Source organism: Parasteatoda tepidariorum, chromosome 12 (genome assembly GCF_982258835.1).
Source record: "Parasteatoda tepidariorum strain Cologne lab strain chromosome 12, Ptep-v5.0, whole genome shotgun sequence".
NCBI classification, from domain to species: Eukaryota; Metazoa; Arthropoda; class Arachnida; order Araneae; family Theridiidae; genus Parasteatoda; species Parasteatoda tepidariorum.
In genome coordinates this window covers 44,596,407-44,657,354 of record NC_141766.1, presented here as the reverse complement: position 1 = coordinate 44,657,354, position 60,948 = coordinate 44,596,407, and the positions used below count along the sequence as shown (strand labels likewise).

Here is a 60,948-nt window from a genome sequence, read left to right as displayed (position 1 = left end):
GTGAAATACATGTTACTGAAAATAGCAGAAATTTGTTTTTGATCTTACTTATTAGTAAAAATGCGTGATTTTTCATTTTTACAAATTATTTCAAGGCTTCCAAAAATCCTCTAAAATTTTTAATGTGGTGGTAAAATTTATATTAAAAAATTTATTTCTTGTTTTAAAAATTGATCATTAAATTTTCTTAATCACCACAAAGATTTTGAAACTTATTACGTAGATTAAAGTTTGATACATGCTCGATTTAAATTATGGGGTAGGGGCCGCTACGCGGCCTAGGCACCCAGTTTTGTTTAAAGAAAGAAAGAAAGAAGCTCGATTTAAATTGTGAATGCAAAATTAAGAATAAAGAATAAAGTTGACGCAAAATTAAGAAAACTTCAAATTGCTTGGCTGAGCGATTTGCTATCACTATCAATATTTTGGGGGGAACTTCGGATTTTTTCCCTGTAAATTCGAATTCTTAATTCAGAGTTTTGTGTAAGACACGAACTAAAATTTTGTTTTTGTTATTTTCTGTAACTTTCAATGAGAACGAGTTCATAATACTCGTATAGCAATAAGCTCCGAAAATCTCTCCTCTGACTTCTTATACTTCTCTCTACCAGGGTTCCCACGGTCCTTGAGAATTTTAAAAAGTGGTAATAAAAATAAAAGAAATTTTGACATTTTTATTTCTGTGTAGCCACCACTAAAAGATGTTTTCTAAAAAATATATATATTCACGAAAATTTCAGTATCTTACGATGAAAAAGCATATTAAAACAAAAAAATATATTGTAGCTCCACCCTAAATTTACTACCACTTTTTTAATTTTTCAAGGACCGCGGGAACCCTGTCTACGTTTATTGCTTACAAATCGAAATAAAATCACAGCTGTTCACATGTCCACTTTTTGAGAAACGTCTTTTAAGGAAATTGAAGAAAAATTTATTGCATTAATAATTGGGAGTAGAGAGTTTTTTTTAAAAAATTTAATCAGCAACAAAGAACTATAACAATTAAATACCAAGCCCTCAATATATATGTTTTTAATATTTATTTACAATCGGAATTAAAAATATTTTAAACGAGATGAAATCAAATCATGCAGTTAACCAGTTCAAACTGGAATGATTTCATGAGGTATTGAAGTGTGGTTTTTTCCTTACAAAATACAACAACAACACAATAAAAAGTGGAATATATTAAGTGTATTCATTTATTCATTTTTTTTTTACAAAATTTGATCAATTTAATTACATTAAAATGAATTTTTGGCAGCTTCAGAAATTTAACGCATCTTCTCATCGGTCCATTATATTATGACCTGAAATCAAAATCAGTATATATATATCAACCAAAATCTAATAATTATATAGAGTTATATATTTTGTGATATATATTTGTTCTGAAATCAAACAGTTGTTGTATATGTAAACAAAATTAGCAGCTAACTTAAAATTTCCATTTAATTCATGTGAAAAAATTGCTACCACGGTTTTCGTAAAGACACTTTTTCTATTATGGAAAAATAGGAGTCCGTCATGTAAATGGTTACAAATTACTGTTTGATTCATGCGACTGATACACAGCCAGAGATGCCAACTTGCTCCGGACATCAATTATATATTTCAAAGTGGTAGTTTATAAATTGTGATTCTTGGTCTAATAAATTCAATTTAGTAGATTTTTATCCACCACTATTTCTAAATAATTCGCAGGCTTATATAATTCACCACTTTATAGAATTTATGTCGAGTCGATCTCAATATCCAGGTCGGTTGATGTCGACTTTACAGCTTTGATAATGTAATCATGTCGAGAAAGGTGAGCGCGCTCCATTTAAGACGGTGATTGTTCGTGATTGTCAATTCTGAGGTATGTAAAGATGTCGATTGATGTTTAATCCTTTTGGTGAGTAGTTCTTAATAATTCTCTCGAAATTATGTCTGGACGTGGCAAAGTTCGAAGCTCGTAGTTTAAAGTAAAGTGCAAAAATTAAGTTTAAGTTTATTCAATTCAATTTTTAAAGTACTGCAAAATGAGTCTTCGACGTTGCGGACGTGGTGGAAAGACAAGCACGCCTACCGGGCGTCAAAATCTCAGTGACTCTACGACGGATGAGGAATCCACAGAATTCGACAACAAGATCAAATCACGCAATATGGCTACATATCAAAATCATCCACGTGGCGGAAAATGGCAAACCGAAAAGACTTCACGAGAACCAACGGTAAATGTGGAAAGCATGAGTCCAGGTGAACGAAAGTTATATGAAGAATGGATGGAAATGATAAGGATGACCAACGAAGAAATTGAAACAGCAGCGAAAGAGCTCCAGGATTGCTCGCAACTCAAAACTCAACTTATGGAAACTCAAGATGCAGGCCAAAATTTAGAACAGAAAAGCGAAATGACAACCGATACAGAAAATATAGCTAAAAATAATGCAGAACCTCCTACAAAAAAGCGAAAAAGGAAGAAGAAAAAGCTAAACAAAGCCAAAAATATTGAGGATACACAAATCATGATTACAGAAAGCACCTCTTCTTCATCAATAGATGCCGCCACCTCCTTGCTACTATCTGAAACAATAGTCAACTCCGACATAGCTCCACCCATGGAAGTTCCCAATGAAGAAACAGACACACCCATAACCTCTGCACAAGCACATCCAACCATACATATTAAAGTATTACTCCGTGGACTATCAACAGAATACAAAACAGATGAGATCTCCCATCAACTGGCAAAAACAGGCATTACAACTCATAAAGTCATACAGTTTAAGAGAAAAGTGGGCGAGGCCTATAGGCTCCTCCCACTTTTTCTCATAATTCTTAAAAATACAGTGCAAAATCATCAAATTAACTCCATCACCACTATTCAAAGTATTCCAGTCAGAATAGAGAGATTTAGGGGGGGTCGTGGACCAATTCAATGTTTTAATTGTCAAGCATTCCACCACACTCAAAGATCATGCAACGCTGCCTCAAGATGTGTGAAATGCGCTGGCAATCATCGCTCCCATGAATGCAGAAAGGACAGACACACTCCACCAAAATGTTGCAACTGTAGTGAATCCCACACCGCAAACTACACTGGGTGCATAGCCCGTCCCACTAGGAAGGGCTCTCGCCCGATTCCTACAACAACAGCCGGTATGGCTCGCAGACTTGTCATAATAATAAAAGAACTGCAAGAACTCATAAAGAATGAAGAGGTACTCCAATTACTGCAAAGAATCATTAGAGATAATGCTCCATAATGTCATAGTCATGCCCAATTCCGGACTATTCATTGTGAACTCTTGCATTAGTGTAATATATAGATTATCAAACTCTTCTTCAATGAAAAAAGTAAAACAGCTCAATTAAATAGCAAACTGTGTCCGATAGATGGCGACACCAATATTAAACAAAACTTCTGTAAATTTATCATATATCATGTTATATTTGTTTTACAACTTAAAATTACACAATTCTAACTTTATTCAATGCTAAATTGTCAATCGCATTTGCATATATTCTAATTTTACTCATAATTTATCATAACTTATGAATGCATCAAATTTAAATTCCATTCAATGCTAAAATATCAATTGTCATTGTTTATACATTAATTTAATTCATATTTTAATCACAACCTATGATTGCATCAAATTTAATACCAATCAATGCTTAAATATCAATTGTGCTTTTTATATTCACGAAAATTTTTGATTATTGCATAAATCATGACTTATATTAAATATCAAATCATGTTTAATTTATCAAGCAAATATGCTTGATCTTCTGTAATGCTACCTAAATGCTGCATAATTCAAAATGTTTTTTAATTCAACTTGTAAATACTTCATGATGAATGGGTTAGGGGCCGCTGCGCGGCCCAGGCACCCAGTTTTAGTTAAATAAAGAGAAGAGAAGAGAAGAAGAATTTATGTCATGCTATGTCTTTTAAAGAACAAACAAATATAGTCAGATATTTGCAGAATTTACTTTATAGTTATTTACCGTTATTTTAATTATTTTGGCGTGTCCGGAGCAGTTGGCATCTCTGCACAGCCTCCAATATTTGCGGTTGTTGCAAAATACCATCTCCAGCTCTCGGAATAAAAGCAGAGATTTTTAACCACTTCGGGTCGCGTGAGTCATGAATGCATTCGTACAGATAAAAATTCAGTGTTTATATGGCTACTTTGAAAGACTTCTTTAACGTTAATCATTGTCAGTCTATTTACAAAACTAGTCAACGTTACTTCGAAATGGGAATATATAATTTTTATTTAATTATAATTTTATTGGAATTAACACGTTCACGCCGGGAAAAGTGAAAGTACTGGTAGGAGAACAATTTCAATATTAGATAATATTCGGGAGGAGTTAATCTATTCTCAACTATAACAATTCATTGTAAGGAAATTTATCATGGCGAAGAAGCAATTCAATATAAAAGTTGCATCCGTTAAAAACAATTGGTAGTTACGGATTTCTATTATTCCCGAAAAAAAACTAAAAAAAGAAATTTATTGTTACCAGTTTTTACTCCGGTGCGCTGCCAAGATGAGACAAACCAGCGTGACCCACCGGTGGGTCACCCCGGCGTGAACGTGTTAAATAAAGCGAACTATTATTACCCCACCAAAAATCAGCTTAAGAATGAATTAGCTACCAGTTTTATGTTTTTAAACACATAAACTAATTTTAAAACTTTTATCGGATCTTAACACTTTACCGACCGGCCGTCGATTAATCGACGTTTTGTTCTCAGCGCATACCGACCGGCCGTAGATTATTCAGCGTTTGCTCCCCAGCGCTTACCGACCGGTCGTCGATTAATCGACTTTTGACCGATCTGTGGTGACTACGTTTTCCACCAATTCAGCATGCCCTGAAAAAAATTCAGCTGTCGTTTTCTCGAGTGCAGCTGGGTGCGACCAGATTTTCCTGCGAAAAGAGTCGGGATTTTTCATCGTGCAGCTGGGTGCGACTAGATTTTCCTGCGAGGAAAGTCGGGATTTTTTCATCGATATGAAGGCAGGGATGCCAACTGCTCCGCTTTCTGGAAAAGTTCTAATAAAGTGGTAGCAAAATATTTTGTAAGATTAGTTAAAGAAAGATAGTTACGCCTACTTTTTAATACAGTAACCAGTATATGGATGATTTAACGTTGCATTTTATATCATATTTGTAATTTTTGATATTTAGTGGTGAAGTCCGCGCGTCAGTCTAGGCCGAAACCGAGCCGGTGTCTCGGACGATCTGCAGCTGAACGGGCGGTGAAAGGGCATAGTATGTTCGAACCGCTACCGGTCGGTAAAGTGTTAAAAAGAGGGAAATTGAAATCTGGTGTCTAGACTAGAAGTTTAAATTTAACGGACAAAAATGGAAACTACTAATTGTCCAAAATTAAAGAAAAACGATCCTCCAAAAAATCACGTTGTTCTCTTTAACAAAACTATTCCAATTACCAAAGGCGTAAAATATCTTGGTCTGGTCTTAAACAGTAAGTTTAGTTGGAAAGATCATGTCAAATCAGTTATCCCAGAAATTAAAAATCCTTCTTCAGAACTCGAAAATGCAACACAGACTTCAACGCTTGCTCTACATCCATCAGCTCCTACATCAGAAAGCCTTCACACAGTTTTCTAGAAGTAGTCTGCGCAGACTACTTAAAAAGTGAACTATTTGTGCTCATGAACCCAATTTCCATTTTATAATAGTAATTAAGAGAAATTCATCTATATTTGAGAATTGAATCTGTACTGGTTGACAAGTAAATAAGACAAACCAGTTATCACCGAGCGGTATCGGTTACCGAACACTGTGCGATGCGTGGAGGTGGCCGGTTCGAATCCCACCGCAATTTTGGATGTATTCTCTACTTGATAAAGGTTTATAAACCTAAATTAAGTGAACAAGCCTGCAAATGTACATATTTTCAATAAAGCAATTATTAGGATGAAAGTAAATTGCTTTTTCTGGGATGCCACAGGCTACAAAAAAAATTTAAAATGTGGTAGAAACTCAATTCATTTTATTTATTTATTATCTCTTTTATTGGTCAATCGTAACTGCCGGTACGATTTACATTTTAAATTATTTGTATTAAAAGCAAAAACATTCTTTGCATCCACTTTCAATAGTAAACTGAAAAAAATATGCTTGAAAAAGCTATTAATTTTAATCTCTTTTTAATAAAATTTTGAATTTTATTAGTCACCACTTCTAACATTGTTGGTTGTCCGTGGCAACCCTGCTTTTGAATGGTTGCTAAACCAGCTAAATTTCCATAGCTTTGATGATGAGTTAATTACCACTATAACAATTTTGAGCGACCACTGAATGCACTGAACTTCTTTCTTGTTCAGATCAAAAAAGCAAAGTTTTGCAAGAAATTTTTTTTTATAGAACTAATTAGAAAATGATGATATCCCCTAAACATGTTACATAGGGTTGTTTATCACCATTATATCTACTAAAAAAAGAAACAGTTAAAAACAATTTTATGCATATTTTTAATAATAATTTCTCTATCCTTATTACCTTTTTCTATGCATCTAGTGGATCTTTATATTTTTCAGGATATGTGTCAGGGAACTTGTAGGCTTTACTAAATAAAAAAAAGGAACAGCAAATATTAAAATTTAAGATGGTGCTAGTTAATGAAAACAAATAGAAAAGCAGCAAGCAAACAGTTATTAAAAAGCTTATCTTTTTTAGCAAGGATCATAAGTTCCTGGCAAAAATTAAAACTTGTCATCAATTTTGTCGTAAAGAATTTGAAAATTTCTTTGTATTAACTTTTATTTTGAATCCTAGTAATTTCTAATCTCGATTTACTCACAAAGACTTGAATTATTTTCTCAATAGTAATGATTTAAAGCAAAATTTCTTGAAACAGATTTTCTGTTCTTAATATATATATATATATATATATATATATATATATATATATATATATATACATATATATCATACCTGCCATTTCTTCCGGATTTTCCGGAAGATTTTATTTTCACATTTAAAGTGGTAGTAAATATATACTATTTTTTCTTTTATAAATTTAATTTTTATATGATTTTGATCTCCACTATTCTTACAAAAATTAAGCACATATATTAATATGCGTTACTATCATAGTTGTCAATTTAAGTTTTCTCAAATACAACGTATTTGTTTGCTTAAAATTGAAGTTTTAATTCCATTTTAATACCACTGGGAAAAAATATAATGGCAAGGAATAAAAGTTGGCAGGTATTATTTATTTATATATATATATATATATATATATATATATATATATATATATATATATATATATATATATATATATATATATATATATATATATATATATATATATATATATATATATATATATATATATATATATATATATATATATATATATATATATATATATATATATATATATATATATATATATATATATATATATATATATATCTGCTTAAATTATTGGAGTTTAGTGGTAGACAAATTTCTTTTAACTCGGATTTATTAAAATATGAATACTCTTGCAACCACTATGAAGAACTTTTTCTGAAACTACGGAGAATTCGTAATAGCTGGAGTCACTGTACTTACTTAGAGTAATTAAAACATTACAATAATTACAAACTTAATAAAATGCAAATTTTTATATTACTACTTCAAGCACAGTTATGAACCAGAAAATAGTATTTTCCAACAATAAAGTGGTAGTATTATAATACCTAAGGTAGGTAAAACTTGTTCCATAGATATTTTTTCTGCCATTTAAATGGGAAAGTACTTCCCTAAAATTTAAAGCAGTCGTAAATTTTATTTTAAATATTATTTTTGATGTTAAAAACTTGATTTCCTTTAATTTTGTCCAATACTAAATGCAATCGGTATTAAAAAATCAAAAAAAAAATCTGCGGATTGAGCGGTAAAGTTCTTAACTGTTGGCAAAATTAAATAAAATAAGATTTTTTTAATAGCTATTTCGCAACCACTTATAAAATTGTAGAGCGTTAGGACATCTGGGTGTGTAATATGAAATCATCATACGCTCGGATCCCCTTGGCTATTCCTTGAAGATTTTCGATAAGGAACGCTTTACGCATGCGCTCTGTCGTTTTAAAGAAAAGATAGTGAAGACTCGGAAACATAGCGAGCATTTTTAGTTAAGCTAAATTTCATGTATACACATTAAGAAATATGAAGAACGATTCATATTACTGAAAAATAATTTTTCATTTCTTCAGCATAAACAATTTTTGCACAAGGTTACTGCTTTCGAAATATCGCAACAGGCTCAGTTTTTCATCTAAGTTCGTAATTGCGCCAAGTCGCCAAGGGAGTGCTTGATGATTTCACATCACACTTCCGGTTTAGTATCTTTGATCGCACTTAAAAATTACCAATGGATGTTAACTGCTAGACTTTCTGCAACAGATTTTATAAAGTGGTTGAGAATTAAAGTCTAAAACTTGCAGCATAATAAAGATAAAGTCTAAAACTTGCAGCATGTTATAATTAAAGTCTAAAACATGCCTCTCCACCGAAAACAGTAACCAAATTGGCATTTTATATAAACTTTTGAATTAATTGTATGTAAAGTTGGCAATAAAATTTTTTTTTCAGAAATCCGGGCACAAGAAATGAATATATTTAAACCTTTTTGATGAATTACTTTTGAACGTTCTATCCTGGAAATATCACGGGCACGAGAAATAGGAGACGAATGCTCACTTCGTGATTTTGACAGGAGCGAGAGGGTAGTGATTAAACAGTGAAACTAGCATGGCCTGGCATTTGAAAATTTGTTCTGCCGTTAATTGGGTTTGAGGGAAACAAATAAATGTAAACAAATTAAAAATATATTTACACTCCATCGGGATCAGTGCAGAGGAATGTGCAAAGTGTTTTGCAGTAATCTTTGGTGTCGCAGATCTTTCTGCAAACCCAGTTGCACAATCCTGCTTCAGACGTCGCCACAAACACGGTAAGCACCAATAAGAAAAATAGAGCTTTCTTCATCATATCTAAAATAAATATAAATACGTCATATTTAAAATAAAAAACAAGTTTAAAACAAAGAATACTTCGAATTAGAAAATAAAATATTTCAAAGAAATAGATTTATCGTTGGCCTTACATTTAAAACTTGTTATTTTTACTCATAACACTAAGGAACAATTTTTTTGCTCTATTTCTATAAATTCTTGATCTTGTTTAATTCGGATGTGGGGATTTCAAATCTTTAATTAGTTTAAATTTTTTGCTGCAATATACAAGACTAAAAATGTATATATAACAGGGAGTCACGTAATTTGAGAGGATATGGGGAGTTAGGACAAATCATCAGGATTAAAATTGCATAGGAACTAATGCCCGGAAATGTCATTGTACGCGGCTAGAGGAGCTTTTTTTATTATGTCTTGCTCGGAAGCCCACGAAGAAGCAATTCATGATAGAGAAGCGCTCCTAGTGGCGTGTGATGGCATTTCCGGCCATGGGTTCGTATGCAATTTTTTATCTAATAATGTGACCTAACTTCCTTAGAATTTTGTCGCAACATTTACTACTACATTACCGCAACATTAGACTTCCTGTTGTATATAAAATCATTAATCCTGTATATTTTGACAAATAAATAAATACATAAAAAATGGACTGAAAATGAAATATAAAAAACACTGTAATTTGGAGATAGAAACTGATTGCAGATTTGAAATCAGCACTGTGAGAATATCCTAGATTCGCTAAAAAATCTCATGCAGGAGAAAACACAAAAATATTGCACCCCAGATTAATGAGTTAAAAGCCAAATTACTTCTTGATGTTCCACATAATGATAATATAATCATTAATAATTGAAATTCGGCTTCGATTTAAATGACTTCATTAAAAAAAGAAAAAATTCTTTTTTTTTTTTAAAAAAAAGACAATAGTTCATCCAAAATAATAAACCATGAGGAATATTTTTTGTTTTTGTTTTCTGTTGTTGTCGTCGTATGCCATTAAGGCAAAGAGGTGCGCTTCTTTTCGTTTTCCAGCGGCGTAACCTATGGCCAAGAATTTTGAATTCAACTTCTGCCACATACATACGTCCCAGCCAGTTCATAGGCGGACCCATTCATACATTTATTCATTCATCCACTGATCGTAATTTTGACCTTAACCCGAGAACGATCAATTCAATACCAATTCAGTACCCCCAGAAGTATGATTTGTTATGGGAACATGGAGGAATTTGTGACTAGACAGATTTAACGTGCTCCAGTCACCATTTACTACTCGGGGAATCTTCGATGGGCGAGGATCGAACTCCCGACCCGTTGGATACTGGCCCAATGCCCTTCCAACCATGATATCTCGGCCTTGTTTTCTGTTGCATGAAATTTTTAAACGGATGTTAAATATTTTATTGTTGCTGATTTAAAATCTGCAGTCGGTTTCTTTCTGGAAGATACAGTCGTATTTTTTTCTAAAACTGACTTTTTCGCAACAAATTGTTCCTTAGTATCGTTATACCAAACCAGCATGATGAATAATAAACAGACCTGTTCAAATCTCTTAATCTAGTACAATAGCTCCACGACCTAATACTTCTCTATTTGTGCATACTTGTCAACTTTTAATTCTGATAGAAATTCGCTTTCGTGGAGAATTTCTCATGGGACTAACTCTCATTTGCGTTACATGGACAGGAAAGCCATGAAAAGTTCCTACTGTTAGCCTGATGGCAAAGAGACTTATTCATGATCCGTCTACCACTGGGGATATGTTACGTCAGCTCTGTGGTTGGTGCGAGACGGATGCGGATTCTACCAGTCATCGCTTGTATTCGAACCGTGGTCACTTAATTGGGAGGCGAGTGCTCTATCACCTGAGCCTCTATTGTTCTCTATATTGGTTGGAAAAAAGGTGTACAGTTGGTGAAGACAGGTAGTTTACAATTTTCTCGAATTTTCTCTGGATAACAACACTACTTACAGAAACCTCGTATTATTAACTGTGTAAGATATTATTGCCAAGGAAATGAAACAGAAAGAGAAACAACTGTAAAATTGCATTTTAATTGCTCAGCAATTTTTTAGCATTGTTAAGTCATGTCCTGTAATGTCCCGTTTTAGTGTTAAGAATTCACCGCTTAGCTCATGTAATTTAACGTCTTATTTGAATTGCTTAAGTCTTAAGCTTTAAGCCGACAATCTCATAACCATTTAGGCCTTGAAGGTGGAAATTCAGCTCTGTATTAACGAATTTCAAGCACATATCATTAAAAAAGTCTGTAAATTTTAAGAAAAGAGTGCGTATGAGCTGGATCGCTCATTTTCCATACTGCAAACTTAATAACCCAATGAAAAAAAATCAAAAAATTTAATTTTACCCCTTCCTTCTCGCTCCCGTGAAATTGACGGGCTGGAGTGCTCAAATTTCTGGAATAGTTTTAATGAAGCGGTAGCAAATTACATAGTAAAATTCGCTAAAGAAAGATAGTTACGCCTACTTTTTAATATAGTAACCAGTGGTTTGATGCTTTAACGTTGCATTTTATATCATACTTATTAATTTTTGATATTTAGTGGTGGAAAAATTACTTATAATGAAAAATACTAAACTAAAATTAACTTAAATTTCGCTACCACTGAAAAATACTATTTACAAAAGCCAAAACAATAGGCACTTTTGTGATCGTTTTCTTTATCAAATCATGTTTAATTTATCAAGCAAATATGCTTGATTTCCTGTTCTGCTACCTTAATGTTGCATAAATCAAAATGTTTTTAATTTAACTTGTAAATATTTCATGATGTATGGGTTAGGGGCCGCTGCGCGGCCTAAAAGGAGTTTAGTTGGCAATTTTAGTTAAATAAAGAGAAAGATCGTTTTCTTGAAAATTAACCGATCGTTAACAGTGATGCCAACAGCTCCGGACACACCAAAGTAATTTAAAAAACGGTAAATAACTACAAACAAAAATTTGCTAATTTTTCAAAAAATATTTCAAATTTACTGTAAAAAAAGTGGTGAATATACAAGCCTACGAATTATTTAGAAATAGTGGTGGATAAAAATCTAATAAATTGAATTTTTTAAACAAAGAATCACAATTAAAAAAGTATCACTCGAAAATATTTATTCGCTGTCAGGAGCAACTTGGCATCTCTGCGTTAAGGGGTTAAAATTTTTTTGGGGGGAACAAAGATACTTTTTGTGGGAATTTCAGAGCATCCTGTATATGACTTGGATAATAGTTATTAAAATTTCTTATACTTTTCTTACAAGTAAATGAGGATTTAAAAATATACATACCTTAGTTTAGTGGTAAAAGAGAAATAATTGAACGATATCAATCCTTTTGAGGCATTTTAATCTAATAATTTCGCTTATCTTTCAATTAAACAGATGGAATATATCCCACTGCAAAAATGCAAGATCAAATGTTTTTGAGTTATCATGTAGTCCCACCATTTGATACTTATCAATTATCTGGGGTTAAATTTCGTTTCGTTTTAGGATTAAAAATCATACTCCGAAATATCATTGAAGGATTTTGAAAGGACTCACACGGTTTACATAAAAGTATATTTTTGAAAATTTAAAAATGTATCAATAAAGTTTGGTGATCTTAAAAGCTTGATTAGTGTTACTACTTCATTCGTTACTATCCTAAATTTATAAATAGTTCGAAATATATGTATTTAGAGGCGCGGTGGTTCAGGGGTAGAGCGTTCGTCTCTCAATGAATTGAACCAGGTTGTTATCCCAGTGGTAGCTGGTTGATGCAAATTCTGCTCCCTGCTCGCACCGACCACAGTACTAAAGTAAAATATCCTTAGTATTAACAGATAATGGGTTAGAATCCCCTTGCAATCAAGCTAACCGCGGGAGTTTCGTGTGGTTTTCGTCTCCATGTAACGTTGCATGTTAGTTCAATTAAAAAAGTCCTATACGAAGGTCAGTTTCTCACAAGGGTTGTCTTCTGGGTTGGGTTCAAAATTACAAGAAAACGGAGTTAAAAATTTACAGTCGTAGACTCCGAATTGGATCGGCTGTTCAACGCTGGTTATAAATTAAAATATGAATTAAAATTACTCAGCTCAGAAAATTTTGGAATTCAAGATATAGCTATAGCTATATAGGCAGGTTTGCACCAACTCTAATAAACTTTGGACGCCGCTTAAAATTTTATTTATAGACGCAGGGGTTTTTACGTGTATGCAAGAGTTGTTTAAAGATATGGAAACACTTCTATAGTAATTCTATGTAAAAAATCTTCTTTTTAGCAGGAAAACGATTGGAAAATTTTACATGGCAAAACTGTTGGTACAATTTGAAAGATCATCAGGGCTGAAAGCCTGGGTACGAAATCTGGTACGAAAGGCATTTCATTCAAGCATTTTTTCGAGAAGCATTAAATTTCTTCAATTACTGAGATTTTTTTTTTTATAAATCATAGCATATATATAAAACTTCTTTCCTGAGACAAAGTTTATATTTTTGAATAGATTGAAGAAGTGAATAGATTTTCTCCTCCCGAAAACAAGTTAAAATTGAAATGGTTTTACTACCAGCTTTTCCTCTTTTCCGTCTCGCTTTCACCCATGAAGATCATAAGTTAAATCCCTGAATCTATACATATCTAGACATGCATATATATATGAGCTCTTCACACAAGTTCAAGATGCGTAGTAAAAAAATAAATAAAATTGAGTTCTTCATATTATTGTAACAAGATAAATACTACTTTTTAATTTGAAATTACATGATTACAAACATTTAAAAATTAAAGTGGTGACTAAAGCTACAAATTTTCCACTTATTTTAAGAACAAGTATTTTACCCCTTTTTTTATAAAGGTACATTTTAGATATAAAGACAATGAGGTACATTTTCGTCAATGAATTGGTTGAACCATTCAGTTTTGAATCCTTTTTTTGGAAAATAAACTAAAAGTGATGCTTATGTGCACCGGGTATTTCTTTTCAGGGATGCTTCTTTTTGTACTAAAGGTATTTGAACAACCAAAACACAAAAAATCAATTTTTTTTAAAAAAAATTTAGAAATGCCAAATTTTACGGAATTTTGGATGATTCTGAAGATAATTCAAAAGCCTCGCCACGCTATGAGTATAGCAAAGGGGAATTTTATATTTATGCTTGTATTCTTTGTACGTCTTAGAGTAGACAAAATTATTTTAAATCAAATTTCCATACCCAAAAATTAAATATTAAAACTTAAGATTTGCTACCTTTGGAAAAAGGTATCCTTGGAGCAAATTGTAGGACTGCAAACTACTATGCTTTTTACAGAGTGTCAGACTTTCAGAAACTAAAACTTGCAAAATTATCGTTAATTTTTTTAAAATCTTAAAATTACTAAAATTTATCTCTAGAAAACTGGATCAGCGTGAGACTTTTTATATAAACTTTTAAATCATTCGCATGTAGTGATGGGAAAAAGAATTTTAATAAAATTCCTAAAACAAAGAAACAAACATTAAAATATACACTTTGCTAACACTAGAAGAAATTTTAACACAAATCGTAGAATTCTCTTAGATAATGTTTTGGAAGAATCGACAAGGCCCTTAGAAATGTCTTTTTTTTATCCGTGCAGAATTTGCATCGACAAAAGTGAAGCGCAAAACGTTAAAGGCCGGCATCCCTTTTTAATACCACTAGAATAAAAAAAATCATTCTTATACAAATATTGCAATCCTATAGACTGGTTTCGGAAATGCTAGTATTAAAACTAGAACGAAGTTACTAAATTTTTCTCTCTATTTTGGTGGATTTTCGCTTTAATTTGACATTATTTCAAATGACATCATTTACATTATTACATGACATCATTTCAAATGACAGCATTTACATCACTACATGACATCATTTACTTCATTACATGACATCATTTACATCATTTACATCATTACATGACATCATTTACATCATTACATGACATCATTTACATCATTACATGACATCATTTCAAATGACATATTTAAAAATGACATCATTTCAAAAAGATTCAAACCTGATCTTCCAAAATGAGCCAATAGTTTTGCAATGTAAAATTTTCCAGAACATTAACTGCTAAAAAAAGTTGCTTACATAGAGTTGGTTTCGAAAAGTTTTCATTAATTTGATCAGTCCTGTATTAGAGCCGTGCTAGCTCAGGGGATAGAGTGCTGGCTTGCCAATAAGGTGACCCGGGTTTGAATCCCACCGATGTCTGGTCAATACGAATTCCACAACCGTCTCCCACCTACCACAGTGCTGACATAAAGTATCCTCAGTGGTAGCCGGATTATGAATTACAGTCCCCTTGTCATCTGATTTACTGTAGGAGGTTTTCGTGACTTTCCACTCCATGCAACGCAAATGCGGATTAGATCCATCGAAAGGTCGTCAACGAAGGCAAATTTTTTCCAATACTCGATCCAGGATTTCCCCTGTCACCTGAATTGGGTCCAACATTACAAGGCTACGGAGTTTAACATAGGTAGTCGTAAATTCAAAATTAGGTCGGCAGTTCACAGACGGTTATGTATTATGTTTTGTCTCAGTTCCTAATATTTAATTGTTGAAAAAGCAAGTTTTTTTTAGTTTTTTTTTTTTTACAGAAAATTGACAAGAGAAGTGGTTAAGCGAAACTTTTATCATCTTTTTAAATATTTCCGAAATATTTTTCGTGAATAGGGGAATAATTTAGCAACTTAATATAATAAGAACGCTATATAATAATAAAAAATGAAATGGTAGAATATTCTCAAAAAATAATGTGTACTGAACCAAAATAAGTTGCCTATAGGAAAAAAATGTTTGAAATTTATTTATGCTTGAATACAATGATTGTTGGTTCCAGTAAATTAGAATTAATTTGCTTCGCTGATGGAATGGAACGATAGAAAAAAATCAATACCGTCAATAGCTGAATAATTTAAAAACTGTATATAATAAGAAAGCTATATTATAATAAAAATTGAAATGGTAAAGCATTCTCAAAAAATATTGTGTACTGAAGCAATATAAATTGCTTATAGGAATTTTTTTTTAAAATTTTTTTATGCTTGATTATAATGATCGTTCGTTTCCGTAAATTACAATAATTTGTTTCTCCGAAAACGATAAAAAAGAGATCAAAATGTTGTTTACATTTATCTAGAAAGTCTTGAAGATAAAAGAAAAAATAACAAAGCAAGATTCAAGCCTTTTTCTATTGATATTTTCCTATTAAAGATTAACTCTTTGTTTAAAAAAATAATTTCTCAATAACACATGTTGTATTATACAGCTTATCTCAACTGAAGCTTATTTCTTATCGTATTGTGAGAAATTCAGGTGCAGGAGACTTACGAACGTAGTTTTTGAAATATTTAAATTCGTAACGATTTTTAGAAAAGTTCTCTAATTGTAAGGAAAGAAAAAAATTTTAAGGTAAGAAAAATCGCTTTCTTCTTGCTGAGTTTTGTCTTATTCAATTATGCGTGATATTTATTAAAAGAATGGTTTAATTTTTTAAATTTTTCAATTAAAATAAAATAAAAAAGTGGTATAGTACAAACGCTTTATTATTAGGATTTATTTTCTAAAAACAAGATACATACCTGCAACTTTTACGCGTTTGCCGTAAAATTTTATTTCTATATTTAAAGTGGTAGTAAAATGTATGCTTTCTATATATTCCTTCCATTTATAAACTTTATTTAAAAATCTTTTTGACCACCACTATTTTTAAAAAATTTAAGCATATATGTTGATACAAAATACAGTCGTGCTTGTCCAGATCAGATTTATCCAAAAACGCATATGTTACTTCCTAGAATTGTAATTTAAATTCGAAATGACAACCACTGGGGAAAACCATCCTCGAAAGGATTAAAAGTTGGCAGGTATGACGATACAGACCTACCAACTGGTAAGTTTTTTGCAGAATATTTTATAAAGTGCTAGACATTTAAAACCAAAGCTTTCAGAATTTTGGTAATTTTTCCAATATTTTAAAAGCCTTACCTACAAAAAGCTATAAATAAGTAGAGTTGCATATGAACTTTTAAATCATTTATATGTAGTGGTGTGGAAAATAAGTTTTAATTAATAAAAAATAATGCATTAAAGCATAAAATTAGCTGCCACTAGAATAATTTAAATTAAATCATTTATAGGTAGTGGTGTGGAAAATAAGTTTTAATTAATAAAAAATAATGCATTAAAACATAAAATTAGCTGCCACTAGAATAATTTAAATTAAATCATTTATAGGTAGTGGTGTGGAAATTAAGTTTAAATTAATAAAACAATAATGCATTAAAGCATAAAATTAGCTGCCACTAGAATAATTTTTTACAAAAAGCGTAGAAGGTTGGCAGCCTTGAAGATAGCAACTTTTACTGAAATTCCGGGGAACAAAATTTTTTTGCTTTTATACGGACATGCCAATTTCTCCTCTTTTTGCTAAAGTTTTAATAAATTCGAAGCGAATTAAATAGGAAAACTAGAAAAATAAAGATAATTACGCCTACTCTAAAAGAGTGTAACCACGAGATAACTTCGATAAAGATGCATTTTATATGATAATTTAAATTTTCGTTATGTAGTGGTTGAAAAATTACTTAAAATAGTTCGTTACCACCAGAATATATATTTTTACAAAGCGGAGCAAGTTTGCACTTCTGTTTATACAAGCACTTGACCTTACCCAATTCAGGTATGAGGATTTCAAATCCAAAATTAGTTTTGTTCCAAAAGCAAGTTTTTTTTTCAATGATAATTTAGCTTAGTTTATTTTTTGTCTGATTTTACAAGGAGCGCATAATTTTATATACATAGACAGGGCCCGTCCTAAGCATTCGCCACCTCGCCAAAAACAATAAAATCGCAAATTTTTGGCGTAAAAAACTGAGTTTAAGCGAAAGTATTGGCAAATGATTTTTTCCACTGGAGAGAAAAATATGTATTTAACTCGATCCTCAAAATTACTTCAAAATGAATTTTTCTAAACAAATCACTATTTTTTTATTCGATTGCAGTAATTTTCGGTAGATGCGCCGCATAACCAATATGAATTGGGTCTAAATAATATAAGCCTAAGACAAACTATAGTAAAATAGTTTTCTATGGGAGAAAATTTATCATAAAAATTGCTACGATTTGTATTTGGCGAAGATTTTTGATAATCTACTGGCTAATAATCTACTGGCTAATAGTCCTTAGCGCTCCACACTTGCCTGCTTCTTTAACCCTTTCGGGCCAACTGTCACAAATACGTGCCAGCATAAAACCGTATCAATCAGGTTAAAAAGATTGATCTGGTAACCGAAGTAGTTGCTTAGCAGTTTATTTGTGGGAGGGGTTAAAATTGTTTGATTTATTTAATTCACCATTGTTTTAACTCAAAATAAAATTATTGAGTTATACTTTGAACTAACATTGATTATATTCATGATTAAACTAACAATAATTAAAGTAAAAGCAAAGTAAGTCTTGTCAAATTAGCAACGCCTACATTTAAGCTACCGTTTTATATTTATTTACATCCTGATTCTGGTTTTGTACGAATGCTTTTATGAATCACCCGTCCCCAAGGGCAGAGATGCCAACTGCTCCGGACACGCCAAAATAATTAAAAAAACGGTAAATAACTACAAAGTAAATTTTGCAAATATTTGACTATTTTTGCTTGCTTTTTAACAAGTATAGCATGGCAGAAGTGTTAAAATTGGTGAATTATATAAGCCTACGTATTATTTAGAAATAGTGGTGAATAAAAATCTACTAAATTGAATTTGTTAAACCAAGAATCACAATTGATAAACTACCACTTTAAAATATGTATTTGCTGTCCGGAGTAAGTTGGCATCTATGCAAGGGGTTAAAAATTACGCTCAACAGAAAAAAAAAACCTATGGCGTTAGCTTATTGCATCATAAACTGAGACGTATTATCACCTTTCTACCACTCCCAACGTGTTAAAAATAAGTGTAAATGAATGAAAATAATAGCTTATAACATAAATATAGCTGCCACTAGAATAACTGTTTACAAAAAGAGTAAAAAGTTGGCAGCCCATATATATATATATATATATATATATAGAGAGAGAGAGAGAGAGAGTACCGAAAGAAATATCTCGAAAATACTTTTAATTTTCGAATATATTAAAAGTACTGATGATTTTGATTAATACCATATAATTGCTAGAGAAGATAACTATTTAAATTTTCGATAGATTAAAATAAAATATTTTTGGAAGAAGATTTATTTATAAGTTTTAATATACTAGAATAAAAGAAGAAGAAACTGATATAAAACGTTTACTTACAAATCGAATTTGATAATTCTTTTTCGCAAGAGCTTGAGTAAACTAGAACTTGTGTATTTTAGAAGGATAGGTTTTATAAACTTAAACAATAGCTACTAGCTTTTATATCAATACTATTATCGAATTTTATTTATCAAAATAAATTATCTATTTATTAGATATCACTTCGTATTGTTGTTTTACATATGTCATAGCTTTTAAGATTTTGATTGTTTTTACTCATCTCTAAAAAATGCTTCCGAAATTAGAGACGTTTAAAGTTTTTGTATGTTGTATGAAATATGTAAACATTGAAACACGCGTCTAATTCACTGTCACGCAGCGATCAATTTTTTTAAATCGAAAACAACAGTATTATCACTGATATTAATTTCTAGAATAAACAACACATCTGATTAAAAAAAATGAAAATTAATAAATAAAAACGATGTCTAGTAAAAATTTTTAACAAGTAAAACACCTTATCGAAATTCGAATATAGAACATAGCTCAAATCACAGTGCACTGCCATGAAGCAGCATTAACTGATTAGTCGTATTTTTGAGACATATGGGGGAATATGTGACTTGGGAGTAAAATTAAGGGGAGAGGTTGCCGAGCATCAAATAGTAAAGTCATGCGGGGGAAACCAATCGGTTGAACATACGATGAAATCGATAGGAAATTAAACATAATGTGATTAAATTAGATTAGAATATAATAATATTTACAGGAGTCGTAATAATATTAGCATGTTTGCAGGTGTATTGACACATTGCTGACCGGTCACGAGTTAATTCGTGTTTTCGTGTGGCCAAGCGTTGGTGACCGGTCACGAGTTAACTCGTGTTTTCGTTAGCAGTCATCTCGTGGTGACTATTTTAAAAAGCCGGCGTAATTTTCCTTATTTTCAAGTTTTACTATTTAATTCTCTACCAATTTATTATAACTTTACGAAACCCGATATATTTGCATAACTTATGGTGTACCATTACACGTAGGTGAATGTTCTACTTTTTATCATACGGCATTAGAAATTAAAAGTTTTTAAAGTTTATTTACATTGTTTTACTTCCGCATTCGCTTTCAAAACAATATCCGGGCACATGGGGTAATGTTCAGAAAAGTTGCCGGTCAGAAATGTGTTAAAATAGGAAAATAATAGAGAAAATAAATACAACTAATTACATATTTACATAAGAGTGACAAAAAAAGGTAATATGAGCAATAGATAGTCAGGCAACTACCTTGTCTCTGACTCTGTTATAGTGATGAACCAGGCGTCCTGGCAATACCACTCGTTTCTGGGTTCCTCATCACATTAAAGTTACCAATTTATCATCCCCACGGCTGCGACCCATTTGGGTTGCTCGCACACCGTGGTGTCGATGAATTTTCATGTTTTAGAATGTGAGTGTTTATTTGAGATTAAATTAATGGAGTGAGAGTTTAGGGAATGGGCTACGCCTGTAATACTTCAAGAATTAATAAATTTAAATCACTTGTAGTGCAATGCAATCGTAAGCGTTTTCATAAAATTTAGCGTTGAGTTTCTCCAAGAAGATATTTATATCCTCTATCTTTAAATCGGCTCTTATACTGTTGAAACTGATGCATCTAGGTGCACCCATCCCTTCCCTTACGTCCCTTCCTCTATCTTTAAATCGGCTCTTATACTGTTGAAACTGATGCATCTAGGTGCACCCATTCCTTCCCTTACGTCTCTTCCTCTACCTTTAAATCGGCTCTTATACTGTTGAAACTGATACATCTAGGTGCACCCATCCCTTCCCAACTGCACCCAACCCTTCCAACACGTTCCAACTGCTCCGGACACACCAAAATAATTAAAAAAACGGTAAATAATTAAAAAGCAAATTTTGCAAATATATGACTATTATTGCTTGCTTTTAAAAGGGTATAGCATGACATTAGTACTATAAAGTGGTGAATCATATAAACCTACGAATTATTAAGAAATAGTGGTGGATAAAAATCCACTAAACAGAATTTATTAAACCAAGAATTACAATTGATAATTTACCACTTTAAAATATATATTTGCTGTCCGGAGCAAGTTGGCATCTCTGCTTACGTAGCAGAACGTTTATTTTTGAGACTAGCAGTTAGGGTGGTGGTAATAGCTGGGCATGCGCACGTGAGTATTGCCTTTGTAGGGAGTTTAAGGCAATGTATGTGCCTATGCCTAATAGTAATTATTGTTTATTTGAACCATATATGAAAGTATCATTGTTTCAGCAAAGAAAAAAGTGGTTGCACAATCGTTCCTTTATTAGCATTTGTTTTGCAGAAATAAGCTAGTTCTGTTTCCCATAATACCAGTATAAATATTACTAAAACAAGACTGGCAACCTTTCTACGCTTTGAGGAGAAATTTTTTTCTAGTGGTAATAGATTTTATGTTTCAATGTATGATACTCGGATTAAAAAATTTGACTTAAAATTATTTTCCACAGCACTACATATGAATGAGTCATAAGTTCACAAAAAAAAGACACATTATTCCAGTTCTCTAGTGGTGAGGAATTAAAAATATAGGCAAAATTAACCAAAATTATGAAAGTTTTAGTTTTTGATTGCCTACCATACTATAAAATACTCTGAAAAAAGCGTAGCTGTAAGCAGACCTGCTAATAGACTGTGCCGGAATATTAATATAAATATTTAAGTGGCGTTTCTGGCAGAGTCTTGCACTTCGCTGATCCGTCACATGATCTGAAACGTGGAGTTAGACGATACGTATCTTACCGTAACCATGGTTGTATCTTCGCTATGTCCTTCTCTATTTTGTGGGGTTAGTTGAAAGTATCCTGGCTACGACTTTCGGATTTTTTTATAGGATGTTGCGACCACTGTTAATAATATACCTTTTTATGTGTGTATCTGACATTTTATATACTTTTTAAATTTTTTATAAGTGGTGGGCAAAATTAACTCTAATTTATTACGATATTAACCCTCAGCGTACGGCTCCCACGATTTGAGCAGGATATCTGTTTCGTCTCCCACTACGGGTCACGTGAAAATCGCGGGGGAAGAAATTTTTTCCTCTGATTTCAATACGGATCCCGCCATTTCCCCGTGTACGACCATCATCCAAAACCATCAGCTGATGCTTATTTTCGCTACTAGTTCGGGAATTAAGCAAATTATATAGAAAAATTCGTTGAAGGAAGATAGTAACGCCTACTTTTTAATATAGTAACCAGTAGATTGATGCTTTAACGTTGCATTTCATATCATACTTATAATTTTTGATATTTAGTGGAGAAAAAATTACTTAAAATGAAAAATACTAAACTAAAAGTAACTTAAAAATCACCCCATATTTCAGGACCGGAAAGTATAAAAACTGAGCCAAACGCGGAGGGTTAATACATCACCTTTGCTACCACTAGGAAAATTATTTTCTGAAATCATAGAGAATCATTATAGTAGTTGGAGTCTCTGTATTCACTTAGAACTATTCGCAGTTGTTACAAACAAAGTAAATTACAATTTTTACCGAAATCATATAGTATTTGGAGGGTATGAGAATGAGACTGCCAACAACTACGGATTGTCCTTAGTATTTCATTTTTATATTTAAAGCGGTAATAAATCTTATAAATTTCCTTTTAATTCTTCAATTTATAAATTTAATGTAATATGATTTGGCCGGGATAGCCTAGATGGCAGGGAGCTGGACTCGCATTTGTGAGAACGGGTGTTCGAATCCAGCCGACCGAAAACGTGTAGTAAATGGTGTTTGATGTATGTTAAATTTGTCTAATCACAAAGTCATCCATGTTCCCAAGGCAAATAATACCTCTGGGGGTACTGAATTGGAGATTGATCGTTCTCTGAATCAGGACAAAATTGCGATTTGTGAATGAATTAAATGGATGCATGAATGTGTCCGCCCTATAAACGCGTGTGACATATGCATACCTGCCAACTTTTAAACCTTTTGAGGATTATTTTCCCCACTGGTAGTAAAACGGAATTTGAATTAAAATTTTAAGCAGAAATGAATGCTGTATTTTAAAAAGGCATATACAGAATACTACATCATCATCATCAATATTTATCTGGGCACCTGGGGCCGTTAGCGGCCTTCTTCCCATTCGTCTTGAATTGTGATCTTTAAGATGGTTCTTTTTGGTAATTGCAGAGATGCCAACTGCTCTGGACACGCCAAAATAATTAAAAAAACGGTAAATAACTACAAACTAAATTTTGCAAATATTTGACTAATTTTGCTTGCTTTTAGAAAGGTTTACCATGACATAAGTACTTTGAAGTGGTGAATTATAAAACCCTACGAATTATTTAGAAATAGTGGTGAATAAAAATCTACTAAATTGAATTTATTAAACCAAGAATCACAATTTATAAACTACCACTTTAAAATATTTATTTACTGTCCGGAGCAAGTTGGCATCTCTGTAATTGGAATGCAATTGAAGTAAAAGGAATTTAAATATTTGGAATACTACATCTTTTTTTTCTTTATTTAAACAAAACTGGGTGCCTAGGCCGCGCAGCGGCCCCTACCCCATTCATCATGAAAATTATATACAGTGAATAAAACATTTTGAATTATGTAACAATGTGGTAACATTACAATAAAGTAACCATGATTAGAAGTATGTACAAACTTGATCGGAGATTTACATTAATTGCCATTGAAAAATGAATACAGCCATGATTAGATGGATATACATGAAATATGAGCTTAATCTGTGATATTTATATTAATTGCAGTAGAAATTTGGAATTGAGCATTAAAAATTGATGATAGCATATATACAGAAAATCGGAATTCAAAATCATGAAGATTCTACATAAATTTTGCAAACCATTGGTGGCGCCATCTAGCATGTTTTAATGATTTGTGGTAGCCATAAAAAATCAAGCCGTTTTCTTGTGAAATAATAAAACAATGAAAAAATTCAATATGACAAATCGGCGTTTTTACATAACACTAGATATATTGATGGTAGACTTAAATTAAAAGTAAAGAAAAAATATGATTTGATATGTACAATAATTGATATTTGAAAAATGAAAGACATAATTGATGAGGAATACTACATCACTGTTACAAATTAATATATATATGCTTAATTTCTTGAAAAATAGTGGTGGTCAAAAAGATAATAAATTAAGTTTGTAAAAGCAAGGAATAAATGGAAAGTAAACATTTTGCTACCACTTTAAATATAGAAATAAAATTTTACGCCAAATGCGTAAAAGTTAGCAGGTATGCATATGGGTGCATGGGTGAAAGCCCTTATATAGCAAGACGGAAAAGAGAAAAACCTGGTAAGTAAAACATTTCATTCCAGCATTTTTTTCGTAAAAAATGAAATATCTGTAACTATCAAGATTTCTTTTATAATTCTGGCATATATGTAAAACTGCTTCTTTTCCAAGATAAAGTAGATATTGTTGAAAAATTTAAAAAAAGAATAAGTAAACTCCACCCCAAAACTAGCAATAACTGAAATGGTTTTACTACTAGCCTTTCCTCTTTTCCGTCTCGCTTTCACCCCTGTATGGGTGTGGTAGAAGTCGAATTCTTGACTATAGATGGCGCCACTGAAAAACAAGAACAATCGCTTTAACCCCTTGCTTTAATGGCCCATGACAACAACAACATTTAATATGATTTTGTCTGCCACTAAATGCAAATAAATCAATCCTATATATGAGAGCAAGTTATAGAAATGAAACTGAGTGTAAGTCGAAGCAATAATGAATGATTAATTTTATCTGCAATCTTTTACTACCATTAGAAAAACACTTCCTCGGTAAGAGTAAAAATTGACAGGTTTAGTTAAAGAGTTTAAAATAATCAATTAAAAATCAGAGTTTTGTTTCACAATAAGTTCTTCTATATAGGTATTTCTATAAATTTATCTTTAACGAATGACCAATTAAATACAAGACAAGTTTTTTTGTTCAAATCATAATGAAATCTATGCTATTGATCTTTAGATGAAGTCCTCCATAGTTGTTTTCTCCCTGGTACTCTTGTTGAGTTTCTATTCGACAGAAGCTGGGCTATGCCATTGGCTGTGCCGAAATTATTGTGTAACACCAGGAGTATGTCACGTTGTTTGTAGAATGTTATGCACTGATCCAGACGCAGTGTAAGCATGATTTTAGTCTTTAAAAGTATAGATTTAAACGCATGTCTTTAATCCTTTGAAGCAGATGGGACACCGATGTATATATTTTTATATTTTTTTTTGACGCTGTAATTACAACAAATATATATATATATATATATATATATATATATATATATATATATATATATATATATATATAAATCTCTTGTCACAGTTTTAGTGGTTAAACTCCTCCTAAACGGCTGGATCGATTTTGATGAAATTTTATATGTATATTCAGTAGGTATGAGAATAGGTTTATAACTAATTTTTTTTTTCATTTTTTGGACAGATTTAACGTATTTTTTAAATATATCTTTATTTAATCATATTCCAATTCAAACTAGACATAGAAACATAACAATTAAAAAGTAATATTCACGCACGTTGCAACAATTCACTTTAAACTCTAATACTTATGCTCGCCCTTAAAAGAAGAGCATCAAATATATTTGCAAGTATGTGAATAAAGGCAGTGATATAGCAGTATTTCGAGTTGAAAATACCAATGTGACAGCTCTTCCAGTGAATTGGGTATAATATAAAAAAACACAACTACTTTCACTTAGTAGGAATAACATTTACCATGACGCAATGCTAAATTCTATGCCATTATCCACATAAATGCCACTATCCACATAAATCAATTATTAATCAAAAATCGAATATCAATTACTTTTCTTTATAATGCAATAAAATCTGGCGAGCAGCTATTTAAACGATCAAACACTTCGTTTGTTTATTTGTGGCTTGAAGTTAGGCTCGCAGAAAATGCCGTTCATGGGTTAAATTTAGTAGGAATAACACAACCTGTGACGTAGGCTATAGTATACCCAATAACAACGACGAAATAACGCTGTACCAAATAGGCCGGTTCATCAGCTCCAATGAAGCTGTTTGGCGTATCTTTGGATTCCCAATTCATGAACGGGATCCAACCGTTAGTCATTTTAGCCGTTCATCTTGAAAACGGTCAGAGCGTATATTTCACGAACGAGACAGCCATTGACCGAGCTGCAAATCCACCGAAAACTACACTCGCCAAATTTTTTGAATTGGGTAATCGTACGGATGCTTTTGGTGCCGTTGCACAGACATTACTCTACTCAGAAGTACCATCCTAATTCACTCGGGTTCAAAAAAATGGATAACCCGCACGCAAGGCACACCGGTTGATGCATGTCCCGGTTTATTCAAATCAAACGCCTTGGGGAGAATATTTACAGTCAATTCAAGGCAGACTGAGTGCTTTTATTTTCGACTGTTGTTGGTTAATGTCACCGGCTCATTGTCATTTCAAGATATACGTAAAGTTGATGGACATCAGCATCCAACGTATAAAGATGCATGCCTTGCACTCATCTTGCTGGAAGACGACAACCAGTGGGAATGTATGATTGCTGAAACAGCATTGAACTGTACTGCAAAGCAAATTCGTCTACTATTCGCTATAGTATTAACTACATGTTTCCCGGCCTGTATAGAAACGTTATGGGATAATCACAAAGATTCGATGACTGATGATATACGGTATCAACATCGCACACGTTGCAACGATCTAACGATAACATTCAGCGATGCCATGTACAATGAAGCACTGATTGCTATTGGGGATCTTTGCATTATTATTGCCAACTTGCCACTCAGTCATTTCGGTATGCCTTCGCCAAATCGAAGTGCATCTGATTTATTAAACTGACATGAATCGTGAACTTCAATGCAATACGATAGAAATAGCAGCGATCGTTACTCGCAATGTTCCACTAATGAATGAGGAACAAAGGAACATTTATGACCGCATTATGCTCGCAGTTTCGGCAGGGCAAGGTGGATTTTTTTTCCTGATGTACCAGGTGGAACTGGCAAAACATTAATTATTTCGCGTTGGCCGTTGCATCATCTGTCATTGCTGCAACTTTATTGAACGAACCAACGAATTGAATCTGTAGATGCAACAGTTATTGCCAGGTAACTTGGTGACATATAAATCCGTTGATGCAGTTTGCGATCCCATTGAAGCTGCAAATTTTCCAACAGAGCTTTTAAACTCATTGGATTTACCTGGCATATCACCGCATAATTTAGTACTCAAAGTTGGATCTCCAGTTATTTTGCTTCGTAATTTGAACCCACCACGGTTGTGCAACGGCACGCGATTTGCCGTTAAAAAATTTATGAACAACGTCATCGAAGTCATTATTTTAAATGACAAATTCCGGGATGAAAGTATATTACTTCCACGAATCCCTATGATACCCACAGATGTGCCAATTCAATTTAAACGCATTCACTACCATATAAGACTGACATTTGCAATGACAAAGCCAAACAATGTCAGTTTGTGTCTTAGATTTGAGCACACCATGTTTTTCACACAGACAATTATACGTGGCATGCTCTCGAGAGGGCAAACCACCCAGTTTAATTGTGTTAGCTAAAGATGGAATGACAAAAAATATTGTATACTCCATTGCACTAAGAGATTAATATTGTTGACTAATATTTTCAGAATTCGTTGTATATATAATTTATAAAAAAAAGTTACAATAAATTAAAAAAAATATTATTTGGTGTGTTGTTATTTTCACATTCCGTCATCGTTCATAGCGCTCCATGCCTCTTCCACTCATATACCACATACGCACACACTTACAATAAATAAGATATATTTTCATACTATAGAAATAATTCATGTGGCAAAACAACGTTTGCCGGGTCAGCTAGTATATATATATATATATATATATATATATATATATATATATATATATATATATATATATATATATATATATATATATATATATACACAAATTAACATGAATAAAATAAAAAACTAAATTGTAGAGAAACAAGAATGGTAAAAGCAAATAGTCGTTATCAAGACACATCTATTGCTATAAATGCGATATTTCTGAATAAAGAATAATTATCCTAAGATAAAAATTATTCTATATATGTGTCGATATCGCAAAAAACCTTATGTTGTAAAAATCATGAAATAAAAGAAAAATGTAAAAAGAAATCAAACTTACCGGCGTGAATTAAAACGCGGTTTGGGTTTAAAAGTACAATAATAAAACAGTTAACAAAAATCACGAAAATGTAAAATATTGGAAGTTGTGCTTATAGCTTGAATCGAATAAAATGAAATTAATATATATATATATATATATATATATATTATTAATGAGAAAAACAGTCTAATAGTTACTAAAATAATCTGTTAGACATCGGAATAATATTTGTAGTAAAATAGAAAATAGAATAAAAAATGTTTGGGAAATTTTTCATTTATATTCTAAAATTTATCAATAATTGATTTTGCAAATTAAAATATATTCAATGATGAATAACTGCTTCATTTAGATCTAAAGAACGGCAAATAAGTGCAAATTTGAAAAATTATTGATTGTAAGTGAGCCGTGTTGGAAGATTTTACCTTTAACGCAGAAGAAAGAGACTGGATTTTCATTCTGTATTTCATAACCATAAATTATTGAAATGATAATTATAGTATTTTTCAATCATTTTGACCAAAATTAATACAAAAAAAAATGAAAAATATGTTGATTTCAACAATTTTGCGTCAAAGTGTTAGGGTAGGCTAGGGTTGCCACGGGTGACAAAAAATGCAAAAATTGCTGACTAATCCAAAAATTAATTAAATTATTTATAATTAAATTCAAAAATTCCTTAAAGGAAAATTCGATTTAGCGATTTTTTAGAGCATACTGTTTTCAGTTTACAATTCAAAGCGAAGTCAAGGAATGGTTTTGTTTTAAATATGAAAAATTTGAAATGTAAGTCACAGTGTTAATTACAACTGAATTAGCAAATAAGACCGAATTGAGTTAGCAGCACTTTCTACATTTATCTCTCCTGTAGCATCCCTGGGGTTACGCTTCAGGACTTAAAGTTAGGTGCCAATTGTATCATACATGCATTTCTGGTCTCAAAAAGTGGGTTATATTAAAAAGAAAAACGTATAAAGAAAGTGGTAGTTCATACTTGTTTGCAACAAGAGGATATTTCTTGCTGTTGCTTACCTCAGTTGATTTAAAGAAAACTCTATGTTTGGTAACTTCCCCAATTTGCTTCAAACTGCTATTGGTTAATATTTCATTAAACAAGATTCATACGCACATGAAAAAATATAAAAGTTGTTTTAATATAATACAATTTTTTTTATAATATTTTGTTTGTAGCTACCAGAATATTTTATTTTCTCTACGTAAATATATGTAGATACGAAAGTGGAAAATTTTACCAATATACATGCAGACCTCAAAATACCAACTCTATCACAGCATATATACAAGCTAAACGCAGATTTTTTCGATAAAGCCATAGAATGTAAAACAGCAAATTTTAATGAAATCTTTAAATTTGAAAATTATTTCAACGATAAAAACTGCAGACCAATAGCTGCACATTTCACCTCCGACGCCTCATATCATAACTATCAAAACAAATAATTTCATCAACCTTTCTGAAAATAACGTTTACTCTTGCTGATACAATTCTGAACAACTCCAAAATCAAACAAACACAGTTTAGAACAAGCTGCTCAATTTATTTTTGATTCCTTTTTAGTTATTCAAGCAAAGAGCTTGAAACATTCATAAAAGCAACTCCATTGCCTGCTTACCTCATTGCTCAACCAAAACTGTTCAAAAATTCCAGATGAATGGGATAGGGGCCGCTTCGCGGCCCAGGTGCCCAATAAAATCTAAACACTAGGACTAGGAAAATTTGGAATTTCATTCAGTTGCGTTTCGGCGATTTATTATTAGTTCCCACTCAGATGAATTAGTTAGAGCCCTTGCAGGGGCTGATACTAAGATAACCACCACATATGAGAGTATGAGAGAGGAAATAAATTTTATATCGCAAGTGGCGTCCTTATTAAGAAATTAATACTAGTTTTTTTTTTTCCCTGTATTTGCGAACTCTGATCTATTAAATATGATTAATACAGCTGGAAGTATATTTTGAATGCGCTTAAAAAGTCTTGTAAATGGAAAGAAGTTACTTGTGAATTTCATTTAGATATGAAGTATTTTTTTGCTCCAAAAGTAAAATTTAATAAGAAATCTTTGCATGCCATGCCCACACTTCGCGGCGAGCTGCTCTGTTCAGCGGCATCACTTCAGCGGAGTGGAGTGCAGTAACGAAAAGGTTGATTTAATGCTCTTAATAAGTGTAATTGTATCGCTATTATGATTTTTTTAAAAAATCTTTGAGAACAAATTAAATTGAATAAAGTCAAAGGACATTAATATTATATTTTCTAGAAAATTTCTTCTTTATATTAATTCTCCTGCTGCGTAACCGGCGATTTTCACGGTCTATATAGAAGTAGCGATTTCCGTGAGGCTGCGTTTTTCCGTCTATATAACTGTGCAACCCGCTCTTTTCCCATTCATGGCTTCATTTCGGCTTTATTATGACTTTTAACTGGTTATTCAGATCTCTGTTAGCAGATGGCGTTAATTGTCCATATTTCTGTGAAATATACAAACATGTTTTGCAGCATTTTAGGCTCTCATTTTGAAGCTCAAAAATGCCTAGTAGGAAGAGTTACGCGAGTGATATAACCTACATTTCTGACAATATTTTCGACACTGATAGCAGTCCTGAATCTGATCTTAGGCGCATTGAAAATAGTTGTTTTTAAGTTAATCATATACGAGTACTAATTAGAATTTATATTTAATAAATGTTTTGTGAGTATTTACATATTTTCATTACTATACACGTTTCACCTTTTTATTGCCATAAAATAAATCATAAATCAAATTTTTCATTTGTATGATTATTTTTTTATTTCAATTTTCCGATAACATCTTTTTATAATCTTATTCTATGTACCAAAAAAAACTATTTCTCATTTATTTTTACTCTGAAATATATATGGATTTGAAATATGTAATAGAAAAATATGCAATTTTCGAAAATATTTTGACAAAAAGAAATTACTCAGCTAAAGGGTTAAATAACTTAATTGTAACAAATGTGATATTATACAATTTGATGATGACTTTAGTATATTTATGTCTTAGGAAAACATACGTACTTCCGGTGCCTAAGACTTCTTTGAAAAATCTACACAAACAATGTAAGTATAAACATTTTGTTTCAAAAATTAGGTCCCAAAGTGTTTAAGGGGCCATTCAAATATTACGGAATCACTTAACGGAGAAAGAGATTTGTGATTTTCTTATTTTTGCAAACAAGGGGGGGAAAAGGATTTAAGTAATGCTTAAAATTCGCCTTATGAGCATAATTTCTAAAAAAACAAAATATAAAATGAAACAAAAAATTATACTCAAAAAATTTCTCATTTAGACTTGAAGTTGAATTCAGGAAAAGAAAATAAATGGAAAAAATTTCTAAACTATTCCTAAAGAATATTCTACTCAAAATTTTGTAAAATGTATAGAAACGAAAATTTTGTTTGAACAAAATTACAAAATTACTTTACCAAAATTTAATCTTAAAATTAGAATACTACAGCAAAGGTAAAAATAAAAGCAAAAATCAGAAGGAAAGAGCGTTGCCACTTTCTCAAGTAAGCATAGGAGGGAGTTTTTAATTTGCTTGTTTTTGCCACAAGATTGAAGGTCGAGTACAAATTTGCCTAAATTATGCTTATGCAATATTTGAATGCCCCCAACTCATTGCATTTCTGAAGACTTCAGTGAGGAGGCGTTTTTCAAAAAAGTTGCTACTGTAAACTTAATTATTTTCGTTTCTTACATTGACACACTATTTTAAAATAAACCCGTTAGCCCTCGGTTATTTCAAAAGTTATCCCCCTCCCCCACAAAAAAAATTTTAAAAAATGTAGCAATGTTCTAAAATTTAAATGTTGAAATTCATTATGTAAAGACTAGAGGTTCGTGGTAATTTTAAGATAATAACTATATTTCGATCTGAAATTACAGAGATGCCAACTGCTCTGGATTTAGCAAAATGTTTTAAAAAACGGTAGAGAACTACAAACTAAAATTTGCAGATTTTCAGTTAATTTTGCATTTGTGTGATATGTAATTTTGCAATTACATATCTCACAAGCCTTAGAATTATGCAAAAGTAGTGATGAGTAAAAACCTTATAAATCGCATTTACTAAATCAAAAATACTACCACTCATAAATTTTTATCCGCTGCCCTGACCACGTTGGTCTCTTCGAATATTATGTCAGTACTTAAAAATTAAAGTGGTAGCCAGCAAAAGAATATATAGTATTCTGTGCTTAAATGACACCACTTTTATCCGTAAGATACTTTTTACATCAAAACAAAATGTTATGTTTTCGCAACACTAGTTAGAAATAAATTAAATGTAAAACAGTCAATCACATTTTAAGCAACCTAAACGTAATTCAATGAATCGAATTTTAACCCATTGCCTGTCTCGTTGACCTTGATGTAATATTTTGAAGCGACAAGAAAAACTGCCTTTAGAAAAGGAGTAGTAGGTAACACTGGAAAGCAACTTTTTTTCTTTTAGATTTATGTTTTATAGGATTTCTCCTTTTAACAGATCTAAGATACTCTCGCATCTCCTGATTTCAACAGTAGTCCGAAATGGATTAAATGTAAAACAGTCAATTACATTTAAAACAATTCGTCTAAATAATGTATTAATATAAAATTATTATAATTTAATAAAATATTTTGTAATTCAAATAAAATTTTGATGTAAGAATAAAAAAAAACATGAAAATGCTAGTCTTACACTAAAAAATTCTTTAACAATAGCAAGATATTCAGTGGTTTTTCAAAATCATTATTGTGGTGAATAAATTTTTGTCATAAAATGTATTTCAAACTTCTAAAAAGGCATCATGAAACATTCTTGATCACCACAATAAATCGATAACGTGAATACATACAAATAGTAATGTAATCGAAGAGGGTCCTCAATAACATACCTGCCAGCTTTTAGTCCTTTCGAGGACGTTTTTCCTCTGTGGTCGTAAAATGGAATTTAAATTACAATTTTAGGCAGTATCATGCGATGTATGTTGAAAAAGCTTAAGCAAAGTGCCACGACAGTAATATATATGATTAATTTTTTTAAAAATAGTGATGGTCAAAAAATATTATAAAATAAGTTTATAAATACTAGGAATGTATAGAAAGCATACATTTTACTACCATTTTAAATTTAGAAATAAAATTTTACGCCAAATGCGTAAAAGTTGGCGGGTATGCTATTATTGTCATTTTCTCAGAGCCATTGGGCAAGTACTACAGATGAAGATGAGGGCATCAATTCAAATTTGAGGATCATTTCTACTTCTTTGATGGCAAATTAACTATTACTCAGACTTCAATGAGCGATTAAAGATTTGTAAACATATAACCTCGAACATTAATTCTTCCCGAGAATGGATTTTCCAAGTGGTAGTAAAACAATTACCGAAAAACTATCTTACTCAAAAATCTATTTATATTTTGACCAGGTTGAGATTCGCTTTCACAAAGATCACTTTGCGTTTATGTATTTCTTGTAATTATGTATATTTAGAGTGGTAATCAAACTCTGTGAATTATAATATAATTATTATTATAATTCACAAAGTTTAATATTATTGGAATAACATATGGGTTTCACTACCACTTTAAATATGAAAACAAAATCTTTCGGAAAACCGGAAGAGGTAGCATCTTCGGTAAAAGTGTCCAAGCTTTGAAAAATTTCAAAATTACTGTTTCAAAAATACCCAGATTTTCCCATCACCTCCTACATCCCAAAGCCCCCACACGTTTTTTATAAATAGTCCGCGCAGAGTGTTTAAAAAGAGAACCAGTGGTGCGCATGAAACCAAATTCAATTTTAAAAGTAATGGAGAGAAAGTTAGTATACATATTTGAGAAGTGAATCTTTCGTGGTAGACAAGTAAATAAGACAAACCAATTTTACTCATAAATTGAAAAAATTTTTTAGACGTATATTTGCTATCACTCTCTTATTTTTACTAGATATTAATTAAATGGCTATTTTGTAAACTGGTTTACTTTCATAGTGGTCTGATTGACCTACCTATAAGATACCGCGTGGAGGCTTTTAGCTATAGGTGGCGTTGGTTGCAAGCATAGCTGATGTTAATACTTTTGAGATGCATTTTGGTCTATCTTTTAATATCAATTTTTTCTTTACCATGTGTTTAATATCTTTGCGTTTTTCTTTTTTAGGACAACTTGAAAGGAAGATAGCATTTTAGCTGGCTTGAAAAAGTGTGAATAGTTTAAAAAATTATATTAATATATATCTGTAATATAGCCTTAATATGAAATTTTTAAACTGTATTCCGAGCGCACAATAAAAGTTTGTATTATAAAATAAAATGGAGAAATCTTTCTTGTTGTGTTTCTTATTTAGGTGACAAAAACGTTATAATATTATTCTCAATCCAAAAATCAAACAAATCTTTTCAAAAATAGTGATTTGAGTTTCCAATAAAACAGAATTTGGCTGACTTTGGATCTTTGTTGTTAAAAAATAGTTGTTTCTTAAGGTGTAAAACGAATTATTTCCATATTTCTTGTGGTTTATAGTATTTGTTGAATGAGAGTTGCCAGACTGGCTACACCAGCAAAAGTTAAGAAATGGAATAAATGTTGCCTCTATTTTCGTAACACGTCAGTTATTGAAGACTGACACTGAGCTTTCTGTTTAAGCCGCGTCAAACTTCAGAAACTGACAGTGCAAAATGTGGTACGAAACTGAAAAATAAATTTTTTTTTAAATAATACTGAGCATTTATTTAAAATTTACTTAATTTTTATTGTCACAAATCAAATTGCTATTTATTTATTCTGCTAATAGTGCGCTTCACATTCACATTGCTTTACTCAAATACGAGTGAATATAAACATCTCGTAGCCTGAGGAGGATTAACCTTATAAATAAGTAGGGCTCTCAACGTGTTAATAAAAGTATAATTCGCGGAGTAACATGCTCGACGTTCAACGTGGCTTCATATTTTAGGAAGTCTTATTGTGATTTGGGATTAAATTTAAACGTAATTTTAACATTCGTGAGAGTTTTCTGTAATTTATAAATTCTGAAAAGTCGTGAGCCTTAAATAAGTTTGAGAAAATTAATATCACGATATAAATAAAGCGTAAGGTTTGCCATGTATTGAGTATTATCCTTTATTTTGCGGCATTTGTGTGAAATATTGCCTTTTGTAATTTTTTGGCTAGCGTCATAACATGCTAGTGAAGTTGTTCAAATTCGCTTGTAATTGTATAGCCACATGAACTCTGTGAATACTTGATTTATGAAGAAAAAAGATTGTATCGTGTTTGCGTGATGCTTTCAAACAAAAGGAAAGGATGGATAGCACCGTTTTTCAAGCTAAAATAAAAGCAGAGCTTGAATAAGTAGTAAGCCAAAAATTTTACGACGAATTTTTACCTCTAGTGCCACATCTGCGAAAACATCTAGCGCTTAATACGACTCTTTATTCATAAAATCATTAACTTTCTTTGATAGAAAAATATTAAAAATTAGTAAATAAATGTAAAAAAAACGGAGTATTTGCCGGCCAATTAGTTTTTTTTATTCCAATTTTTCCATTACAGGAAAAATTAGAATAAAAAAAACTAACCAAATAAATAAAAGGAATTATAGACATATCCCAAATTTGAAAACAGATTAAAAGCACAGGATCAAACTATGTCCCTATAGACTTGAGTACGAGGTTAGAATTCCAAATATTTAAGTCTATAGTGCTCTAGGAACAGGTTAGGATTATCTTGCAAATAGGTTAGGAACATCTCTTTAGGTTTGAGCACACTCTTTTCCCCTCAGCGCTAACAAATTTTCGACATTTGTAACAGCTGTTCATTCTCAATGGCTTCAAAGCCTTTGGTTCCGTTTCACAGTCTTCATCGGTACCAATTTGCACTTCTTCACCTCCTGCAACCATTTCTAGCATAGAAGACAAAGCGCCCCAAGTTTTAAAATTTTTTCAAAGCAAAAATTTCTTTTTATTTCAAATCGTTTCGCAAAAATTAAATAAATTCCAAAATAAATGAATAAAATACACCGTTGAAAACAGTTCAAGGACAAATGTTTGATACAATGAAAAAAAAAATTTCAAGCAAGTAAAACCAAGCATGACCAAGATATCAATCTATATATGACCAATTAATGAGAAAACAGACATGGTCAAAGTTGTACCCTAAATAAGGAAACTGATTACTTGCATAGCAAAGCAAATGTCCAACACACGTCAGTCCGAGACAAACATTTCTAATTGGATGTATTGTGTAGCCTCTAACAGCTACACAACTCTTGCATAGGCGTTTCATACTGTTTACCAGAATACTTATCAATCCCTGCAGCATCCCAGGCACCTCTCAACTTTGGATCTAATCTTCGAGCTGCAATTGAGTCATGAATTGAGTGTCTAAGTGTGTCCCATGCGCGTTCCATGGAATTAAAATCAGAGAACATCGCTGGCTACCCACCGATTGGTGGTATTCATCCACATTAACTGTTGTTAATGTTAACTATTGTTAATTTTTGCAACGTGAGCCTTAAATAAATTTAAGAAAATTAATATCACGATATAAATAAAGAATTGAACAATCCTTCGAAACTAAAACTGATTATCAATCTTTCATTTTTTTCTATTTAATTATCCTAAACTCTAAATCAATTGTGCTATTGCATCAAATCGATGATTTTCTATGCAAACCAGCCCCTTTATCTAGTTGAATGATTTATTTAGCCATAAAAACTTCACGGGAAGCCTTATGACACGCTGTGCTTAATGGGAAATGCCATGTTAAGGAATTAGTTCAAGATAGCGTCAGAGGGCAGAAATGACGACTGACGTCAGCCATAACCCTATCTATTGGAATCATCAGAGGTTGCAAGCTGCAATAGGTTTCCCTTCTGTCAGTCAGATTAACAGAAATAGAGATCCGGAAGCGATGTAAATTAGCGATGGGATTATTCAGAATTGTTTACAAATAAAAAAAAAGTTAGCAAGTAGCCGTTGTTTTCTCTTTATTTGAAAACAATCAAGTTACGAAATTGTGCTTTTTCAATGTTAAAAAGTTCTTCACATTTTATAATAAGAACTAGATGGTAAGTAAAACTCATTACTACTCTCAGCTTTTAAATTCTCAATTTATAGCAAATTTTTTTTTTTTCATATATATTAATTTTATTATTTGTTGTTACTCTTAGTAATTGGAAAGATTTCTTCAATAAAAATTTTCCTTCGTTTATTTTTTTTTTCTGCTTTTAAGCGAGGACTGGTAACAATAAATAATCGTTTAAGTGAGGAAGTTTAATATTTGTTTCTTACAAAATAATTTGGTTCCTTTAAATTTTATATAGATAAGCGAATTATTCGATTATCTGATCCACAATTAAGTAAGGAAGACTGTAGTACCTTTTGTTATGTAATGACCACCAATTGTTTCTTATTCATTCACTGCTGTTCCATAGTCCTGTGATTCATAACAAAAAGGACTTTACACACATAGTTACCTTTCATTGCCTATTTACATTAATGTTTACATAATATGATGTAAAAAAGATATTTAAAAGCTTTAAAAACGAATGGAATTTTAATAAACAAAGGCTGATACTTTTTCATCCTCCTTATATTTAAATTATGTTAGTAATTACTGGGTTTCATGTAGGGTTTTTAAGATTGAAATAACTACTTTTTTAAAAATTACTCTTTAAACCAAAGATCTTGTAAAGAAAAAGGATTTGTAACAAATGAGAGGAAGGATATACTGTTCCAATTGATATTTTGCATCAAAATATTTCATTCTAAGAAATACATTTATTGTGTTTTTTGTCTTTTCACTTGTTTATAAAAGAATAATTACAGCTTAAAATTTTCTGTTCTTTGAAAACATGTTTTTTAAAACTCAACTTCACTAGATTATTAACTAAATTTTGGAAAGTTGTGTAATATTCTTAACTCTTCATATTTTTCTGTTTTGTAGCTTTCCAGGGAATACTAAGAATGTTTAAATAAGATGCTTAGCCTTGGTAAGTGTGTGTTTCAAAATTTAAATAATTTTCCTGTTTCATTTCCCTATTCAAAACTTGACAAAGAACCATATTTATTGTGTGTAACACTTTTAAATGCTGTAAATTTCATTGTTTTTATAGGATCTTTATTGTGGCTCATTGTAGTCGCTGCTGTCTGGGGATTTTCAACGCCATTGATAAGGCACGGAAGCGCTGGCATAGAGAAAATTTCAGGCTCTAATCCTTTGAACCAATGGCTTGCTGAATTAATGTTCCTTGCCACAAACTGGAAGGTATGGAATTCATTGTGTATTGATTAAACAAAATATGTAGTTTATAATAATAGTTCAATGGAAAAATATTTATATATTTTTTTTATTTAAAAAAAATTTGTATAGACTGTTTTTAAAATTATTTCCAACTATTTATTCTCTTATAAAAAAAAAATTCTATTAGCAATAACAATTTAAAATATTTTTCTTTATATATTTCTTAAAAATAAACCAATAGCAATTCAATAACGCTTTCTTAAATTACACAGCTCAAATATCTTTGTATTTTGAAAACAAGTGTAATATCAAAATATATTTTTCTTCATTCATAAGCATTTTTTTTGTTATGTTGTATTTTGTTATTGTTTTATACAACTTCTATTTTATAATGATATCATCGCTGAAAAAAGTCTGAGAAGTAATACTTTTATCCAACCTTGCATGTTATGATTTATATGCATTAAGTCTACCGTAACCATATCTTATGATCTTCTATTAACTTAATAAGATCTATTAATAAGATCTATTCTATTAACTTAATATATTCTTAATAAGCTGAGCAAATACCTATTGTTGATTTTTGTTATATTTTTAAAAAAAAAATTTCTTTTCATTTTGTGCTGCATTTTAGTATGGGATTTTAGGAATAAACACTCTTATATTTGACAAGCACAATTTATTAATAATTTGCAACATTTAATTCAAGAATAGAATATGGAAGTTACGTCTTTATGGAACACTAGCCACTAGCTGGTGAGAAATCTAAACTGAAACTTCCAAAGTGGGTAGAGTGAAAGCCCCAATTCACTTGTGCATGCATGATACAATAGTTCGTACACATAGCCTAGCCTCAATTGAATGACTAAATGCACCACACATTTTCTTTGCCTTAACCATTCTCTTGTCAGTCTTGTGTCATTCTCTTTGATTTAAACATATTTTGAAGATTTTTTTATTTATTATTTTTTTAAAACTTTATTTTAAAATTTTCTTCTGGCTATTTAGTTTTTTTGTCACTCAAATTTTATGTTTTATGAATCAAATTTGAGATGAAATAGTTATACTACATATGTTATTGGTTTACAAATAAATTATGAGATTTGATTTTAATTGTTATTAGCACATAATATTATCAATAGCCCTTTAACTCCGGCAACATTGGTGTTCATTTAATATACTATGCAATACTATAATTTATAAGGAGAAATGTTGCTTCACTGTTGACCAACTTTTGCTCTAGTTGTGTACATTTTATTATCTTTTCTGTAGTAGTATTTATTAATAATATGGGATAAAATGATTGCTATTATTGATTTTAAAGTTTTAATGTGAATGTTGGAGTCATGTGTTAATTTTAGAAATAGTTTATAAAGTAAACTTATAAGAATTTGAGAAATAATATAAATTCTGAAACTGAACAGCAGAAATATTTCATCATGTCTCTTGCTTTTATATAAATTATCATATCTTTTAGTGTACTTTTTTCAGTTAAATTCTGATGTAATAACAAGGAATTTTTAATCTAACTTATCTAATTTTTCTTTTGTACCATATTCACTTATGTAATGAATGACAAATCACATACTCACAATGTTGCACACTCACATTGAAAATTGAGATTCTAATATGCTACACTGAAATTAAATTAAGAGCACAAATTGTATTCAATTTCAATAATTATAATGTTTCTTTAATAATAGGTTTTTAATAAAGGGTTATACTATTGAATTTTATGAAAACCATTAAAAGTAAACGATCACATTTTAAATTGTGTTATTCAAAAATGATTTGTTGAATGAACAGGATCAACTATTCTTTATGTAATCAACCATGCTAATCACAAAACAAATATTTTGAGCGCATGTCTAAATGATTATATGAATATTAAATAATTTTTTTCTCTTATAGTAACGTATGCAAAGTGTGAATTCGTTGTTCATATGTTAGGTGTGATAGCACATAATTGGTAACAGGTTAGATTACGAGGTAAAATTTTATATGAAAGCTTAATTTTAGTGTTTTCTTGTTAAAAACCATCTATTTTGCCTAATTAATTACCTTAACTCATGAATATTTGTAAATAATATAATTATATTAACTCATCAATTATTTTTTTCTAAATCTCTCTTTTTAAGCATTTTATTTTAATTCAAACTAAAGTAAGTATTTTATGTAATTTTAAATATTTTTTACTTATTTTAAGAATAGGAATTGTGTGATTATTAAATGTTCCTAAACATGTGCTCTTTGATTAAATGTTTTTTTTTTCTTTTTTTTGTGAAATGTTTGTAACTTACTTTATTGTTTATGTATGATATTTTTTATTCCAGTACATAATGCCTTTCTTAATCAATCAAAGTGGATCTGCTCTGTACACTATGGCTTTAGCTTCTTCTGGTATAGTACATATTTATTTGACTTCATTAAGAGTTTTTTTTTTTTAAATTTAAGTTATGTATATTTATAATGCAATTTGATCTATCAAAAAATTTATAGATTATGGATGATAGTTAGTAATTAAATTCAAACTTTTTGTCCTTTCCTTATAGCTGGGACAGCAAAGGTCTTTTATATAGAGGCTACATAAAAACTGAAAAAGGTGTAATTTAATTAGAAAATTCCAGATATAAATCCATCAAATATTAATTAAATGACTTGTAAGTTAGTTAGATAGTAACTGGTGTTTATTTGAAGATAATTAAAAATAAAATTTATTAATTAAAAAAGTTTAATTCTAGAAATGCATAAAATGAACAATCGAATTTGGTACCTTCAAACATTTTTTAGAAATAATCTGTTGCACAACTATGTTTAAAAATTGTAGATAAAATGGAAAATGGACACACAAGCACAAAACTGAGCTTCTCCACTAAACTTTACACCCATAATAGAATTAGAGAATGATAGAAATTTTCACTTTATCTACAATGGAATGTTCTTTTAAATTATCAATCCATAATTTTCACTATGTGCCTCATTTATCTGATCTCCTTTTCTTTCTTATTGATCCATGTTACTCCTTCCCTAGTACGAAATTGATAGTTACTGCTTAGAAAACATATTCATACAACTTACTCCTTTACCCCCAAAATTGCTTTTGGTGCATTTTTTTTTTTTTAAAATTTCACAATGTCATGGTTTTTCCTTGCAAAACAACAATCGTCAAAAGAGATGAATGCTTTCAAATAGACATTATTACCAAATTTTTTTTAATCTATTCTTGTCTATCTTAAAACATTTGAGATTCTCATCACATTTGTCTTTTAAATATTTTCTTTTCTTCAATTATCATGTTTAAACTTGTTTTTACCAGTCTAATCCTATTTTTGTCCTTGATGGAATTGTTAATTTTCCTCTGAATCTCTCAGTGGTTTTACTGAGAAAAATTCTTGATCTTAAAACTGGTTCTACAGTATGTCTTTTTATATGTCATTATTTATGCTCTTTTCACTTTTTTTTAGTTTTCATGTGTATAAAAACTGTAATTCTTTCTTCACTTTGAAAAAATTTATTTAAATATTTAATTTTGGGTTTTTTCTATCTTATATTTCGAAATTATTTCTAGTGTCCCTTATTAAGAGATAAATGCATTAAGATCCCCATTTAAAGTAACCGAATTCTCCCTTAAATAGAGGTTTAGTCTTATTTAGATGTGTCCCTTATAGGAGATACTACTGTATTTGTGTCTTTTGCTGTTTTCCATTCAATTCTTTTCAAGCATTTTTCTTTTTTAAAAACTAATAAAGTTTTACAATTATTGCATTAAAACTTTTCAATAATTATACATTTTAAAAGCATTAAATTTGTTGTTTCTCAAATATCATAATTAACAGTTGAATTTGTATATTTAAAATGTAAACGCTTTGTTCCTTGTTCAAATAAATTTTTCATGCAATTATAAGATTTATTAAATCATACATTGTGCATATTTTTATTGATTAATGTTAAGATTACGTCTTATTTTGCTTAATCTTTTTGCTTAACCTCTTTAATCTTTTTGCTTAACCTCTTTTCGCTACTTATAAGAAAAATGTTGCCCATTTAATTTTCACTACTGTCCCTAACTGTTATTATTAAATTGATTACTAGAAAGTCACTTGTTGAATAAAATAGAAATCGACAGTTTGTACGACTCCTTATCTTTTACTTGCGAGTGAAATGTGGTAAACTTTCTGATTGAAAATTAAACATTATTGCATCCAAACCAGTTTACTGGTAAAAATATTTTTAGTATTCGTCAGTGCTATCCCTGTGTGTTATTTTATTTTTCCTAATGAGTAATGTTGACAAGAATAATAACTTAAAAATATGAATGGCATATTTTGCTCTAATAAAATTAAAACTGTAAAATTATCTTTTAGCCTTTTATTTGAAGTACACCAGATCTATGGTTTTTGACTTAGCTATATAATTACTATGAAATTTCAAATTAGGTGTTGAGTAATGAAGTTGCCCTAGAGTAATAATAATATGAGTTTTTTTCACTATGTACTTAATTTATTACCATAGGTAATTTTTCAAAATGTGAAAATACTTAAGATGTTTTTTAAGACTAAGCTCTTAAAGGTGTATAGTTTTAAAATAAATTCAGTCTTATGGTAGGTTTCTATGTCAAAACACTTCCCACCTAAATTTTGGTGACAGCAATTTTTACCTTCTTCCCACCAATTAAAGACAAAAGTTTTTTTTGTTTTTTTGTATGAATTTTTTTTCTTTTTTTTTAAAAAATTTTATTCCCGAAAGGTACTGTGGCAATCACCAATTTTACTTTTTATCTAGAAGTATATAGAGTGAAAATTTCTAGGACAAGGATTATATTCAACAAGAAACATTTCATACGACTTTTTATTTCCATTTTGCTTTAAAATTTTTGAATAAAATTCGTCAACTTGGCATCAATATTTTTTTTTAAATTTTAGAAAAGGAAACTAAAGTACAATTTTTTATGTTCGTACATTTTCTAAGTTAGCTTGAATTTTCTTTTAGAAGTTATAAAACAGTTGCGTTACTTGTAATTTTTAAACTATGGCTCTTACATTTCCAAACATTTTTTTTTTCAGTTAAATGTTTTCTAAATGTGCAAAATGATTAAAAATTATCTTTTCCAATTCGACATACAGTTACACTTTATATAAATAAGATAAGTTCTATTGTTTGCGCAATTTTTAGAAACAAGTAATTTTTTCCTACTATTTGCTTGTAGAAATGGAGGTTCTTCAGTAATTTTAAGTCAGAAACTTATTCTTTTCCTGCTGCTATTCAGTAAAGAAAAACTCACAGTTGATTTACATTCATTGCTTTAAATATCATGGGTACTCTTTAAAAACTCTCCAAGTTAATAGTTGACTAAAATGTTTGATGTGGAATTAAACTATAACCCAGCTGAGATGTTTATAATGAACAGAACTTGATGTCTTAATTATTTTGTTAGTATTGTTTGTGTGTTACTTCATATCAAATTAAAAATATAATTTTGAATCTCGGTGTTCTTTTATAACTTTTAAAAAACTTAATAACTTTCCCACATTTAGCTCTTGCGAATTGTAGTTATGTCTAAGAATTCAATGCTTACATTCACCCTAATTTCTAATTGTATAGTTAAGGATTCTTTTTAACTAAATTGTAGGTTGAGGTTGGATTTTTCAGTTAACTTTAGTTAAGGATTGTATATTAGGTTTATTATAAAAAAGTTGTTTAACATTTGAAGCCTATATTAAAGCTGAAGTTCATAATTTTTAATAATTCTTCATAATTATGCTTGTTATTTTTATTTTTGTACTTCAAAAGTTTTCATAGTTAAAACTGTATTTTGTTTAATATGTATATACAGCATTTTCTTTCATTCTACTGTTAAATCTTAAAAACCTACTTGAAATTGTTTTTTCTATTTTTTAAAAATCTTTTGTCTGTTTTATTATTTAAACTGCAATATTTTTTCTGATTTTTAGACTTATCTGTAGCAGTTCCACTAACCAATTCTCTCACCTTCATATTTGTTACAATATCTGGCAGACTATTAGGAGAGGCTGATGGAAAACCAGGTATACTTACCAGTTCTTAATTTTATTTTTTATGTATTTTTACTAAAAAATGTATGAACTGAAAATTTTCATCACTAGTATGTAATTGTGCTTTACACTTTCTAGATAATATTTAAAATATGGTAAATTAAGATTCAAATTTAAAGCTAAAGCTTTTATTGATGCTATGAGCTTTAAGTATTGATTTTTATTTTACAGAAATCATTGGCATTAGACTTTTCTTTCCAACCTCAGTTTTATCGACAAGTAACTTGTAGGTTATGTACTCTAGTGAATAATTGCTATGGACCAAACACATTTTTAGAATAAAGAATATTAAATCAAATCAAGTTTTTAGCTATCTTTAAAAATTACATTTGTACCTTAGCATTTGTTAATTATTGTATTAAACAAATCTTCTTATATTACATTTTTCAATTATATTATTATAGTATAACTGTGTAAATAGTAAAATTAAATAGAGCTAGATCAAGTCCAAATACTGAAATACCCTCCAACTGCTGGAAGTTCAGAAAATATTTTTTCTTGTGAAAAAACAAAGGTAAAATAATAATATTTTAATGAAACTGAATTAAAATAATTTTTCTCACCTTTAAGTATAAGTAGTTGAAACATGTATATAACCTAGTGGCCATGCTTTTATCTGATAAAAATTTCGTAGAATTTCTATCCACTAAAAATTTTCTGCATTTGTTCATCACTAGTGGAATCTATATCTTTCACTTAACAGTGACATTTAGTTTTTTTCTGCTTATTAATGTCATAATTTATTGTACTTTATGGGTCTTCTGATTATAAACTGTACTGATAGGCAGTGGCGTACGCAGGATTTTTTCAAGGGGGGTGTTCGTAATTTTCTGAAACTACTAAAAGAAATTCGAATAGGTAATAAAGCACTATTATTTCCCTAATTTAGACAGCTAGACAATTTTGACTCTTTATTTAGACAGCATTGTTTAGTTAAATTTTGATTTGATTTTTTAAGTTTAAGATCATAATGTAATATCTTCTTGCATGTAATATCTTCTGAAAAAAGTCCAATGTGATATTGAGTGGGAAGTAACACTTTGAGGGCCACTTTTACATTTATCAGATTTTGTTATGCTAGAAAAATTTTCTTCAACGGGAGTATCACATTTCTGTACAACAGAAAAACTTATATTGGTATTAGATGCTGCTGTCACTTCACTAATTTCAGGTCATGATTTTTTCTCAAACTGATTAAAAATTATTAAATTCTTGCGTTTTGACATCCTAAAGATCAAGATCTCAGCCAAGATATATATATATATATATTGACACAGAAATATCCGCTATGCTACGATCTCAAAGTTTCGAGCTGGAATGAATAACATCAACGAGCACAGTATCTCCTAAGGTATTGTTACTGATTTCTTCACTAGTCGAAATAGTGGCGACGACGGGTTCCATGATTAACTTTTTGTTAAGACAAAACAAAACAGATTTAGCGGCAGAGATAACTCTTAGTTTGACTAACTCCACTAGCTAACTATTCAAGTTTTATTAGAGTACCTATCCAGTGTTGAATATCTACTCTTTCATCGCAATAGAAAATAAATTGGAGGATAGGAAGGGGTTGCTGCGTTAACAGTAAGTTAAATCTCATAATGTACAACAGTTGAAAATCAAAATTCAAGTCTGGATTATACACAACAATGAAATCGCAATTTGATACATAGTAATAGAAACAATTGAAGATAAAAGAAAATTATTTACACTATATACAAGTCCTAACTCCACTGTACTCCGTTTCCCCATCTATATAATTTTTCACCGCATCTCCAATTGTCTCCTAATTGTCTCAAAGACGACAGAACGTCTAGGATTCCAGAATCATCGCGTACTCACGAATGACAACAGCCAGTCTTGAAAACTATCGCGAATGGCAGGACAGAATGGAACCAGTCCGTACCAGTATTAGTATTACGTGAATTTGGTTTCAAAAGTACAACCCTATTATAGTAAATGTTTTCTCAGTATTCTGAGAAATACCGTGAGGGAAAAAAAAGTAGGCATAAGGCAAATAAAAATATATAGTCTTAAAAAATAGCCCACATAATTTCTACTAAAATTTTTATTTTTTCCATTTTGTCTGAGATCAAGGGGGGTGTTTAGACCCCTAAACCCCTCCCTTGCGTACGCCACTGCTGATAGGTATATTTAATTTTACAGTAAGCATGAACTTGCTTAAAAATGGTAGAAATAAGGTTACTATTTAAACATTTATTTTTCTCCAAGATTTCATTTTATTTGCAGGTTTTAAATTTTAAACCTCAGTTAGCTACTTTTAGGCTTGAAAAATTATTGAAAAAACAAAGAATTTATGAACAATAATGCAAAAAACTAGTTTAAATAACTAAATCACTTTTTCTTTCAAGTTGTCATTACCTAGATTATGGTGTTGATTCCATACTTATTTTATAGCATTAATTAGAATTTTTTATTACTTTCAATAACTTTGATTCAATCCCTTGTAAAAAATTTCCATTAAGAAATTTTAATGCCTCATTTTATTCATAAAGCTTCCACTGAATAAGACATGCATGTAAAAAGGTTAAATAAAATTTCTGGTCACCACTTGTTGTTGAGTGTCCGATGATTCCTAAGCACAGTTCTCTAAGTTAGCTAGAATAAAGTGGAGAAGAAGATAATGGTTTCTTGTTGTTCTTGTTGTCTCATGGGCATTGCAAGATATGAAAAATAGGGAAATATTAATTTCATAACTATTTGTATAAAATTCATGATAACTATGGTTAGCATTTGCTCAAAACTATTTATTTAGATATAATTTATATTGCAATCTTATGATAATAATCATTCAGAGCAATCTAATTAGCCAGAAATGTCAGAATACTCCTGCGAATTTCAAAAACTTTCAAAACCAAAATATTTTATTTCAATTTCTAGTTTTAAATTATAAATGATATCAACTTCTCAATATCTTAGATCTGCGCTTCTTAGATGCTCTGTTGTGACACACTTATGCGTTCTTGCATGTTTCATAAAAATTTATAGCTGTTCAAAAAATACATTTTCTGCTAAAAGTTTGTCATTCCTTTTTCTTACCATGTTGCACAAACTTTTTTGCTACCTTTGCATAAAATAAATAAACATAGCTCAATTGGCTAAATGTTGTTACCATCCACTTAGAATTGAGCTTATTTATAAATCCTTTAATCATAAATTCTAGACATTTCTTTGAATTTTCCAGAGGTGAGAGGCTTTCTTAGTAATACTTATAAATAGCCACTATATTGAAAATTCACTTTTGTCAGGTTCTAGGTGGAGCCCTACAAATTCTGCAAAGATGTTGAAAGCAGCATAAATTACAATAGCATAATTTCTGTAGATCAATATAATTTTATTTTGCAGAAAAATATCTTCATTTACCAAATCATTTGTCCTTATGGTTTTTATCCTATGCAATTTTAAATTCCTTTTCAAAAATCGTTTTAGCATCTTATTCCTGATTATACTCTTTTTTTTTCTGACCCACATTTTGTAAACCATCATTAAATATCATGAAAAAGGCTCAAAAAGAATTTTTTTTTGATGCAGATAAAAAAGACCAACTTAAATATTTATCGCAACTGTGTATTCAAAAATATTCCGTGGTTAAGTGAACTATGGAACTTGAGTTTAGTGCACACAAAGATTATGTTGAAGAAAAAAATGTTGTTACTTGGACTTAATTGAATTCTTAATTCAGACATAGTCTTACAGAGATTTCCAGAACTTTGTACTGTTACCTCTAAAATTTGGGTTATGCTGTGATATATATTAACGGTAATATATATTAACAATAATATATATTAACAATCAATATATTAACTTTGGTAACAGTGTTACCCAGGTTCAAAAGAAAAATCAAAGGAATTACTTGAAACATTTAACATTTACAACCAATTTTATTAAAACTTAAATTTTCAAATAAAAACAAACTCAAATCATTTCCAAATGCTATCAAGTAGATATCACTTATTTCCAAATTATTAGTTACTTCAGGTTTAAAATTTAGCAATGCGAAATTATGTTTTCAATAAAATGCAATTGAACATATAAGCCTCAATATTCTAATATTCCAAATCCAGTAAAAACAATTAAGGATAAAAGACACACTTATATTAAAATCTACTAAAAGCAATTAAACATAAAAATCACAGTATTCTCTAAATCCTGTAAACACGATTAAAAATAAAAGGCACTTTTATCTTAAAACATAATAGAAGCAATTAAAAGTCAGGGTAAATTATTCTTTTAAAACTGTACTAAAATTGAACTTAGAGATTATAAATTCAAATCAAATTACCGACCAAATCCCTGGAACGCCCGCTGGTATTGCCGCCAGACTTGTAGATCAGGTCAACATTCCAGTTTCTGATAGACAGCACACTCAAACTCTTATCAGACTTCCTTCTAGTATGGCAGTAAACACCCGTGGATCAGCAGACTTTCAGCATTGGGACGCCTTGGATAGGCAAACAGATTCGGACTTAGCGGCTCCGGCCTAACTCAACTCATCACTTTCATTCATCATCTTAGCAGCTTCGGCCTAACTTTGCTCAAAACTTCCGCTCATCCACTCAGGGGTACCGGCCTTAGCTCATTCACTCAGCGGCTTTGGCTTTAGTTCATCATTCTCTCAGCCATTCTTCACCACCTTTAATCTAGTGTCAGCAAGGCGATTGAATCTTAAACCGACCTTTTCTCCTACGAGCAGCAGTGCAACACCAGTGAACGTCACAATAACAAAAAAGTTCCATGATAAGAACAGTCACAAATTAGTAATACTTTATAAAAGTGATAAAACAATACTAATTAAATATAAATATACATAAATACACATAATTCAACCCAAAAATCTCAGTTTAAAAAGATAATTAAAATTTAAGAAAAATATTACTATTGTGAAATTTAAAACTTATAATAGTGGTGCCACCTGGAGGCAAATCATATTTTACACCATCAAAACTTAAGACGAATTCGCTAATAAGCAGAGCTAACCAGTGCAGCCATCTATTGAGGTAATCAGCAAACTATTTCCGCTGAAAAAGTAACCCATCTTTAAAGTATTCATAAAAAAATACAATAAATTTCTATTTATTACAACGTGCAAGATAAGCAAGGCAACTGCTGTCTGTGCTGCGTAATTAAATATATTGTGAAAGAGCCCGCTATGCTAGATATAAGTATAGGAAGCGAGGTAACATACACAATGGGCCATATAAACCTGGGTATTTATATTTATAATTAATAATTGTATCAAACAAAATTATCTTTTTTCTTCAAAATAAGTTCTATTTATGAAACACTTGTAGATAAACATTTGATTTTTCAAAGTGGCTAATTTTATTAACCAACCTGACAATAATTAGAAAAAAATTAGTTTATTATTTTTAAAAATACATTAAAAGCAAAATCAATCAGTACTTACTTAATTTTTTATGTTTAACTGTTTTGTTGACATTTGACATATTTATTTATCATTTACAGGTTTTTTTTAAAAAAAATACTGACATTTTGCTCTTTGATTAGCAGAGTTTGAAATAACAGTTTCAACCATCATTAATCAAAAGTTTATAAAAATTTTGTATCCTTCTTGTACTGCACAAAATGTCAAGGATAAATTCAAATACCTACATTTTAAATTTATTGTTGAAACTCAAATGTTTACATCATTTAATTTATGCATGTTGCTGTTACCTAATTACGTTAAATTGTACCCTGAATCTTTATTCATGCCTAAATCATGTTAAAACATGTGCAGACATAAGTTTAAAATAGTTCATCAATATACTCACTTCCCTTTTTTATGACATAATTAAAATAATAAATAACCTTAACTTAAATTAATACATTTCATTAATTACATAAAGTTATTAATTCTCTTTTAACTGTGAGGGCTATTGAATGTGTAATTATCATTAACACTGAATAATTATAGGTCATACAATAACTTGATTAAGTTCATAAGTAGTTTTCTTTTGGATTCCTTTACATTTCTCTCTCTGTTTCATTCTTTTTTTTTTAAATTATCTGTTTCTTTTGTTCATGGGTGAAAAATTTTACTACTCATCATCTATATGCTATCTATGTGCATCTTTTTTCAGAACTAGAAAGGAAAAAAAAATTCAAAAATATCTAAATAGAATTTTTTTTCATCATTCTTAAAACATATGCTTACCAAAATTTATTCTAATTTTGTAAAACAGTGATAATGACTTTATTAAAAGTGTCTGATTTTATTATCTAGTGCACATATTAACGATGGGTTTTTTCCTTTTTGAGGAAAAGAACTATCCTTTTATAAGAACCCTAGGTACAAATTATTTATTTAAATCCAATGTGGTAAATAAGTGATGGGGGAAAGTGTCTTTGCCGTCAGGTTAACACTCCAAGGCTTCTATATGCTTTCCTCTTTGTGCAATACGAGAAAAGATAGTTTCACTCTAAAAGCCCTACACAAAGGCAAGTTTGTCCTAATAGTTGAACCAGGAATTTATTTGTCTTTTTGGTTGCATTAAAAATTAAAAAATCATGTAGTTGAGCATTAGCAATTAATAATTTAATGTGTATAATAATAATAAAATTCTATCATAGCTATAAAATTGCAACATTTGTAGTTATAATTGTTTGATTTGTTTAGCTTATTTTTACTTTTAATAACTTAAGAAAATTTTGTGGGAAAAATTTCATAATTTGTTTGATTTTTAAAGTATTTATGTAGAAGAAATTTGAATTAAATAATATTATAATTTTTTTATAGCTTCCTACCTGGGTATGACATTAGTTATTTGTGGGATCTCTCTATGTGTTTTAAGTACTGTTTGAAATTGGAACATGGTTTTCATTATACATTTAAAGGTAATCCTATCACCTGATTGATGTAAAGTTTTTTAAAACTATATTTTTGCAGATAATTTTGTAAAAAAATAGGTTATTACAACTAATTAATTAATGGACAATACTATAAAAAGAGAATAAGCATTCTTTTCACTTAAATTATGTTAATTATTTGATATAAAATCTCTCACAAATCCCTTATAAAACCAATACTTAATTTTTTGGTAACAAAATTAAAATTAACTTTTTCTGTTATTTGTATAATGTTATCTTAGTTAAGAACCCTAATTATTTTACTAATTTACTTGAAATCATAATTTTTTATTGTCTGAGTTCCTAGTGTTTCCTTTGCGTGAAATATATTCAGTGAAATATTTATTTGCGTGAAACATATTCAGCCTATCAAGCATTTGCTTGATGAGTTTTTGAGTGTAAATCACTCATGAGTTTGATTTTTATTTCTTAATAAATTTTTATTCCCTTAGTATTTTAGATTTTTTCCCACAATATCAACTTTTTTAAAAATTAATCCTACATACAAGCAATAGTGAACAGTTACATTGCATACATATAATAGATATATGTAGCTGACAGCTCTTCTGGTTTTCTCACCTGTTATAATTTTAAAATTGCTCAAAACTTAGACTTTGATAATGCTTTCTTGGTTTAATAAATTTTAAGTTATTGTAACAACCATTATATATATATTATTTATTATTGAAACATGTATATTAAACACTTGGTAATCATTTGATGTAGTCTTCAGGTTTTCATCAAATTTTAAAAAAATTCTGTAAAAGTAATTAAATTTCACTACCACAAGAAAAATGCCTCTCAAATCAAAAGTTGACTTTGAATTTCATCAAATATAAGTTTATTTAAAACACTACCTTTTTGAAATGACTTCAAATATTTTAAAAGTTTTCAAATTATAATAAGTTTTTCATATTTTATCTTTGTATTATGCGCTTTTTAAACTTGATTGAAGGAATATTTTATGTAAATTTAATGTGCTAATCCTCTTTAGAGTATGATTTTTTTATGGATTGTTTCTTCTTATTCTAAGAAAAATAAATTTTCAAATAAAAAGATAATTCCAATTACTTAAACTGTTTCTCCTGGACTAGCTATATTAGCTGATAAAAATAATCATTTTTCAATTCCTGCTAAGAACAACTTCTGCTTGTATACTTTTTGAAGTAGAACTTTTTAAAAGCACAATTTTTATTTTACTAATATTCACTATTTGCTATGTAAATATTCATTTTATATCAGCCTGTATAAATTAGTCATGTTTCACCTTTACATTTTTGTAAGATATTTAAAGTTTTTGACTAATGCCTTAGTTAATGCTATCAACTTTATGATAGTTTTACTGAAATGGCAACTTTCTCCACTCTTTCTAGTGGTATCAAAATTTATGTTTTGATGTATAATTCTTAGTTAAGTAAATTTTATTTAAAATTATTTTGCATACCACTACATATTAATAATTCAAAATATTATTCATATATTTGAATTATTTTTTTTTTAATTTGGTACAATAAAAAAAAGGCACAACATCTTTGATTTTTCCCACTAAAAAGCTGATTCTATTCATAAAACTAATTACCTTCCTACGATACGCTAATTGAAATTTTTTGGAGATTTTAAAAATTTGCTTCTGAAGTAAAAATATTTTTATCAGAACGAAGTCCAACCCATTTTTTTAATTAAATCATTTTATTTAATAAAAAAAAACTGGATCTTGAAATACAAAATTATAGAAAATAATATATCTGCTTTAACAATATGTGTAGGTACTGGCAATTCTCAAATGCAACACTGCATAAGAACTATCCTTTAATGGGTAAATGTAGTACAGTAAAAAGTTTATAAGTTTTTTAAGTAAATTTGTAAGAGATATCATAGAAACTACTTTAATATAACCAAGTTTTAAGTCTTTTCATAAGTTAAATGTTTAAAAAAAAATTTCTCTCATTATGATGACTTAGTTTACATCTGATTCTAACTCATATTGGAATTACTGAAAAAAATGGAAAACAAGCTAAAACGAAATTTAAAATTAATAATGAGTAATCAAATAATAATGAGGTACAATTTATGTCTGAAAAGAATAGTAAAAAAATGCTATACGAAGGAATCAATGTGATTTGTAACAATATCAAACTCTTTCAGATTCATTGCCGTTGCTGCATTCCAACCTGCAATCTCGCTAAATATCTGCATTGCATTTGTATGTATGACACCCACTTATGCAGCCAGACTTTTGAGGTGAACAGAGATCATTTGCTAAATGTTTTTCATTGAAGAGGAAGACCTATACAGCAGGCTAGAGAATTGATGCAGTTGATATCCAGTGACTAGTTTTTGGTTTATGTTTCGTATACATTATTTATTTTTCAGTCGTGGTGTGTAGTTATTGTTATGAGGTTTATTACTCAGGGTGCATAGCGTTTTTAAAAAGTGCTTAATTTTGATTTTCGTCTTTTGAAAGCCCTTAAAGGTGCTTTTTTCATTGGGTGTTTTTAAAAAGTGCTTAATTTTCCCTTTTTCAAAATGAGATTTTTCCTTTACTATGTTGATTTTCTCTTCTAATTATGCAAAAAGATTCAGTTCAGATTGTTCTATTCAACATTTTCACAATTAATTCAACCCCAATCTATTTCGACTTATTGTCAGTCCGTAGCGTATGAAAACACCATTCGTTTTGCATAATTCAAAATTTCATGATTTTTGACAATTGTCAAGAACAATGCCAAAAGGTTTTTTGTTTTACATGATGGTTAAAACCGTCAATTGTCAAAAATTTTCTAACCCTGCCTAATTATGATATTTTTTTAAAGTGCTTAAAAATATTTTTTGAGTGCTTAAAAGGTGCTTATTTTTTGTTGAATAATTTGGCTATGCACCCTGTTACTGTTTTGCCTTTTTTGTAATTTTACTTTTATGCTTGAATAACTTGCTACTTTGCGCATGGGAGCAAATGATGTATATTCAAGTGCTTTTGCTGTTATATACAAACTTGGGGCAATATATCAATTAACTACAGTTTCTAATTATTCAGAAGTGCATTTTTCATGAAAAGTACCATGATTTTCATGTAGGCAATAAGATGTTTTTTGTGTATATTATATGCTATTAAATATTTGGCATGGTAGAAACTTTTATAGCAGTTGTTTAATTATACAATTGAATGTGACTACCTATCAATAAATAGAGCTACCTAACACTAATAACAGTTGTGTGTGTTAAGTCTTTTGTCAGATGTAATTATTAATGATTATAATGCAAATGAAGTTATAGTGCTCAATAAATACGAGAAATTTTAATTGATTACATCTAATTGTTTGTTTTTCTTATCTGCACTAAAGGAAAAAAAACACGTGAGTTTTGTTTCAGATTTTTACTCTGTACCTTTCTCTAGCATTCAACACTTATTAACATTCAACACTTATGGTATGAAATTCAGTACACCTAGATATTTGGTCAGAAACTTATATGTATACTCCTGAGCAACGTTATGAATATATTCAATATATGTAATAGCTATATTTCTGTTAGCTATATTAATGACTACAAGAGGTTTTTATTCATCTGTAGAGACATTGTGTAGCCTTGTATCTCAATTGGTTCCATAATCCGTGACGAGATTGATTAGGGATTTCACTTATTCACATTCAATTTTGCAATAAGGAAAATTAATAAACCTTTTGAAAGGAAAAAAAATTTCCACAAAATTTTTTTCTGACAGCTGTAATAAATTTTTTTCAAGAGGTTCAACAAAAATCCCTCAATAAATCCAAGTTATGCTTATAACATGTAACCTTTTTTTTTAAAATGTGTAACATCATTAGCAAGAGTCTTATATTGGTCCTTAAAAAGTAAATTAACCATCTCTCTTCTTACATCTGCCAGTGTATATAAATCATAGAAATTGTAAATAGCATTGATTTTTTTCATAAATTTTATTTTTTACTCATACAATTTTTTTTAAAGTTCATATTTTGTATTTTCACATCTGATAAAAACTGTGTAACTGTTACTTTTCCTTTCTAAATTTTTAAAAATATAAACATTTTTCTGTGAAAATCTGTATTAGAGTAGTTTTGATTCTCTTTTCAAGTAAGCAATATTAAAGAGTTAGATTCATCTATGGTAATGAAGCTAGAAAATGCGAGCAAAGCCATACAATTCCACATGCTTTGTTCACATACGTTGCTAGATTTATTTTCATAATGCAGCATAAAATGTGTGTGTGTGTTTTTTTTTTAATTTTTAGATCATCAATATATTTTTAAATTTTTTTACAATTTTATTGTATTGTTTTTGGTTTTTTCAGTTGCTATAAGAACATAATTGTTCAATAATGATTCTGGGACGAATGTCTAATACATTTTGAAAAATAATAAAATAGAAATGGTCCTATATTTATTTTTTTAAGAAAATGATCTCTATTGTTACAGACTTTATCTTGTGTTATGAAATTAAAATTTATGAAATTAAACTTTTCTATTAAATTTCATTTTCATTAAATGGTGCTTCTGTAAATGCCTATTGTTTAAAGAATTTCAAAATGTATTTATATTGGTAATTTAATTTCAATAAAATGTGATATAAAGTGTGATATAAAAATATTTTTGTTTATTTTATTTTTATTTATTCCATATTGCTTCGAATTTTAAAATAAATTGATATTTCCTGTTGCTCTTGCATTATTTTTTCACAAAATCTTCTTAAGTTATTATCTCTTAAATTACTGTATGATGAATTATTATATGATGTATTATGCTGCGATAATAATACAAAACATTTTCTGAATATTTCAAAAACAAAACTTGCATTTTTTACAGTTTAGTGATATATGCAGTTGATTCTGTGTAACCTACATAGCTTTGGACCTGGATTTTAGAATTTTCCTTTATTTTTTTAATAATTTTAGGGTGCATTTTTAATTTATAAAATTATGTTTAAACAAATAGAAGCAATGATTAACTTATTAAAAGAAAAACTCATAAAATATAAGTGCAATTGGTAGTAATTTATATTATTAAATTTTCAAATCTCTTTTCTTTAATACTATCTTAGATTGGAAAAGAATGATGCACATGGGATCAGCTTCAAGCATGTTAACTTGCATATACTTGATTTATATTGATTTAATCTAAAATAATGTTTTAAAATGTATTACATTTTATGTTTTTTAAATGTATGGTAACAAAAATTAATTTTTTAATGTTAGATTTGTTTATTTTAAGCTTTAATGGTAATCACTAGTTTGTTGTAAACTTTTGAACTTAGAATTTTAAGGTTGAAGATTATAGAAAGTCTATTATTATAAATTGTTCTCTCCACTAATAAATGTTCGTAAATACTCAGAAATGTTTATATGCAAGCTTTTTTTTATACTGCTATGTTTGTTTTACTGGAGTTCAAAATTTTAGTCATCATTTCAATATATCTTAACATTCGTTGGATCGGATATTTTAAAAAAGTTTTTATATAAGATTTATAAAGAGTTTTTCCTTTAAGTATATATGAAACAACTTTGGAAGCGGTTAACTGTTTGTTATAATCTCTCGTGGGAATAATGATTAGTTTGTGTCTCTTTTAAACTTTTACCCATGAACACAATTAAGTGTCTCATTGCTTTTTCATTCAAAGTAACAGAAACTAGGAAGAAAAGAAGGATTAAAACCAATTAACACTAGTTTATTAATGGGTGGAGCTTAAAGACTGTTCTGTTTAAAAGTCAAATGCTCTCTAGGCCTACTTAAAGAACTGGCTTTAAATCCCTTCTTTGTTGTTTCTGACCTCAATTAATCATCAGACTTTGAAACCATTTTTTTAATTTTTGACTCTATTTTCGTTTCTTTTTGTGTTGATTCTTTTAATTTCCATCTTTTTATATGCAAAGTGTTTTGAATTAATTTTATGAACATTATTAAAAAGTATTTAAGGGGTGGTTATTACAAAACACTTTTTAAATAACTTTTTCTGACATTACTTACAATACATTTTTATTTCAAATAGTTATTAGCTCCAGTAATGGATAGAGCTCTCAGTGGTCCCTCAAAAATTTGAAAGTGATAGTAAAACACTAACGTATTCACCTGTAAAACTAAATAAAAATTATGTGCCTGAGGATTTCACCACCATTTATGCGCATGTTTTTTTTTCCCTTTTTTTTTAAAATTTAGCCAGCATACAAGCTAACATTTGTTAATGAATGAAAGTTAAGTCTCTAAATGATTGAAGGACGTGAAGCATAATTATAAGCCACCTTTTCATATTGTACAAAAGAGTGTTTTTTGGGGAAAATACTATGGTTTCCATTTAGGCAATGTAATGTTTCCCTGTATTGTGCTGTTATCTAGTGAAAATACTGTTAACTTGTAAAGTACCTATCTGAGTACCTGGCAACAGTTTGATGCAAAAATCATGTGTTAGCATTATAGAACTACCTGTCTGTAAGGCTAACATATAAGGCTGACATAGAAACCTGCATTCAGTCTATTGGAAAAGCTATTGCTTATCACTGTGTCCCCCAAGCCATTGAATTGAATCGTTAAAATGATATGTTGGTTTTCCTGTTTTAATTCTACTTTTTTATGATAATTAATTAGTACATGCAATAATATGAGTTCAAAATTAATTTCATAAAGCAACTTTCTTTTATTTTTCAACTGATTTAAAAGCCAAAATATAACAGCAGTATGAATATAGAAGACCAGTTGAAAGTTTAGAACCCTTAAAGATGATTTTACTTTTAGTATATTTCTAGAATTACTTTTGCTGTTAAAAAATACAGTAGTATCTCCCATGTAAATAAGAGGATCCCTTTATTTAAGGGACAAGTCTGTTGGTCGTGATTCATTTGAATCGGAGGCTTAATGTGTTTACTCTAATGAGGAACACTAAAAATAAGTTTCAAATTGTAAGATAAATGTAGAGAAAGGCAAAATACAAGTTGAAACACCTTTTGTTAGTATGTTTATCCCTTTCTTTTGATAATTGTTGCTGATGGGGGATAAGAAAGATGGCAAATATGGTGCAATCAAAAGTAATTTCTTTTTCAAAGAATTTTGGCAGGTAAAATGAGGAGGAAGCAGGGTAGAGATGCCTTATCTCCTAAGAACTGCATTGGCTGTAATGGGAGGGGGGAGAACTATCTAACAATGATGAATTACTAATTCAGTTAAACATTCTGACCAGAAAATTTCTGTCATTTTTAGTTCTTGCAAAGGCTGTGGTATTCTACAGAAAAGCAATTTTGTACTGAGGGCTGAAAATAAGTTGAAAAGGAGAAAAGACTGGTAGTAATAACATTTTATTTATCAATGGTTTTCCTGAGGAGTAAAATAAGCTCTTACTGTTCTTAATTATAGTCTCTACCACTATATACTCTCTGATAAGAAACTGTCTTATATTTATAGAATAACTGTTAAAAAAATCTTGGTTGCCAGAGATATTTTAATCTTCTAGAATACAACTTAGAATTATATGATTTTCTTATTAGTTTTCTGTCTTAATATATCTTAGCTTTCAACTCTGTTTGTACTTGTGTCTTTTACGTGTTATTTTTTATGACTTCATGGAGGAAAAGACAAGCATCAAAAGAAAAATTTGATGTGATTAATGAGTAAAAATTGAAAAGTTTAGTTTAAAGAGATTTAAGAATTTGGTATAAATGAAACCTAAGTAATATGCTACAAGGTAGACAAATTTATAAATAAGTTAAAATTCCAAATCTTTTAAATCTAGAAAGGAATGTTTAATTGATATAGCAATGTTCAATTACTTTTGTTCTGTCAGAACAAAACATTCTCTTGTATAAAGCGTAATATTACTAAAAAAGCAAAATAAATTTTAACTTACTTTACTTACGAACTTCAAAGTATCAAATGACTGTTTTTGTCAAGTTTAAACAAAGGCTTAACAATAGTCTTAACGTGATTTATAAAGTGGAGAAAAATCTGTAGATGTGCAACGTTTGGTAGACTTGGCAAACAAAAAAGTTATATGAATATTATTTGAATAATTTTTTGATACACTCTGAATTAAGGGACAGCTCTATTTAAGATACAAATTTCCTGGTACTGACTTTGAAAGGTACTATTGAAATGTATTCTGTTGGCTGTAGGAAAATTAAAGTAAGCGACAAACAATCGAGAAAAAAAATTTATGTATTTGGCATCTTTGTATAATAAACTACACATTGCAAAAAAATAAAAAATAGTTGTTCCAGAAATAAATTTTGTTGCACTAGTTTTCTGAAATACTATTTTAGCGTTCATAGTAATAGCAGTAGAAAAAAAAGTAGTCGTCAAGCTTTTTTTCTAGAAATCTACCACGAAGCACTTAATGTTATTTTTTTAATTAAAAGTTTTCCTTTTTAAGTTAAAAATTTAGGGCTAAAAACTGAATTTTAAGATCTCATCCAGTAAAACTTTCTGACTGCGCTACTGGATACAACCACTCCCTATTTCATAGATTTATATTTTTATTTGTGAATTTTCTTAAAAGTAAATCCTTGTTACTATTTATCAGCTTTTATGTTAATAAATAGTAATGGTCACAATTGATTTCTTTCTTTCAGGTAAATAGAAATGAAATGTTTTTATAAACAAATTATCCGTTTCTAGAAGCAGATCTGGTCAACAATTTCACTACTCAAACGAAATTTATATTATAAATTTCGTTTAAAATTATAACTATTTTATTTATATTCGAGCGTTTATAATATAAACGCTCACGATTATAGTCGATAATATGCGCATTATTATCGTACTTATTATTTTCTGCTGACTATAATGATCGCGATGTTATTGTGTTTGAAAATTGGCAATAACTTTCGTACTGGATATTTATCGTTAACGATAATGGTCACGATGTTATCGTCGATGATAAGTATCGTACAATTTTTTTAATCTGACATCGTGACAACGATTTTGAATTTATCGTTATCGCGATTAGTAGAAAATATAGGTTTTACAGCCTATCGTCGTGCTCTAATTTTGAGAAAAAGAAAAAAATGGAAGTTACAAGGCGCTATCATAAGTTTATTTACGTCATCAACTTTATCCGCGTTTAATTTTACAGCATATATTTTATTAAATATTTTACATGTAGTTGGAAACTTTTCGAATTATATAAATTAAAAAATTTCTGTGAAAATTACCGTACTGTTTTACAATGACATTTCTAATAAAAAAAAAACATAAATTTGGTTAATAAAACCAAAATGTACGGTATTTAAAACACTCATTTGGTAATTT

At 29.9% G+C, this 60,948-nt stretch overlaps 1 protein-coding gene and 2 long non-coding RNA genes across 4 annotated transcripts; 2 read left to right on the top strand and 1 right to left on the bottom strand.

Moving 5' to 3' along the window:
* Positions 1-1,189: 1,189 nt before the first annotated feature.
* LOC107450575 (uncharacterized) lies at positions 1,190-19,375 on the bottom strand. 2 transcript variants are annotated; one of them, XR_001584953.4, is made up of 4 exons: positions 19,310-19,375; positions 8,864-9,020; positions 6,532-6,598; positions 1,190-1,313 (listed from the first exon to the last, which is right to left on the bottom strand). It is a non-coding gene; the product is annotated as an uncharacterized LOC107450575 (long non-coding RNA). The 2 variants fall into 2 exon arrangements; XR_006224864.3 differs by lacking the exon at positions 19,310-19,375 and adding an exon at positions 12,298-12,435.
* Positions 16,197-34,842, top strand: LOC107450576 (uncharacterized). The gene is made up of 4 exons (XR_001584954.4): positions 16,197-16,425; positions 25,292-25,446; positions 31,533-31,588; positions 34,677-34,842. It is a non-coding gene; the product is annotated as an uncharacterized LOC107450576 (long non-coding RNA).
* Positions 34,843-37,401: 2,559 nt separating this feature from the next.
* LOC107450580 (transmembrane protein 234) lies at positions 37,402-56,376 on the top strand. The gene is made up of 7 exons (XM_016066408.3): positions 37,402-37,587; positions 38,466-38,511; positions 38,635-38,786; positions 41,096-41,162; positions 44,714-44,806; positions 51,594-51,691; positions 53,849-56,376. The coding sequence occupies exons 2-6, from the start codon at positions 38,499-38,501 to the stop codon at positions 51,656-51,658; spliced, it is 390 nt and encodes a 129-aa protein (XP_015921894.1). The 5' UTR covers positions 37,402-37,587; positions 38,466-38,498; the 3' UTR covers positions 51,659-51,691; positions 53,849-56,376.
* The last annotated feature ends 4,572 nt before the right edge of the window (positions 56,377-60,948 follow it).

Coding starts and splice junctions, on each gene's coding strand:
- LOC107450580 (XM_016066408.3), top strand. Junction 38,787..41,095: donor TCCTTGCCACAAACTGGAAG/GTATGGAATTCA, acceptor TTTTTATTCCAG/TACATAATGCCTTTCTTAAT. Junction 41,163..44,713: donor TATGGCTTTAGCTTCTTCTG/GTATAGTACATA, acceptor TCTGATTTTTAG/ACTTATCTGTAGCAGTTCCA.